This window comes from Bufo bufo, chromosome 6 (assembly GCF_905171765.1).
Source record: "Bufo bufo chromosome 6, aBufBuf1.1, whole genome shotgun sequence".
Classification (NCBI taxonomy): domain Eukaryota; kingdom Metazoa; phylum Chordata; class Amphibia; order Anura; family Bufonidae; genus Bufo; species Bufo bufo.
The window spans coordinates 92,914,226-92,986,314 of record NC_053394.1 but is presented as its reverse complement, the minus strand read 5'-3'; the positions used below and the strand labels follow the sequence as shown (position 1 = coordinate 92,986,314).

At 46.4% G+C, this 72,089-nt stretch overlaps 1 protein-coding gene across 1 annotated transcript; it reads left to right on the top strand.

Moving 5' to 3' along the window:
• Positions 1-12,930: 12,930 nt before the first annotated feature.
• IPMK (inositol polyphosphate multikinase) lies at positions 12,931-70,759 on the top strand. The gene is made up of 6 exons (XM_040435153.1): positions 12,931-13,281; positions 28,920-29,005; positions 29,710-29,806; positions 30,263-30,435; positions 59,957-60,038; positions 69,030-70,759. The coding sequence occupies exons 1-6, from the start codon at positions 13,104-13,106 to the stop codon at positions 69,662-69,664; spliced, it is 1,251 nt and encodes a 416-aa protein (XP_040291087.1). The 5' UTR covers positions 12,931-13,103; the 3' UTR covers positions 69,665-70,759.
• Positions 70,760-72,089: the final 1,330 nt, after the last annotated feature.

Sequence of the window (72,089 nt, the reverse complement as noted above, 5' to 3'; positions counted from 1 at the left end):
GCCCGGATGATCGGGGCACGTGTCACACTGAGTGGTGGTGTCCTTCCGTATCCCCCTCTTGTGACACACTCTGCACTTTTTTTGGGTTCGTCCCTTCTTTCCAGTATGGGGGACCACACCTGGAAAGTGTTGGCCAGGGACGATCCGGGCGCCTCCAATTCCCGAGGTACTCCGGCCTGCTCTTTCCCGGTCCGAAAAGATCAGGGCCTTGAGGACTGCCTCATAGAATTGGAGGAATGTCCCTGTGCTGCCAGCGCTTCGGGATAGTACAAAAGAGTTGTACATGGCAACCTGCACCAAGTAGACCGCAACTTTTTTGTACCATGCCCGGGTTTTGCGCATGGCGTTATATGGCTTGAGGACTTGATCAGAGAGATCAACTCCTCCCATATACCGATTGTAGTCGACGATACAATCGGGCTTGAGGACCGTTGCCGCGGTACCTCGCACAGGGACTGGGGTGGTGCTGTTACTGTGGACAGCATAAGGACATCCCTCTTGTCCTTATACCTGACCAGCAACAGGTTTCCACTGGTAAGGGCACAGGTCTCACCCCTGGGGATAGGTACCTGGAGGGGGTAGGCAGGGAGGCCGCGTTGATTTTTCCGCACGGTCCCACAAGCGAACGTGGATCTGGCGGCAAGGGACCTGAACAAGGGGATACTGGTATAAAAGTTGTCCACGTACAAGTGGTAACCGTTATCCAGCAGTGGGTACATAAGGTCCCACACGAGTTTCCCGGTAACACCCAGAGTGGGGGGACATTCTGGGGGTTGAATACGGGAATCTCGCCCCTCGTACACACGAAATTTGTAAGTGTACCCTGAGGTACTCTCACAAATTTTGTATAGCTTCACGCCATACCTCGCCCGCTTTGTGGGAATGTATTGGCGGAAACTGAGTCTCCCCTTGAACGCAACGAGAGACTCATCAACCGCGACCTCCCTTCCGGGTACGTAGGCCTCCATGAATTTGGCCCCAAAGTGATCGATGACCGGCCGTATCTTATACAGCCGGTCATAGGCAGGATCACCTCGGGGTGGACATGCTGCATTATCGGAATAATGCAGACATTTCCGGACGGCCTCAAACCGGGAGCGTGTCATGACCATACTGTACAGTGGGGTCTGGTATAGGACGTCCCCACTCCAGTATTGCCTGACACTGGGTTTTTGGACTAGACCCATATGCAGCACGAGGCCCCAAAATGTCCTCATCTCGGCTGCACTGACCGGCGTTCAGCCACCGGGTCTAGCCAAAAATGAGCCTGGGTTTTGAGCGACGAACTGTTGGGCGTACAGATTCGTCTGCTCCACCATCAGATTCACCAGTGGGTTACTGAAAAAAAAACTAAAATAGTCAATTTCAGTAAACCCCACTGTGGGAATCTGGATTCCAGGATTGCCAGCAAAATCCGGAATCTCAGGCTCAAAGTCCACTGGGGGACACCAACTAAGTTCATCGGCAGGGGGCTCCGGTGGACTTATTTGGTGGGCCGGGAAACCAGTACGAACCCCAGGGCGGCTCGTACTAGGGTGGGCCACAGGATCCCTAGCATGCGGGGCCCCTGGCTCCGCCTGGCGGCGTCTCCGCCGCCTTGGTGGCTCATCGTCATCCGATGATGATGAGGAGGATGCGGATGACAAAAGGAACGTGGGGTCATCCTCATCCTCACTGGGGCTCTCAGAGTCGGAGGCAATCTGGGCGTATGCCTCCTCGGCCGAGAACATCCGGCGGGCCATGGGTGTGTGTGCGTGTATGTGTGCGTGTGTGGAAACCTTTATTATATGTGCGTGTGTGTGGGGGCAACGGGTGTTCACGTACTATAAAAGGCAAAAAAAGAAAGGGCAAGTGTTAGGAAAAAAAAAGTTCAAATTTGCTGATCAGCGGTACAACGCTGGTGGGGGTGCGGGGCTGGTGGGGGGGGCGCAAGTGGCAGGGGGGGGTCTGGGGTCTGATGGATCAAAAAAAGTTTTGAAATAAAAGAACTTTTTTTTTTCTTCCTAACTTTTCCCTTCTTTCCCTGCCTAACGGTGCCTCTCCCTCACTGACCCTAACCTACCTGGGTGGCGATGGGTGCAGGAGGGTGATGGATGGCGATTAGGGGGACGCAGGAGCTGGTGCCGAACGGTGCTGCACGGTCAGGGTGCTGGACAGGAAGAGGAGGGGAGAGAGGAGCGCAGGAAGTTTGAATCTCGCGCCTCTCTCCCCTGCTCCAATCAGCACCCTGGACAGCGGCGTTCAGCACCAGGGCCAGCACCGCCTCTCCAAATCCTCGGACTGCGATAGGTGGTGTATAATTACGCCACCGATCGCAGTCTTTTTTCCGGTTCATCGGGTCACAGGACACCCGAATGGACCGGAAACGCAGAAAACCGCAGGTCTGAATTGACCTGCGGTTTTCTGCGATCGTCGATACGGGGGGGTCAAATGACCCCCCCCTGCATTGTTACGGGATGCCGGCTGAATGATTTCAGCCGGCATCCCGTTCCGATTAACCCCCGCGGCGCCGGAATGCCGATTTTAAGTCAGGACGTACCGGTACGTCCTGTGTCCTTAAGGACTCGGGAAATAGGGCGTACCGGTACGTCCTATGTCCTTAAGGGGTTAAAGACTTTGGATTCTTTTGAATATTTGGGTATGATGATATCGCCTAGGTCGAAGATTATCTGCACCTTAACTTGGTTCCATTGTTAAGTAAATTGAGGTCCAAAATTGCAACATGGCTTAGACTCCCTTTATCCAGAGCCGATAGAATATCCTTAGTTAAGATGGTGATTTTAACCCAGCTCCTCTATATTCTTAGAAATCCCCAATATGGTTTCAGGATACATTTTTTAAACTAATGGAGAGAATTATTAATGACCTACTCTGGGGCAGGAAGCGTGTAAGACTCAAAGTGCAACATCTCATTAAGCCGATAGAGCAGGGAGGGCTGAATCTTCCATATTTTAAGGGCTACTTTATATCTGCACAGTTATGGCTCTAATGCAAATGGAAGAAAAGTCCATTATGTAGTACCTTGGTTAGTAGATCTCCATATGATATCATCTTTACCTTATTGGAATCTGGGCAATTATCGAATATAAAACAAGATTATAGAGAGGCTAGGAAATTGTTTACTAAGCCCTGGTGTATTATTAGAGGATGAGTGGAAATAAAGGGATCTTTATGTTGTACCTCTCTATGGCATAATTATTATTTTCAGGTGTTAGATGAACTGGTAGGGGATCAGTATTGGCAAAAAAATAATATTGTATATGTTGCACAGGTGGTGAGGAATGGAGATGTACAGTTCTTTTATTTTTAGAATTAGCAAAGAGAGAGACTATAACTAACGTATTTTTCGCCCCATAAGACGCACCTAAAATGGGGGGAAAACGCTAGTGCGTCTTATGGGGTGAATATAGGGCAAACAAATAGCAAATGTGCGCCGCATTGATTATGCGCAGTACATCGCAGGCTGCTCTGCATATACCCGACAGTTACCTGAAAAAAGAGAGCCCAGCGCCTGCAGCGTGGGCTTGCTGATGTGGACTGGCCGCAGCGTGCAGGGTGTAGGGCAGCTGGTGTACGCTGGTAGAGACCAGCCGGCCCTATCTCAGGCTGGTTGACAGGGACCAGCCGGCAGATTTCAGTGACAACGCTGGCGGGAGTGCGGGAGAGACAGATGAGGGGCGGAGCAGGCTTTCCTGCCACACATGCCTGCTCTGCCTCTGTCTGATCCCGTGTACAAGGTATGAGGGATGATGAGAAGCTGGGGGGTAATGAGAGGCTGGGGGGGCCGATGAGAGGCTAGGGGGCTGATGAGAGGCTGGGGGGATGAGAAGAGGCTGGGGGGATGATGAAATGCTAGGGGGCTGATGAGAGGCTGGGGGGCTGATGAGAGGCTGGGGGGATGATAAAAGGCTAGGGGGCTGATGAGAGGCTGGGGGGATGATGAAAGGCTAGGGGGCTGATGAGAGGCAGGGGGGATAATGAAAGGCTAGGGGGCTGATAAGAGGCTGGGGCTGATGAAAGCCTAGGGGGCTGATGAGAGGCTGGGGGGATGATAAGAGGCTGGGGGGATGATAAAAGGCTAGGGGGCTGATGAGAGGCTAGGGAGCTGATGAGAGGCTGGGGATGATGATGAAAGGCTAGGGGGCTGATGAGAGGCTGGGGGGATAATGAAAGGCTAGGGGGCTGATGAGAGGCTGGGGGATGATAGGCTGGGGAAATGATAAGAGGCTGGGGGATGATGAGAGGCGAGGGGCTGGTGAGAGACTGGGTGGCTGATGAGAGGCTGGGGGCTGATCTGAGGTCTGAATGGGGGTCTTATTTATATTGGGGCTCTTATCTGAGGTCTGATTGGGGTAGTACACCTTGGGGTCTGAGCTGAGATCTGATTGGGGGTCTGAGCTGAGATCTGATTGGGGTCTTAATAACATTGGGGAGTCTGATTGCGGCTGTCAGCTGAGGTCTGATTAATATTGGGGGTCTGATTGCTGGTTTGACCTTAGGTCAAATGAAATTTTTTCTTTTCTTATTGTCTTCTTGTAAAATGTAGGTGCGTCTTATAGGCCGGTGCGTCTTATAGGGCGAAAAATACGGTAAATTAGACAATATATTTTCCCAGTCATCTACTTGTATCATTGGACAATCAGTTCCCCAAGCTCTTTGTCCAGGGGAGCGTATATTATTGAATAGTGCTTTAACTAAAAATGTATAAAGTTAAAGGGCTTCTGTCACCCCACTAAACTCATATATTTTTTTTGTGTACTTATAATCCCTATCCTGCCATATTGCCATATATTATGTTATTAATAATTTTCGTTCAGTAGATTTGGCAAAAAACTTACTTTTATGATATGCTAATTACCTGCCTACCAGCAAGTAGGGCGTCTACTTGCTGGTAGCAGCCGCAGAAAACCGCCCCCTCCTTCTGTTGATTGACAGGGCCAGCCGCGATCTCCTCCTCCGGCCAGCCCTGTCAGCATTTCAAAAATCGCGCGCCTGTTTTGATTCGGCGCAGGCGCTCTGAGATGAGGAGGCTCGCCCCCTCAGCACTCCCTCAGTGCGCCTGCGCCGATGACGTCTTCTCTTTCAATGACGTCATCAGCGCAGGCGCACTGAGGGAGTGCTGAGGAGGCGAGCCTCCTTATCTCAGAGCGCCTGCGCCGAATCAACACAGGCGCGCGATTTTTGAAATGCTGACAGGGCTGGCCGGAGGAGGAGATCGCGGCTGGCCCTGTCAATCAACAGAAGGAGGGGGCGGTTTTCTGCGGCTGCTACTAGCAAGTAGACGCCCTACTTGCTGGTAGACAGGTAATTAGCATATCATAAAAGTAAGTTTTTTTACAAATCTACTGAACGAAAATTATTAATAACATAATGTATAGCAATATATCGCAGGATAGGGATTATAAGTACACAAAAAAAAAAAAAGTTTAGTGGGGTGACAGAAGCCCTTTAAGCAACTTTAACCTTGTGACCTAAATTCCCCGTTAATTCATTTAAAGGTGTAGAAGTGTCTACCTCTAGTAGAACTTTTTCTTTAACACTAGAAAGTGCCGACCGCCACTGAAGATATCTGAACCAAGATAGATTTTAGGGGGGGGGGGGGGGGGAGTGCGTCTTATGGGGCGAAAAATACGGTAAGATTAGTTTCTCACAATTTTAATCAAGTTTTGGTTCAATTTTATATTCTACATAGAGTTTATGTCACGCCAGTATGGCTCAACAAATGTGGGTTAAAAAATACTTCTTCTAATTGTCCACGGTGTGCTTCACCTGATTATTTGCATATGTTCTGGTTCTGTATAGAACTAAAAGAATACTGGAGTGCAGTCGATAACTTTATTACCCAAAAACTGAAAGTAGCGATTCTTTTTAGGGTGAAATCTTGGATTTTGGGTGACCTCTCCAAGATAAATTGACATAAATATAATAAGATTATTTTGATAAAAATAATGTTTTTGGCAAGACTCTTGGTTACACGGGTCTGGTTTTCACGAAATACTCCAAATCTGGTTATATGGTTAAACTTGGTCAATAAGACTAAAAGATATGAGAAGGTGCTATATAAACAAAGAAATATAGAGGAAAAATGGACTAGGATATGGGGTGTGTGGGAATTCTAATATACCTGGCCTTAGGCCTCCTCTTTAGGGAGAAGCATCGCAAGGGTAGGGAGGGTATTTACGGGGTTGGGTTTAAAAGGAAGAAAAGTAATCATGATTTTGATGTGGATTTGTATGGAAAATAATTGTTTGATTCTCAATAAAAAAATTAATAAATAAAATGATTCAGTAATAAAAGGAAAAAGAAGAGGTCCAGGAAATGTTGATAAAACCAAATATTGATAGACAGGGAGTTCCGAGGATAAGAAGTCAGAGACACAATATGACCGACGTTCCATTCATACGGTGTATCGCCAGAGCAAACATACTAGGTTAACACAGAGATAAGAACACAATGCCAGAGATGGGGACCGCACAATGGAAGCAGTCGAGTCACTCAGACGTTTCACAGACAGGAGGAAGCTTCTATTTTTCAAACAGATTATCATCAACTAATGCGATTAGGCAATGAATGTCCATCAGCCTCATGGATAATAGGTGGACGTGCTGCTTGGCAGTCTTCGCCAGCGAACACATGCGGGCTGCCATCTTTAGTAAGGTAGACTCACCCGTCCGGCGAGGTAAGCCCTTACATCGGGCTGTTCTCGGAACTGCCTGCTCCCGGTGACTGCTTTTGATTTCAGACCAGCTCCCGACACAGGTAAGGGCTAACCTGTGCATCGCCGGACCGGTGAGTCTACATTACTAAAGATGGCAGCCGGCATGTGTTCGCTGGCGAAGACTGCGAACTGACCATCACTGCTGCTTGGCAATAGCCGAGCCCCAGAGGCTCCAATAGCTGAATGATAATCAATGTGTCCATGGGAAAGAAGTGAAAGATATCTGCTCCAATGATTGGGAAATGTGTGAAAGAGCTGAGAACTTGTATACAGCAGCTATTAATGTACAATGTAGGGGTTGTTTCACTTGGCCATGTAGACCAGGGCAATGAGATTGTCCGTACTGCCATCACATTATACACTGCTTGTATCCAGAGGCTGCGGCCATCACTGCAAATGGCTGAAATGGGAGCTGTGGTGCATGTGTGCCAATGCAAGCTCTCATAGTCCCGGTCACCAGAGAGGACGGCGCCTTTACCTATAGTGTGGAAGCATGACCACTGCTGGATTGCAGCGTGGTCGTAACCCCTGGGTATAAGCAGTGTATAATGTGATGGGAAAATGAATGTAGCCAGCAAAGGAGACAATATGGAGAATCACAATACATTAGTAAGTGCCTTGTGTTAAAGAGGACCTTTCATGGGTCCAAACATTATAAACTAAGTATCAGGATACGTAGGGGATAGTGCAGAGATCTAACTGCACTTACTATTTTTCCTGGGCGCTGCTCTGTTCGCCCGCTGTATTCTCCTGCCCTGTATGCTAATTAATAGCATCGGAGCAATGAGGAGGAGACTGAGTCTTTCTCCGTTGGCGTCTCCTTCTCCCCTGGCTGCCCCAGCAGAACCAAATACCACAGTGCAGCACAATATACTGCCCCAGCAGAGCCTAATACCACAGTGCAGTACAATATACTGCCCCAGCAGAACCAAATACCACAGTGCAGTACAATATACTGCCCCGGCAGAACCAAATACCACAGTGCAGCACAATATACTGCCCCAGCAGAACCAGGTACCACAGTGCAGTACAATATACTGCCCCAGCAGAACCAGGTACCACAGTGCAGTACAATATACCGCCCCGACAGAACCAGATATCACAGTGCAGTACAATATACTGCCCCAGCAAAACCAGATACCACAGTGCAGCACAATATACTGCCCCAGCAAAACCAGATACCACAGTGCAGCACAATATACTGCCCCTGCAGAACCAAATACCACAGTGCAGCACAATATACTGCCCCAGCAGAACCAAATACCACAGCGCTGTACAATATACTGCCCCAGCAGAACCAAATACCACAGTGCAGTACAATATACTGCCCCAGCAGAACCAAATACCACAGTGCAGTACAATATACTGCCCCAGCAGAACCAGATACCACAGTGCAGCACAATATACTGCCCCAGCAGAACCAAATACCACAGTGCAGTACAATATACTGCCCCAGCAGAACCAGATACCACAGTGCAGCACAATATACTGCCCCAGCAGAACCAGATACCACAGTGCAGCACAATATACTGCCCCAGCAGAACCAGATACCACAGTGCAGCACAATATACTGCCCCAGCAGAACCAAATACCACAGTGCAGCACAATATACAGCCCCAGCAGAACCAGATACCACAGTGCAGTACAATATGCTGCCCCAGCAGAACCAAATACCACAATGCAGTACAATATACTGCCCCAGCAGAACCAGATACCACAGTGCAGTACAATATACTGCCCCGACAGAACCAAATACCACAGTGCAGCACAATATACTGCCCCAGCAGAACCAAATACCACAGTGCAGTACAATATACTGCCCCAGCAGAACCAAATACCACAGTGCAGTACAATATACTGCCCCAGCAGAACCAGATACCACAGTGCAGCACAATATACTGCCCCAGCAGAACCAGATACCACAGTGCAGTACAATATGCTGCCCCAGTAGAACCAGATACCACAGTGCAGCACAATATACTGCCCCTGCAGAACCAGATACCACAGTGCAGCACAATATACTGCCCCAGCAGAACCAAACACCACAGTGCAGTACAGTATACTGCCCCAGCAGAACCAGGTACCACAGTGCAGTACAATATACTGCCCCAGCAGAACCAGATACCACAGTGCAGCACAATATACTGCCCCTGCAGAACCAGATACCACAGTGCAGCACAATATACTGCCCCAGCAGAACCAAATACCACAGTGCAGCACAATATACTGCCCCAGCAGAACCAAATACCACAGCGCTGTACAATATACTGCCCCAGCAGAACCAAATACCACAGTGCAGTACAATATACTGCCCCAGCAGAACCAAATACCACAGTGCAGTACAATATACTGCCCCAGCAGAACCAAATACCACAGCGCTGTACAATATACTGCCCCAGCAGAACCAAATACCACAGTGCAGTACAATATACTGCCCCAGCAGAACCAAATACCACAGTGCAGTACAATATACTGCCCCAGCAGAACCAGATACCACAGTGCAGCACAATATACTGCCCCAGCAGAACCAGATACCACAGTGCCAGTACAATATACTGCCCCGACAGAACCAGATACCACAGTGCAGCACAATATACTGCCCCAGCAGAAGCAAATACCACAGTGCCAGTACAATATACCGCCCCAGCAGAACCAGATACCACAGTGCCAGTACAATATACCGCCCCAGCAGAACCAGATACCACAGTGCAGTACAATATACCGCCCCAGCAGAACCAAATACCACAGTGCAGTACAATATACTGCCCCAGCAGAACCAGATACCACAGTGCAGTACAATATACTGCCCCAGCAGAACCAAACACCACAGTGCTAGTACAATATACTGCCCCAGCAGAACCAGATACCACAGTGCAGTACAATATACTGCCCCAGCAGAACCAGATACCACAGTGCAGTACAATATACTGCCCCAGCAGAACCAGATACCACCGTGCAGTACAATATACTGCCCTAGCAAAACCAGATACCACAGTGCAGCACAATATACTGCCCCAGCAGAACCAGATACCACAGTGCAGTACAATATACTGCCCGACAGAACCAAATACCACAGTGCAGCACAATATACTGCCCCAGCAGAACCAAATACCACAGTGCAGTACAATATACTGCCCCAGCAGAACCAGATACCACAGTGCAGTACAATATACTGCCCCAGCAGAACCAGATACCACAGTGCAGTACAATATGCTGCCCCAGCAGAACCAAATACCACAGTGCAGTACAATATACTGCCCCAGTAGAACCAGATACCACAGTGCAGCACAATATACTGCCCCAGCAGAACCAGATACCACAGTGCAGCACAATATACTGCCCCAGCAGAACCAAATACCACAGTGCAGTACAATATACTGCCCCAGCAGAACCAGATACCACAGTGCAGCACAATATACTGCCCCAGCAGAACCAGATACCACAGTGCAGTACAATATGCTGCCCCAGCAGAACCAAATACCACAGTGCAGTACAATATACTGCCCCAGTAGAACCAGATACCACAGTGCAGCACAATATACTGCCCCTGCAGAACCAGATACCACAGTGCAGCACAATATACTGCCCCAGCAGAACCAAACACCACAGTGCAGTACAGTCGTGGCCAAATGTTTTGAGAATTACATAAATATTGGAAATTGGAAAAGTTGCTGCTTAAGTTTTTATAATAGCAATTTGCATATACTCCAGAATGTTATGAAGAGTGATCAGATGAATTGCATAGTCCTTCTTTGCCATGAAAATTAACTTAATCCCCAAAAAACCTTTCCACTGCATTTCATTGCTGTCATTAAAGGACCTGCTGAGATCAATCGTCTTGTTAACTCAGGTGAGAATGTTGACGAGCACAAGGCTGGAGATCATTATGTCAGGCTGATTGGGTTAAAATGGCAGACTTGACATGTTAAAAGGAGGGTGATGCTTGAAATCATTGTTCTTCCATTGTTAACCATGGTGACCTGCAAAGAAACGCGTACAGCCATCATTGCGTTGCATAAAAATGGCTTCACAGGCAAGGATATTGTGGCTACTAAGATTGCACCTCAATCAACAATTTATAGGATCATCAAGAACTTCAAGGAAAGAGATTCAATTCTTGTTAAGAAGGCTTCAGGGCGTCCAAGAAAGTCCAGCAAGCGCCAGGATCGTCTCCTAAAGAGGATTCAGCTGCGGGATCGGAGTGCCACCAGTGCAGAGCTTGCTCAGGAATGGCAGCAGGCAGGTGTGAGCGCATCTGCACGCACAGTGAGGCGAAGACTTTTGGAAGATAGCCTGGTGTCAAGAAGGGCAGAAAAGAAGCCACTTCTCTCCAAAAAAACATCAGGGACAGATTGATCTTCTGCAGAAAGTTTGGTGAATGGACTGCTGAGGACTGGGGCAAAGTCATATTCTCCGATGAAGCCTCTTTCCGATTGTTTGGGGCATCTGGAAAAAGGCTTGTCCGGAGAAGAAAAGGTGAGCGCTACCATCAGTCCTGTGTCATGCCAACAGTAAAGCATCCTGAGACCATTCATGTGTGGGGTTGCTTCTCATCCAAGGGAGTGGGCTCACTCACAATTTTGCCCAAAAACACAGCCATGAATAAAGAATGGTACCAAAACACCCTCCAACAGCAACTTCTTCCAACAATCCAACAACAGTTTGGTGAAGAACAATGCATTTTCCAGCACAATGGAGCACCGTGCCATAAGGCAAAAGTGATAACTAAGTGGCTCGGGGACCAAAACGTTGACATTTTGGGTCCATGGCCTGGAAACTCCCCAGATCTTAATCCCATTGAGAACTTGTGGTCAATCCTCAAGAGGCGGGTGGGCAAACAAAAACCTACTAATTCTGACAAACTCCAAGAAGTGATTATGAAAGAATGGGTTGCTATCAGTCAGGAATTGGCCCAGAAGTTGATTGAGAGCATGCCCAGTCGAATTGCAGAGGTCCTGAAAAAGAAGGGCCAACACTGCAAATACTGACTCTTTGCATAAATGTCATGTAATTGTCGATAAAAGCCTTTGAAACGTATGAAGTGCATGTAATTATATTTCACTACATCACAGAAACAACTGAAACAAAGATCTAAAAGCAGTTTAGCAGCAAACTTTGTGAAAACTAATATTTGTGTCATTCTCAAAACTTTTGGCCACGACTGTGCAATATACTGCCCCAGCAGAACCAGATACCACAGTGCAGCATCATCCTGAGGACAGTCATACAGTAGAACTCCGGAGGACACCTGCGGCCACTGCATCTGATGCTTCTACATGAATTAATGCTGAGAGCGTCAGATCTTTCTGCACCTGAGTCTGCCCACCTGGCCCTCAGGGCACCCGCTCACCTGGCTCTCAGGGCACCCGCTCACCTGGCTCTCAGGGCACCCGCCCACCTGGCCCTCAGGGCACCCGCTCAACTGGCCCTCAGGGCACCCGCCCACCTGGCCCTCAGGGCACCCGCCCAACTGGCCCTCAGGGCACCCGCCTACCTGGCCCTCAGGGCACCCGCCCACCTGGCCCTCAGGGCACCCGCTCACCTGGCCCTCAGGTCACCCGCCCACCTGGCCCTCAGGGCACCCGCCCACCTGGCCCTCAGGCCACCCGCTCACCTGGCCCTCAGGTCACCCGCCCACCTGGCCCTCAGGGCACCCGCCCACCTGGCCCTCAGGGCACCCGCCCACCTGGCTCTCAGGTCACCCGCCCACCTGGCCCTCAGGGCACCCGCTCAACTGGCCCTCAGGGCACCCGCCCACCTTCCCTGTAGGGTCTGTGGCCGTCTGCTCAGGGAGTCATGTGATCGGAGTTCAATCCGACACTACAGACCCCACAGGTAAGACATTACCAAATGAAAGCTGATTACACAGTGAGAATGGCTTATCATCGATGAGTGCAGCCATGCTGCTGACTGCAGGAGGAGGCACCAGCCCTCTGTTATCCGCCTATGGCAACCATGACCCTTGCACTCTATTAATCAGTCGCTCATATGACTCAGCTCCAGCCCCTGTCATGAGACGAGGATCTGGAAACGGAAGGGTTAACACCAGAACAAACAGCACCCAGCCTACAGCCGTGATTTGCATGACAGACACGCCCCGGGTGACGTTTATTTAAGTGCGGCCACGCCCCCACGGCAGTGCTTTCTGTACAGGCAAAGGCGACGTGTGAGCGTCCGTGACGTCAGCAGAGGAGAAGTGGGCGGTCCCGGAGCTGCCAGAAAAGTAACGCGGTGACGCAGGAGGCAGAGAGCCCAGCGGCGGCGCTTATCGCGCAGTGTGCTGCTGTCTACCTGAGCCGGGGGCTCGCCATGCTGGAGCTGCGGGGCGGGGAGAGCGGCCGGTGAACACTCACCCTGTCACCTCATCTCATTCCCTGTCTACAGGATGGCAACCCACAGTGCCAGCGAGCCCCTGGCACCGGCCAGCCTGGACCTCCATCATCATCATCATCATCCTCCTCCTGGGGACAAGGAGCTGCTAGGAAAAGACCACAAGTTACTCAATGGCTGCGTCCCACTCTCGCATCAGGTGGCCGGCCATATGTATGGGAAAGATAAAGTTGGTGTGTATGGCTATGCTCAGCTTGTCTCCCCTCTAAGCTGGATGATGGGGGGAGTTATTGCATGGGGGCATTTTCTCAGTGATTGGACTGTAGGTGGCGGTAGTAATGTGATTGCACTTCAGGGGTGAAATGCGTCAGCCCGAATATGATCCCTAATGTGACCTGTCAGCGGAGCCGCCGTTTCCACACTCGTATAGACCGTGTGACCTGATAAATATGTCTGACGGTACGGCCATGTATCGCTCGGGATAAAATCCTCAGTGGCCGAGATTCACCGCCGCTAAAGAGCGCCCGACATGGGCTGGTTATTGAGAAGGAATTGCTGTGGGTCCGCCACCGCTTTCAAAGTTTGCATTGCAAAAGTTGAAAGCCGCAGGTAAAGCCGAAAGCATAAACTGACAGGCAGCGCGAGCCAGTGTATCCTATGGGGGTACCCTGCAGCCGTGGGGGGGTTCTTCAAGCCTCATCCTCTCTGCTGGTACTGTAAATGCTACAGATTCTCCACCCACAGTTCCAAAGTGGAATACCTTGAGTGAATGCTGTGTCACAGCTGGGGGTCTTTGGGGGCATAATGGTAAGGATTTAAAGAAGACCCCTCACCCCTCCTGGCATGTCTGATTTAGTAACTGTTTGCATTCCCTGTGAAATAGCCATTTTGGAGGGCGTTTCCTTATAACTCAACTACTGTATGGTTCCTCTGTTTTTCCTCCTAGAAATGTGAGAATCAATTGATGACTGGGTCTTACCATTTGGGGATGAGTCCGGATATCGTCCAATCGGAAATGACGGCTTCAGACCCTGTAATGCACACCCTTTTCGCAAGAGGAACGGTAACACCCAGTTGTCAACTGATTCATACATTTCTAGATGAGGGATGGCACAAAGCTGCTCTAAGAAAAGATACTTCATGGGGAAGACAATTACCGTATTTACTAAAAGGGATCAGGAGAGGTGAAAATGATGGGGGGCCATCTGGTAAAATCGCAGCTTTTTAACACTTAGACTATTAGGTAACACTTATTGCATTTGATACTTTATATGTATTTATAAAACATGACTTTTATGTCATACTTTAACACTGTGTAGCCTGGGACGCAGCGGTCCCGAGTCAGGTATGTGGTCTTCTCACCTGGGGCTCGGCAGTTCGCACTCCTACCGCCTCCCTACTGACATCGGCAACCTGGGGTCTTCAGGGGTATGGGCAGCCCATATCCCAGGGAGGCGGTAGGAGTGCACACTGCCGAACCCCAGGTGAGACCACCCGGTGCGGGGGCTACACTGTGTTAAAGTATGACATTATATGTATTTATAAAACAGGACTTTTATGTAATACTTTAACACTGTGTAGCCTGGGGCGCAGCGGTCCTGCTCATTGTCCGGTATGTGGTCTCACCTGGGGCTCGGCAGTGTGCACTCCTACCGCCTCCCTGGGATATGGGCTGCCCATACCCCCTGAAGACCCCAGGTTGCCGATGTCAGTAGGGAGGCGGTAGGAGTGCACACTGCCGAGCCCCAGGTGAGAAGACCACATACCTGACTCGGGACCGCTGCGTCCCAGGCTACACAGTGTTAAAGTATGACATAAAAGTCATGTTTTATAAATACATATAAAGTGGCAAATGCAATAAGTGTTAAAAAGTTGCACTGTAAATACCACATTTATCCCGGGGTCCTTGCTTTTGTTTGTTAGCAGAATCTGGTAAAATGCGGAGCATTTCCATGTGTAAGAGGCTGCAGTCAGTAGTGGCCGCAATTGCTGGATTTGGGAGGATTATGCAACATGTGCTGGGATTTGTGTTGTGACAACAGGAGTATGTTAGCTGATGGAAAACCCCTTGAGTAGTCAGGGTGTGTCCTGCAGCCGTAATGATTTTTTTAAATTTATTTTTATTTCCATTGTAAAATCGGGACCCGTCGGCCACTTCCTACGGTTCATTAGGGGGGCTTCTGCTGATGGGATCTACTAGTAATGCGCTAACAAAAACTGTCTGTCCAAAGAAATAACTGTATGATCCCTATAACTTCTGTGAACAGAGATAATTGGGGTTGTTGTACCTCATCAGCGCAGAGTCTAAGGCTCTTTCACACGAGCGGGATGGATTGGCTCCGGGGGGCGTTCAGTGAAACTTAACCGTTTTGCAAGCAAGTCCGTTTTGTCTGCGATTTGCATTCAGTTCAGTTTTTTTCACGCGCGTGATAAAAACCTAAAAAAAAAAAACTGAAGGTTTACAAACATCTCTTAGCAACCATCAATGAAAAACACATTACATCCAGAAGCAAGTGCGGATGCAATGTGTTTTTCACGCATGCATTCACAAAAATGCAGAATATAGAACATGCTGTGTTTTTCACACAACGCAGAACTGATGCATGAAAAAAAAAACCTCATGTACACAGACCCATTGAAATGAATGGGTCAGGATTTAGTGCGGGTGCTGTGCGTTCACGTCACTCATCGCACCCGTGCGGAAAACTCGCTCGTGTGAAAGAGGCCTAAGGCATGGGCCATGCAGTGATTTTTGCCTGCGGCGTCACCTGGGATCACTGTCTATTAGCGCATCCGTTGAATGGGTTTGCAGCGCCACTTGCAGGTTGCCGCGACCGTGATCCCAGAATTGCAGCAGTGCTGGATCTTTTTGTGTTTGTGCGGCTGTGGTCGCTGCAACTTGTGAATGGCGCTGCGTCCGCATTTAATGGTTGCAGTGATACACGGCGAACGTTGGTCACGTGACAGTTGTTGAGGCCAAGATCGTTTAGCCTGGGGCTACCCAGCGGTTACCGCGCTGTGACGGACTCTGACTAGTCGCGCTGTCCGTGGCATTGGAGTCGCTGCAGGTTCTTGTGTAATGACTATTTATCAAGTCCTGCAGCACGATCTCTCAAACTTACCACTGTTTCGTATTTGGCAAAAAGAAGTGCGGCTACTTGATAAAACTTTTACGTTTTGTGCACAGTCGGATAGCTGCGTGCACAGTGCACTCTACATACACCGGCGCCCACCCGGCTGGTATGCCACTGGTTATGTGCCCCCATGAGCATAGGTAGGAGCATTTATGGAGACCATGTGGTAGGTACCAAAGGCAGGTGGTCCTCCATTAATTTTCATTTAGTATGGTTGCATTTTTTTAAAATTTTTTTTAGAACCCTTGTGTAAATTTACATGAGCTCCAAGCCCTTCACGGATGCCCTAAATCTAGAAGTTATCGCGCAGTAGAACAGGTTTTTTTTAAATAATGCCTGGAAAACCCTTTTAAGTTGGCATGAAAGATGCAGAGGAAAAAAAGGAACGTTTGCTCTCAGCTGATTGTGACCCGTGTAGAAGGGCCCTTGTGACAGGTGAAAAACTAGGGAACCATCTTTAAAGGGATCCTGTCACCTACTATGCCACACCTCACTGAGATGACTTTTAGGCCACCTGAACCAAAATCCGCAATTTCTAACAGTTTTTTTTGATGCGGTTGTTGGCACTAATCTCAGCCTTCATTGGAAAAGTTTGAAATCTGCAGCTAAAACTGCAAAAATATAGACACGCTGTGGGTTTGGAAGTTTACTTGTCAGATCAATTTTCACACAGAAAAATATCTGCAAGGTGCACATGAGGTTTTTGTAATCTCATACACTCTGCTGGTTCTGTACTATGGTGCGGTTTTTCCGCACGGGAATCCGCGCATAAAAGCCACTCGTATTCCGCAACCTGTGCAGGTGACCTTATAGTACTCACATGCCAAACCTTGCAGCATGTGCCAGCGCTCCAAGGGTGATGAGTCCGATAACTCTTGGCCCTCACCCATCCTCCACCTCTGGATGATGGGTGGCGGGGGCCAGGGTGTCAAATCTGTCTCCTCTCCCACCCATCCCTGGCGCTCTCTGTGAGGTTCGCCATGTCAGCACTATGAAAGAAGTGACAGAGCGCGCTGACGTCAGCGGGTCTCTCGCTAGACACTGCGCTCATGGCAGCATAGTACCAGTGACAGGTTCCCTTTAATACTGGTAGTTGACTTGAGATCTATTGGCTTGTATTCTCACTTTCTGAAGGGCACCAGCAGTGTGCCAAGTGGCCAATGACCATGTTGCACCTGTGGTTTGGTCCTGTGGCACGCTGGTACAATTACCTAAATTGCGCAGTATCTGTGTAATGGAGCTGGACAGACCCGGCCCCACTGCATTAGCAACTCACATCTGCTAGTAAAGGGAATTGCCGCCATGCAGTTTCCTAAGACCATGTTACTGAATGATGACTGTTGCTCTCTCGTTGGCGCCTGCTGCTCCCCTTGCGGGGTCGTTCACTGCCGCACCCTCGGTGTAATGTTTGTGTTACAGGCTACACTTTGCACTGTGACTCATTAGTGCAGCCTGGATCGATGGCAGCGCTGCTAATTGCCTGCCGAACCTTTGCTTGGGGGACAACGGTTGCTACAGCCTCTTACCAGAGCTTCCTCGTGAAGCAGTTGGTAGACGTGGCTATGAAGAGGTGTGCAGCGCCTTCTAGATAACCATGTGTGTGCAAGGCTGAGTTGAGTAAGTGCTGACATATTTGACATTGCAGTAACTTCCTTCCAAGTACGCTGCAGTTTTGCTGAATGGTTTATGTCGGTTACCATCCTGTTTTTGCTTAGCACCTTAAAGGGCTCCTGCCACCAGATTTCTAGCAGTAGAACAGGCTGACCTGAAACGTGTGCGCTGGTCAGCAACAACTAATTGTGTTGGTCCCATGTTCATAGGTGCCCACGTTTCTGAGAAAAATGAAGCTTTAATATATGCAAATGAGCCTCTAAGAGCAATGGTGGCCTTGCTCTTAGAGGCCACCATTGTCCAGGCATGCTGGGAGTTGTAGTTTTGCAATAGCTGGAGGCACACTGGTTGGGAAACACTACTTTAAAGACCAATATAGCAGCAACATTGCTAGTAAGTTCTATGTACCCATGTGTGGCTGAATAAACTGGAAAATCATCTAACAGAGGATATACGGTGCCGGAGTCCATTCCTTTATTAAGATCGGCCACACTGTTTCTTGTAGACACCTCTGCAGAATCTGTTAGGTTTAAAGCTACAGATGCCGCTCTTTCAAACGCTGCCCGACAAGCTCTCTGGATGAAATTGTGGTCAGGGGACAAAACGTCAAAAATGAAGTTCTGTTCCATTGCCTTTTCAGGAGAGTACGTATCCGGGCCGGTGTTAGATGAAATTCTAGGAAAGGCGGCAGATAAAAAGTAGGGCTTCCCGGAGGAAAGACCAGTTAGAAGTAGGGCTGCAGTAAACGCTTATTTTAGTAATTACGTATTCTATCGGTTTATTTTGTACGATTTAATCGAGTCATTTAATAAGAAAAACCTTCTTAAAATAATGTATTACTTTATAAAAGTAATATATTTATTACAGGGGTATAGTAAATAATTGCACACCTAAGGCTTCTTTCACAGCTGCAGCAGCCATATACATTCTGTCCCATATCGGGTGTAGCTGGATACTGCCGGGCCGGCTGCTGCAGCGATGGACTGTAATGGGGTCCGGCCTTGCTACAGCATTCAAGCTGGGTTTTGGCCGGAAAAAAGGGGGAAAAAAAAAAAAAGCTTTGGACGATACGCAGCATGTATGCCGGAACATGGCCAGATGGCCTTGGACCCCATTACAGTCAATGAGAGCATATAGCTGGTTGTATCCGGCTATACCCAATACGGTGTTCTTCTGCCAGAATGTGTATCTAAGGTCCCTTTCACACGAGCGAGTTTTCCGCGCGGGCGCAATGCGTGACGTGAACGCATAGCACCCGCACTGAATCCTGACCCATTCATTTCTATGGGTCTGTGTACATGAGCGTTGTTTTTCACGCATCAGTTCTGCGTTGCGTGGAAATCGCAGCATGTTCTATATTGTGCGTTTTTCACGCAGCTCTTGCCCCATAGAAGTGAATGGGGCTGTGTGAAAAACGCATTGCATCCGCAAGCAAGTTGCAAGTGTGATAAAGTTTTTTATCACACGCGTGAAAAACGCATCAAAACGCATTGCACCTGCGCGGAAAAAACGGAACAACTAAACGCAATCGCAGACAAAACTGACTGAACTTGCTTGCAAAATAGTGCGAGTTTCACTGAACGCATCCGGCCCCAATCCGCAACGCCCGTGTGAAACCAGCCTAAGGTTATGTTGTGAACTCCGGCAGTTTGTTGCGGTGGAGGCACAGACTGCCGGAGTTCACTGGCTGCATCTGTCATAGCTGGATGCCCAATTGCCCATTAACTGTAATTGTGACGCCCCTTACTGCCTCCAACTTGAATACTCGCCCACCCAATGTTCCCCCAATAAACAGCGGCGCACGTCTGCTCCAGTCTGGGCTCAGCAAAGCGGGCGGGATTAAGTCGTCGTATCTCGCCTACCTGTGCTCAGCTACAAATGGCGGGGTGCCAACAACTGCCGGCTGCACCACTCTTTACAATTTTTTTAGGAAGTGCTTGCAGTCCGCCTACTGAAACAGAAGTCATACTTACCTGCCAGTCACATGCACCGCTTCTGCCAATGAGCAATGAGTAGCTTCAGTGCTGCTTGGACCACATCACCGCCGAAGCCAGTCACTGCATGTGACCGTGACCATGTCCATGCACAGCCCGATAGAGGGACCAGAAAATGGAGACAGCCGGGGCAGCGCGTAAGACTGCAGGCAAGTACGAATCCCGTGTGGACATACCCTCAGCGTTTCCCTGCCCAGCAGCACTGCCACGTATTGTTCACTTGAATGGAGATGTGCTGCAGTTCCCTGCATGGCGGATGGCTGGGGCACCACTATGCAGGGAAACACCGTGACGGGTGCAGCATGAATCGGTGTTGCAGCCCCTTCAGCTCCTCTGATAAGAATGGGGCAGTCTGTACCCCCAAAATGAATATAGCTCTGGTCAAGCATGAACACTGCAGCTCCATTCATCTTTATGGGACTGTCGGATATAGCCGGGCGCGGTACTCGGCAATCTCTGACAGTCCCATAGAAAATGAATGGTGCGACTGTGTGCATGTTTGACCAGCCCTCCATGCATTCCAGGGTATGGGGGCCCCCATTCTTGTGATCAGTGGGGTCCCCAGCACTCAGACCCATTCTGATCTCATAGTAATGCCTTGTCCTGTGGATAGGAAATGGCTTCTTACCAGAATACCCTATTAAAGGGGTCCTCCTCTCAGATCAGCCTCTGTCCATAAAAAGGCATGGGTGTCACAGAGAGGGATACCCCATTAGAGTGGAGAGCTAGACATGGGTGGGGTATTAGGTCAGACCACCATATGGAGCCCATACAGTAAGTGATAGAGGACGCTGGGACAGAAGTACATGTGGTGCCTACCACACAGCGGCCATGCTGAGTACTGGTATTCTGCCAGATTTCTATACCTTGCCAAAACGCTATACCGGAAGTGACGCGGCCGCACAGGAATCAGCACTGGAATAGCAAAAAATCATTGCAGCGCCGCGGGAGAAGGACTTCATGTACATGCGCGAAACCGTACACCGCGCGTGCGCACCTAGTGGTAGGTAGATTTTCCAGCGCAAAATGTTCCATCAGATCTCCCTACCCCTGAGTGCGCGCAAAAATCACAAGGAGCAGTTCATCCTTACCGCAGAGTTGAGTGCAGAATATCGAGATCCCGCACTCGGCTCTGCTATGCGGTGACCTAGATATTCTGCGGTAAGAATGAACTGCTCCTTATGATTTGTGCGCACTCAGGGGTAGGGAGATCTGATGGAACATTTTGCGCTGGAAAACGGTTTTGCGCATGAAGATTTTTTGCTATTTCAGTGGATGTGCGCTTGCGCAGTGCCGCACACTCCCTCCTCCAGCTGATTTCTGTGCGGCTGCGTCAATTCCGGTATAGCGTTTTGGCAAGGTATAGAAATCTGGCAAACACCGGTCCTGCAGGATGAAACCGTCACTCGCCTCTCCACCCGGCTCCCAGCTCTGGTTCCAGGAGAAATGCACTGGACCGGAAACCAGAAAAAGCGTTACTGGTTGCTATAGGAACTGCCGGAAGTGTATGAACCGGGCTCCATGGCGATTCACAACGGTCAGGTGACGCTCTGGCTCCGCCCACGGTCTGCTGTTCAATCAGGTTTGGCGGGACGGAGGTGGCCTTTTTTGTTTATCTCAGCGGCCTCTGAAGTACCGGTAGTTATAGGACCCGCTGTTCATTGCGGTGCTTCTCTTCACTCACACTTTGTGATTTCAGCAAATCCTCCATACAGGAAAACTGCATCGAGGATTTTTTTTTTTGGGCTCGATTACATCGATTGAATGGTTTCAGCCCTAGTTCGAAGGAAAATACCCTTTTGTCCCTACGGTAATCAAGAAACGTAAGTTAGGGGGAAAGAAAAACGGCACGTTGGAGCTACCCAAAAGATGGGAAAGGAAGAGGGTTCCTCCTTAACCCACAGAATAAATCAAATGACAAATGGTGACGCCAGGATAGGAGGGAGACGGAAGAATTTTCTACCACCACTACTTTGGTCCGTAATGCGCGAATGTGAAGTCTACGGAAGGCTGCCGCTAATGTGAAAGTAGCCTTAGGATGGTTTTCCTCCAGGGTGTGGAGTCTGTAAGCTAGAATTCTAAATCTTTCATGAATGGCTTGTATATAACTACTTTATAACATCAGACTCTTCTATCTCTTCATTGCCGCCCTGTAATATTTCTCTGCAGAATCCGGACTTGGTGTCATGTGCCGGGCCAGATGTTACATTCCAGTGTCCAGTGAACCGATAAACGCCTGGTGTTTTCTGTTCTCTGTGCAGCATGTTCTGGGTGTGGTGTTTCTGGAGTCTCTTCCAAGAGATATGTTACAGGTGCCAACAAAAATGCTTGCAAAATACATAACAAATGCATGGCATTCCGAAAAGGTGTGAGTGAAGACCGCCCTGTTTTCCATAGTTTGGGGCTGGGCAAGGGGTGAAGAATCTTATATTTCACTATTTTGGTTGATGTGTGGAATTCACCCTCTAGGCTGCAGCCACTGCATGGTATCCAAGCAGAATTAGTGTGACTAGGGATCAACCGATATTGAGATATATATATATATATATATTTTTTTTTTATTAGATCCGATACCGATATCCTGTGAACTTTCAGGCCGACAGCCGATAATTTATACCGATACTATGTGCATTTTCATTTAAAGGGAATCTGTCACCTCCATATGGCCATATACAGTGCTTACATGGCTCTGTAGCACACCTACACAGGATTGTAACGGTACATTTGTCTTTAGATTTGCACCAGCAGGAAAAAACGGAGTTTAATTCATATGCAAATTAGCACTCGCAAGTGCCCAGGGGCGGCGTTCACTGTGTAGGTGCCCAGGCTGCTCTGCCTTCTATTCACTTTACTCCTCCCTAGCCTCTTCCTTTGCCTGCTCTCAAGTCCGGACCTATCGATGAGGCAAGAGACTTGGACGGTGGGCAAAGGCAGAGACTGGGGAGGAGTAAAGTGAATAGAAGGCAGAGCAGCCTGGGCACCTACACACTGAACGCCGCCCCTGGGCACTTGCGAGTGCTCATTTGCATATGAATTAAACTCTGTTTTTCCTGCTGGTGCAAATCTAAAGACAAAGGTACCGTTACAATCCTGTGTAGGTGTGCTACAGAGCCATGTAAGCACTGTATATGGCCATATGGAGGTGACAGATTCCCTTTAAAAAAAAAAAAAATAATTTATTCCTGCACAAATCTGCTGAAAATGAACATGTTTATTAACGTTTTTAAATATTTTTTTTTTTTTGTAAATCTTTTTCATTTATACTTAATATTTTGGTGTTTTTATTTCTTTTTTTTTAACTATTAGCCACCTTAGAGGCTGGAACCCTTGTCCTATTCACCCTAATAGAGCTCTATTAGGGTGAATAGGACTTTACACTCTCCCTGCTGCTTTGTGCACACCGCAGCAGGGAGCTGACTATGGCAGCCAGGGCTTCAGTAGCGTCCTGGCTGCCATGGTAACCGATCGGAGCCCCAGGATTACACTGCTGGGGCTCCGATCAGAAGCTGCCACTGCACCACTAATGAGGGGAGAGGGGACCCTGTGGCCACTGCCACCAATGACTAATACTGGGGGGGGCGCACTTCGCCACCAATGAAGATAACTCGCCCATTAATTCAAATACAGGAAGCGGGTGCTGGCTGCAGAATCATATAGCCGCACCTGACCTCTATGAGCGGTAGCTGCGATCCGCGGCAGTTAACCCCTGCGCACCTAAGGGGTTAACTGCCGCGGATCGCAGCTACTTGTCAGAGGTCGGGTGCGGCTATATAATTCTGCAGCCAGCTCCCGCCTCCTGTTGAATTTGAGTGAGTTAACATCATTGGTGGCGCAGTGGCCACAGCCCCTCTTCTCCTCTCACCTCTCATTGGTGGCACAGGGGGAGGGAGACACTGCTTCCTTCTCCCTTGTGCTGCTGAGGGAACATGTATTGCGCTGACAGCAGCGCGATCCATGTTCGCGAGTCGTTATCGGCAAGGTTAGATGCCGATACCGATAACTTTGAAAATCCTGAATAATATCGGTAAAGCCGATAATCGGTCAATCCCTAATTATGACCCACCTGTAATATATTGCATGATCCAGAATTGGGTGTACCTCTCATGCAGATAAACAGATGGCTTATAACGGCCATGTCCCATTTGTGCCATAGACTTTAAAGGTGTTGTCCAGCTTTATATAAGCGTTTGATTTCTGCCCCTCGACCAGTGGAGAAAAGCCCAATGTTCTGTTTCAGATTCTTCTGTCCACCACTCTTCGCTGAGCTGCAGTCCCTGCATGTAAACCCACAACACGGACCCCCGGTGTTGCAGCCAGTGACTGGCCGAGAAAGGTGTTGTCCTTGCAATCCATTGGTTTTTACCCTGTAACCCCCATACGGTGATCTGGCCTTCCCTGCGGGGGAACCACTAGGCCGCTACCTGTTGGAGTAGTCCCGATGTAGTTGGCAGCTGACTCACGGAAACAGGTCTGGGAAACTTTGCTATTCCAAGTGCCCAAAGCAAACCAGACTGAAGAAAGGAGGGCTGCTTTAGCTGCCCATGTAGAATTATATCCACTACATGGCCAACCCGATATCTAACCCGCTATATCTTCAGATGTAGTGGATATAATGCTGTGATTCTGGTATCCTTGGAAAGCTGGAACTCCAGACTGTCAAACACCCAAACCAAGCAGACCCATATCTAGCTGCTACCAATCCCTAGATATGAGCAGCAGGGAGCCCCCCTTTCCTTCAGATTTTTTGCTTTGGGCAGTTGGAAGCTATTTTTCAGCAAAATAAAAGTGCTTTTCCTGGATATGGAATAAAGACACAAAGTATTTACAATTTATTTGGAATGCGGTGTGGGGCCATGCTATTAGTTCTATTGGGGGAAAATGAGGTGACCGACTCCCTTTAAATTACTGTAATGGATGGTAACATGTCAATGTGAGGAATGATACAAATGTATCTGTTTGCTAAAAACAGAGAAAAACATCCCCCTTTTGTCAATGATTTATTGTACTATTATAGTAGTCTAGTGTATGTGCACTGTTCTCTAGAATAAGCCCAGGCTGCAGCTTGTTCAGCCCATCATGTGAGTGCAGACAAAGCATTCCTCATAGTAAATTAGAAATAACTATTAGTACTTTACACACAGGTCTTTGGAAAGTCAGTATCACATGGGTGGAGCGGGTACAAAAGCGCATTCTGGAAGCTCTCGTATGTGCTGCAAGGCTTGTATACGTTCACAACAGATCCATGTTCTCTGAGCCACATAGTAAACGCCCTCGTAGTACGTCCTCATCTCGCCCTCTATCTGTTGTCACTCCTAAGGCTCTGTTCTAGGACCCTACTCTTCTCCACTAGATCTTCAGCCTGGGAGAGTTCCATGGCTTTTAGTGCCACTAATATGCTGAAGACACTCAGATTTACCTACTGGTGTAGATGGTGTGTTGTGAAATCCTCCTGATGTTTGCCTCTTATTTAGGGCTCATACACACAAATTGTGGATCCGCAAAACACAGATACTGGCTGTGTGCATGCCGCCATTTTTATTTTTATTTTTTGCAGTTCCATCGAACAGACTTATAAATACGGACAGAGCATGGTGTGCTGTCCGCATCTTTTGTGGCCCAATTAAAATGAATGAGTCCGCATCCGATCTGCAAAAGACACTGTTTGGATGCAGATAGAAACAATGGGCGTGTGCATAGGAGCCCTTACACTGCAAACCCAGTGTCATATCGAGACTATGCTGAGCGTCCAAAAATAAAAATGTCAATAGACCCCAAAACACTACATAAAAGCAGATACTAAAAGGGTGTGTGCGTAGACATTCAATTAGTTTATATAGACAACATTGTAATATGCGACCAGAGATTTTAATAAAAAAACGAAACAAAACACGTCCTAACGGCCACAGTCGCATATTAACCAGTGTTTGACACCTGTTATCATCTTCCAGCTTTTAATAGACATGTTGCCTTTTAGTGTAATTATTCTTGTGATAGTAGTGAGATGACTGCTCAAAAGTTAGCTTAAAGGGGTTGTTCCACAAAAAATATAATTTTTCAAACAGCACTTAGATCTGAAATTTATTTGTAATTGCATGTAATTAAAAATGTAGCATAGCCACTGAGTTATTCAATATAATGTACCGGTATCTGTATAGCGCCACCTGGTGTTATTTTATTTTTTATTATTACTTTGTCCTGCTCACTGAGAAGGCCGCACATGCTCAGTTTCGTCCTTAAACTGCCCCCTGAGCTGTGATGGGGAGAGCTGAGACACGCCCCCTGAGCTGTGATGGGGAGAGCTGAGACACGCCCCCTGAGCTGTGATGGGGAGAGCTGAGACACGCCCCCTGAGCTGTGATGGGGAGAGCTGAGACACGCCCCCTGAGCTGTGATGGGGAGAGCTGAGACACGCCCCCTGAGCTGTGATGGGGAGAGCTGAGACACGCCCCCTGAGCTGTGATGGGGAGAGCTGAGACACGCCCCCTGAGCTGTGATGGGGAGAGCTGAGACACGCCCCCTGAGCTGTGATGGGGAGAGCTGAGACACGCCCCCTGAGCTGTGATGGGGAGAGCTGAGACACGCCCCCTGAGCTGTGATGGGGAGAGCTGAGACACGCCCCCTGAGCAGCAGCAGAAAACACATTCCCCTGAGCTGTCGGCTTGATATAAATCCAGCAGAGCAATGAATGGGGAGAGAGCTGGATCTATGTGAGGTACAGGGCTGGTTCTAGCTTTCTTAAAAAAAAAAAAAAGAGACGGTCATGTACTATATGAGGTCTAATTTTCATTTTTTTACATTAGTCATGGGATAATTCCTTTAAGGCCCTATTCACACGACAATATATTTGATCCGCATTTTTTTTGCTGATATGCGGACCCGTTTATTTCTAAATGCAGACAACACTCCGTATGTCCGTTCCACAGCTCCGCAAAAGAGAGAGAATATCCTATTCTTGCCAATTTTGTGGACAAGGATGAGCATTGATGGAGCCGCAAAAAAAAAAAATGGATTATTATTTTGTAAACCGCAAAATACATTCAAATGCAACCTAAATAATACTGAAATGCGCTGGGATGTTCTGCTTTAGAGATATATGGTGATGTGGAAAGTAAAAACAAAGTTTAATGTTAAAAAGTTGAATCCTATGGGTTCATGTTGGAATTCTCACATGATTGTAATAACTTTTACTTTGTGATCTATATCTGTATGAGTAATCCATATCTAAATGACCATTTAAAGGGGTTTTCCAGGCTCCAGATATTGGGGATCTGTCTTCAAGACAGGTAATTTAATATGCGATCGGTGTGGGTCTGACACCCTGCACTCCACCAATCAGCTGTTCCTTGCAGCCTCTGGTGCTGGAACTAGCAGTGAATGGAGCAGGAAGAGCAGCTCCATTCGCAGTGTAATGGCTGTGCCGGGTTACTGCAGCTCATCTCTCATTCACTTCAATGGCAGCTGAGCTACAGTAACCCAGCATGGAGCTGTGCTTCCTGTTCCATTCAGGGAACGGTGGGGGTATTGGATATTAATGACTTCTCCTCAATACCGGGAGCCTAGGCAGGCTGGGACCACTCTGTGCACCATTGCTCTTCCTACTTTGTCTGCCAGCCCCTCTCTCCTACTTGATTGACAGGGGCAGGTGAGATGACTATGGAGAAACCTGGAAGGAGAGGGAGAGGCTGGCAGAGGAAGGGTGCACAGAGTGGCATGGGCTTGCCCTCAGTGCATTTAACTGTTCACATGCATTGAAAGTACCTTTTCTCCATAACATAGCAACGGATCAATAAGTGAAAGGTATCATCACGTTCAGCTGAGCTAGTCCTACAAGACATTGTGGGAGATTTATCAAGACCGCCACTTTCTGCACTGGTCTTTAAATCCCCTGCCCTACCGGAGGATGCGCCTAATTTATGACGAGGTGCAGGCCTCATCTTAAATTGGGTGCATCTTCCGGCAGTCCGTGCGTCTAAAGAGAAATCTACGACCGCTCAGAGTAGCCTTAGATTTCTTGCTTCATTTTCACCAGAAAACTGGCCTAGATGAAGATAAATTTGATGGGCCAGAAGGCCATGGCCCTTCCCGTCCTTTCCACTCCCCATTTAAACAAAGTGGCGAGGGCATGTTAGAAAGTCACAAACGCACAATTTTCTGGCGTAAGGGAGAGGGTTAATCTCCCCCATTGCGCCTGGTTGATCAGTGACTTTCCTGGTGGCAGATTCAGTTATTTTTTACACCTTTTATAAAGAAGGCAAGTGAGAACAGGGACAAAAGTGCAGCGAAATTCTTTTAGTCTGGCATCTGATTCAGGGAGCAGATTTTGGGTTGGCATTTTAGCCATGACTTGGTCTTGGTTGAGGTTCTCAGACTTTGCCGTCTTTTTATGCTCTTCTGTGAGTATCCGAGTTAGGCCTCCTGCACACGGCCGTTTTTGTTTTCCCGTTTACTGCCCGTTTTTTGCGTTCCGTATACGGAACCATTCATTTAAATGGTTCCGCAAAAAAACGGAATGTACTCTGTATGCATTCAGTTTCCGTATTTCCGTTTTTCAGTTCAGTTTTAACATAGAACATGTCCTATTATTGCCCGCAAATCACGGCCCGTGGCTCCATTCAAGTCAATGGGTCCGCCAAAAAAACAGAACACATCCGGAAATGCATCCGTATGTTTTCCGTTCCGTTTTTTGCTGAACCATCTATTGAAAATGTTATGCCCAGCCCAATTTTATGTATGTAATTACTGTATATGCCATACGGAAAAACGGAACAGAAACTAAAACGGAACAACGGATCTGTGAAAAACGGACCACAAAACACTGAAAAAGCCATACGGTCGTGTGCAATAGGCCTTAGTGTGGGTTCACATCGCATTTTATGACTCCGTTTGACGTATACATTACAAAAACGCAGCACACCACGTTCTTGTATCCTGCACAGTCCTGTAAAAAAATAAAATAATATATATATATATATATCACACACACACACTTTTTTTTTTTTTTTTTTTTTTTTTTTTTGGGGGGGGGGGGGGGGATGTGATTTTCAGCTCCTCTAAAAACCCTTCTTAGCATACGGCATCACATGAAGCTTGATGAAATAAGCAGAACACTTTAAAATACTGTGTTCCTTTCAGGCATACTACAACATCCAGATGGGACCGTCTTAAAGCAGTTACAGCCGCCACCACGTGGACCAAGAGAACTGGATTTCTATAACATGGTATGTAAATGTTTTACTGATCGATAAGGGGAACACCCATATTTTTTTACCTATATGGAATGCTGCTTCCACCATATTTTGAACTTTTTTTTATTTTTATTTTTTATTTCTGTGGATATTTTCTTCGGGGTGCGTTGGACCAAACACTGAGTCCATCTTTGTAACAGTGTTGGGACTGAGACAGGCAGAGGTGTCTTGCGATCGACCTAAAACCGGGGATGGGTGGTTTACATTGGCAAGCCTCTGTTGTTGGGGTGATGTCAGTGCCCGGGCTACCACCACCAGTTGGTCTAATCGCCCAGCAGGAAGCCTGAAGACAGTAGTAGAGGATGAGCTCTCACTTATGATGATGTCCTCCCTGGTAGCGACATACAGGATGCAGTTAGCTTCATTTGTAGCTTCTGTTTTCTTTGGAGGAATCCTTCAGAAGCCTTGCTCACTCCCGGTGACGTTTCTTTTGGTCTGAGCGCCAGCTATTGGCAGCAGAGTCTGATATTTGAACCGGTGAACTCCATTACGGAGTCGTTAGGCTGAATGTTGACTTCACAGCTACTGTATGTTTGATGTTTTCTATTCCCAGGGGGATAAAAGCTGAAGATCAGTCACTTTAACATTTCACAGATGATTCTTGTAGAAGGATCACTGCCAGAAGTTGCAGCAAAACGGCCAAATATGATTTATTTTTTATTTTTTTTATTTTACAGGTTTTCTCAAATGACTGTACTGATCCTAAATTGCGTGAACTACAAATATTTTTACCAAAGTATTATGGCACTTGGTCACCCCCAGGATCTGCAAATGGTATTTATACTGTATTATTTATTATTATAATATTTTTTTCTTTCTTACATCCTATATTTTCTTGACCGCAAGCACAGATGTTGCAAATGGGGAGGAAAACAAATACGGGGGGGGGGGGGGGGGAGGGGTTAGCGCAGAACACCCTTCTATTTCAGAAACGAAAGGGAAAACAAAATATCTGAATAGCCCAGCAAGTAATGAGTGAGTGGGGCCTATCTCCTAGGCTATGTCCGGAAGATGTCCGCCATCTTGGATCAAGGGCAATTTTTGGGGAAAGGGTGGAATATCTCTTGTGGTTCGGAGGTTAAGGAGTTGCAAAGAGTCTACAAAATAGGACATTTCTAAAGAAGATTTAGTTTTTGCATTAGGCAGCAAATAAACAATAAAAATCTGTACAAGGTTAACCATAGTATTTTACCGTATTTTTTATTTTCCCCTTCTTTTCTTCTTTTTAAGATCTTTACTTAAAACTGGAAGATGTAACCCGAAAGTTTAACAAGCCATGTATCATGGACGTAAAAATAGGCCAAAAGAGTTATGATCCACACGCATCAGCTGAGAAGATCCAGCAACAGATCAGCAAGTACCCTTTAATGGAAGAGATTGGCTTCCTGGTTTTAGGCATGAGGGTAAGAATGTCTCCTTGGGTTTAATGTATGTTAAATGGGAACTTGAAGAGCTGCAAAATGTTAGATAGATGTTAAAAAATGTAACCTCGCCTTCTACAATCCAAATGCCTCCTGGTATGCCTGCGTTTTACATTTTACCCTTGGTTATATTGGTGCTTGCAAAAAATCAAACCAGATGCTGCTTTATAGGTAGGATTGCTTGTAGAAGAAGAGTATGAACAGACTGTACAGGTGCGCTCACCTTTTTGAAGTTGTGCGGGGAGGCACTACACTCAGAAGTGCCTTTTAAAGGGGTTGTCTGAACTCAGCAGTTCAGGGCGGCTTCTGTTCCCCAGCACTGAACCATCTGCTGCCTAGGGGGATGGTGACTGCTAGTTTGATGGCACAGGCAAACCTGTGCCCGTGTGTTCCTGAGGCTGCTAGTGAAGCATTTTCATCAGCAGCCTCCAAAGTGCCCACTGTTATCTCTATTTTTCCCTAGAGATAACTGTCCTTTGGGGGGAGTGCACTGTCTGACCCCTGATAGCGGGGTGACAGCTGCGTTAACGTATTGCACAGCAAGGCAGGGCTAAAGCGCAAGCCCTGAAATGTTTTACATGTCATTAATCACATGATGACAGCTGGCAGAATCGATGTGTATTAGGCTGTGTTCACACGGGCGTTGCGGGAACATGCGCGATTTTTCCCCTCACCCATGACGGCACCCAGTGCGACTCAGGACCTCCCATTAGGACAGGAAACCTGAGAAGATAAAAAGGACACACCTCCACCTAACACCAGTTCAGGTTTCCTGTCCTCCGGATGGGAGTTCCTGAGAAGCAGCAGTAGTACTGCACGACATACCTCAGAAGAAGAAGCACCAGCGCTGGGGGGGGTCTGTGGCTATGCCGTGGGAAGACCTATCCCTGGGGAGCGGTAGTTCTGTGGCCGTGCCGGAAGCCGCTCCCCACAAGTCTGCCTGCGCCCGCACTCGCGACCGGTCCTGCGGGGAGCCGCTGTGGCCGTGTTCAGGCGGCTCCCCACGCTCTTCACGCCGGCATGCTCAGTTTCAAGATGGCGCCCGCGCGTCTAAGCGCTTATGCGCATGCGCGGGGCCGTCCTTCAGGGGGCCGGCTGATGACGTCAGGGGAGGGGCGGGGCTTCTCTCCCGACGCGCAGGACCCGGAAGTGGAGGCCGAGGCGCGTCTTTTAAACTATAAATTCGGCAGCATGTGCAGGCAGCCAGCGGGGGCACAGTTTTTTGTGCTGAAGTAGGATCCAGCTGACAAGCATGTCGGAGCCTACAGATGGACGCGCTGAACCCCTGGACCCCTTGAGGCCTGCGAGTCCGGTACTGGTCCTAAGGACGGGGAAAGGAAGATTCACATGGTGAGAACGTTCCTTTTTACTAATAAGGTGTTTCTATCTTAGATCCCAAAGCCTTCTAAAAAGTCGTCTTCCAAGTCAAAACACAAAGTGTGTGCAGATTGTAAAACGACTCTATCTGCATCCTATCAGAAACCTCTGTGCACAACATGTATAGACAAGCTGGTAGCGGCAGTATGGAAATGGGCTCGTCCGATAGTGAAGCCAGAGAATCCGGGCAGTTAGATTCCAGTAATTCGGACTCCTCGGACGAGGAATATTCAGGGAAGTCCTTCTTTTCCCCTGAGGATACGCAGCCGTTACTAGAAGCGGTCCGAGCAACTATGCAGTTGGAAGACATTAAACAGACCAGATTGGTTGCGGATCAGGCCTTCCAGGATTAGGCCCTAAAAAGCATAGGGTTTTTTCTATGCATGAAAGCATGCAGGCGATTATTAAAAAAGAGTGGAAAAACCCTGACAGAAAATTCTTCATACCTTCTTCTGTAAAAAGAAAATACCCTTATGAAGAAAGTGTCCTCAAGCTGGGATAGGGCCCCTACGGTGGATGCACCAGTCGCCAAGATTGCAAAAAGTCTGCCCTCCCCTATTGATGATTTAGGTTGTCTTTCAGACCCGTTAGATAAAAAAGCAGATATATATCTTAAACGGGCTTGGGAGACGGAGCCCGACGTCGGCTGCCTGTCTCAGACCGGCAGTCGCAGCCACTTGGGTTTCCCGGTCGCTGAGACTATGGATTGACCAGCTAGAGACACACCTTAAAGAAAAAAGGCCTAGAGAAGAGCTCCTAGCTTCTCTCCCCACCTTCTCAAAAGCAGCTGATTTTTTAACGGATGCTTCCACTAGTGTGATGCGCTTTTCCGCCAGAGCCTCTGCTATGACAAACGCAGCTAGAAGAGCTATTTGGCTTAGATCCTGGAAGGGTGTCCAGGGATCTAAGGCCAGACTCTGTGCCCTTCCGTGTGAGGGCGACAGGTTATTTGGGTCATCTTTAGATGACATCCTGGAGAAGGCCTCTGGGGGAAAAAAAAAAAAAAAGAGGATTTCCTGTCCCTCAGAAGCCCCCCTTTTTTCGTAGGCCCCAGCAGAGTTTTAGAAGGCAGAGGGGCAAGCCCTACGACAGGAAAGAGAGGGATTGGTTTCAGAGGAAATCTAGCGGCTTCCTAAAAAAGATAAGCAGCAATGACGCCAGTCTCCAGGTTGGGGGAAGACTCTCTTCCTTTCTCCCGGCTTGGTCAAAGGTCACCCAAAACAAATGGGTTTTGGGAGAGATAGCAGAGGGATTCAGATTGGAATTTCTCTCCTATCCCCAAGATTTCTTCACCCGCACTCCAACTCCAAAAGATCCCTTAAAGTCCACAGTTTTAGGGGCAGAGGTTCAGTTGTTATTGGACAAAGGAGTCTTTTGCCAAGTTCCAAAAGAAGAGGAGGGCAGGAGGTATTACTCCCCACTCTTTCTAGTAAAGAAACCCAATGGGTCCTTTCGAATAATTTTAAATCTAAAACGACTAAGCAAGTTCCTGAAATGCAAAAGATTCCAGATGGAGACGATAAAAACAACTATAGACCTGCTATACAAAGATTGCTGGATGGCAAGTATAGACTTAGAGGATGCTTATTATCACATCCCTATTCATCCCTCCTCCCAAAAGTATTTGAGAACGGCAGTTCAAGTGAAGGGCCAGCTTCTGCACCTGCAATACAGGGCCCTCCCGTTTGGGGTTTCACAAGCCCTGAGAGTTTTTACAAAGGTTGTGGCGGAAATGGTGACATTCCTCCGATTGTCCAGGATAGTGTTAGTACCCTATCTGGACGATTTTTTTGTTCATAGCCCAGACGAAAGTACAGTTACAGACGGAACTTGTCCTGGGATGCAGCTAGATTCCACGGCTCAGGAAACATTCCTTCCTCAGAAGAAGGTAGTTTCAACAAAAGAACATGTTTGGATCCTTTTCCGCTCCTTCCGATGTTCCATCAGAAAGGTGTTGGCAGTATTGGGGCACCTGACGGCTACGATTCCCGCCGTACCGTTTGCTCAGATTCACACAAGATCGTTACAGTGGGATATCTTAAAGAAATGGAATGGTCTTCCACAAACGCTAGAGGAAAAATTTCATCTCTCCTCCAGAGCAAGGTATTCCCTCCTATGGTGGACATCCGAGAAGAATCTTTCGGCAGGAATGCCCTGGTCCTTCATAGATCCCATACGGATAACAGATGCCAGCCCGTGGGGTTGGGGGGCTCATTCAGATGGAAAATACTGGCAGGGAAGATGGGATTTAAGAACCCGAGCCTGCACATCAAATTACAAGGAGCTCAAAGCAGTAGAAAGAGTTCTAAGGGTGACAGTTCCAGATGTCTTAAACAAAAAACTGGTCTTTTACTCGGACAATTCAACGACAGTGGCCTATATAAATCACCAGGGCGGAACAAAGATACCATCCCTAATCTTCCTCTGCCAGGAAATTTTCCAAATAGCAGAAGACAGGAACCTGCTCCTATCTGCAATACATCTGAAGGGAAAAGAGAACACGGTGGCCGACTTTTTAAGCTGAGTGGAACTCAGCCAGGCAGAGTGGAGTCTGAACGGAGAAGTTTTTTCCCAGATTGTCTTAAAGTTTGGGACCCAAACTATAGACCTCTTTGCTACCCGGAAGAACAGGAAGACAGAGAGGTTCTTCTCCTTAAATCACACAGAGAATCCTACAGCTGTGGACAGTGTACTGAAGAAAGTACAGAGGGAAGGAGCCTCTATAATCCTGGTAGCCCCGAAATGGCCCAAAAGAATCTGGTACTCCACCCTGTTAAATCTAGCCAGAAGCCCCCCCTGGATGATCCCTCCAAGGGATGTCCTCTTTTTCCAGGGGCCTGTATGCCATCCCAATCCGGAGATTCTTCAATTGGCAGTATGGAGTTTGACAGGGACATCTGGTTGAGGAGAGGGCTTTCTAACAAGGTTGTTTCCACCCTTCTAGGCAGTAGGAAAGCTACAACAGCCAGGAAGTATAATAGAGTTTGGAATACCTTTGCTTCCTTTCTAGGGTCTAGCCCTGATCCATTTAGTCCTCCAGAAATACTTAAGGTTTAGACTTCTTACAGGCAGGTTTAGACAAGGGACTCAAGGCCTCCACCCTAAAAGTACAGGTATCGGCTTTGAGCTATTTTTTCGACTACCAGTTAGCAATTCACCCTTGGGTCAAACATTTCCTTTCTGCCGCGGCCAGAATCCATCCTTCTGTAAGACCTCTTTCCCCCCCATGGGACCTAAAAAGGGTCTTGACAGCCCTAACCGATAAACCATTTGAGCCCTTGTTGGAGATCCCAATTGACATCCTGTCCATTAAAATGGCTTTTCTCCTGGCAATTACCTCTGCTAGGAGGATCTCTGAGATCCAGGCCTTCTCTGCACATCCACCTTATACTGTCATCCAGGACAATCAAGTAGTAATCAGGCCCCTGCCTTCCTTCCTTCCCAAAGTTGTCTCGGATTTTCACAGGAGCCAGGACATTGTGTTACCTTCCTTTTTTCCTAACCCCTCCAATAGCGGGGAAAAAAGTTTTTTCATTGCTTGGATGTTAGAAGATGCTTGTTAGTATACCTTGATGTTACGGCTTCGTGAAGGAAAGACGAGAACCTTCTTGTCCAGTTTTTAGGTGGGAATAGGGGTAAAAAAAAAAAAAAAAAAAGCATCCTGCGGGGTTATTGCCAGACGGGTGAAGGCCATAACGAAGGCTTACATCTCCTTGGGTCTTTCCCCTCCTTCTGGGTTCGGGGCCCATTCTACTCGGGCAGTGTCTTCTTCATGGGCTGTAAGAGCTGATGTGTCTCTAGCTCCTGTTTGTAGGGCAGCTTCATGGAGTTCCCCACATACCTTTCTCAAACATTATAGGTTGCAGCTCCATTCTGACGCCTCATTTGGGGAGAAGGTCCTTCAGGCTGTGGCCCCCCCCCCTAGAGTCTACTTATAGTCTATCTCGCACTGGGTGCCGTCATGGGTGAGGGGAAAACAACATTGCTTACCGGTAATGGTTTTTCTCGATACCCATGACGGCACCCGATAGTTCCCTCCCCATATACAGATTTATATATATATATATATATATGGCATCAGCCAGGTCTATATGAAGTAATATAAAAAAAAAAAAAAAAAAAAGGAAGAGGGTCTTTTAATCCCTTATCACTTCTCTCCGGAGAACAATTTATTTCTTCCACTGGAGGTGTGTCCTTTTTATCTTCTCAGGTTTCCTGTCCTAATGGGAGGTCCTGAGTCGCACTGGGTGCCGTCATGGGTATCGAGAAAAACCATTACCGGTAAGCAATGTTGTTTTCCGTGCGAGTGCAAAACATTGTAATGCGTTTTGCACGCGCGTGAGAAAAATCGGCATGTTTGGTACCCGAACTTCTCCACAGAAGTTAGGGTTTGGGATTGGGGTTGTGTAGATTGTATTATTTTCCCTTCTAACATGGTTATAAGGTAAAATAATAGCATTCTAAATACAGAATGCATAGAATAGCGCTGGAGGGGTTAAAAAAAAAAAAAAATTATATATATATATATATATATATATATATATATATATATATATATATATATATATATATATATATATATATATATATATTTTTATTTTTATTTTTTAACTCTCCTAAATCCACTTGTTTGCGCAGCCGGCATCTCTTCTGTCGTCTTTGCTGTGTGCAGTAACAGGACCTGTGGTGACGTCACTCCGGTCATCACATGGTCCATCACATGATCTTTTACCATGGTGATGGACCATGTGGTGACCGGAGTGATGTCACCACAGGTCCTTTTCCTGTACACAGCAAAGAAGAAGACGACAGAAGAGATGCCGGCTGCTCGAACAAGTGGATTAAGGTGAGTTAAACTGTATTATTTTTTTCTTAACCCCTCCAGCGCTATTGTACTATGCATTCTGTATTAAGAATGCTATTATTTTCCCTTATAACAATGTTATAAGGGAAAATAAAAATGATCGGGTCTCCATCCCGATCGTCTCCTAGCAACCGTGCGTGAAAATCGCACCGCATCCGCACTTGCTTGCGGATGCTTGCGATTTTCATTCAGCCCCATTCACTCCTATGGGGCCTGCGTTACGTGATAAACGCACAATATAGAGCATGCTGCGATTTTTCACGCAACGCATAAGTGATGCGTGAAAATCACAGCTCATGTGCACAGCCCCATAGAAATGAATGGGTCCGGATTCAGTGCGGGTGCAATGCGTTCACCTCCCGCATTGCACCCGCGCGGAAATCTCGCCTGTGTGAACTCAGCCTTACAGATCCCAGACTATTGAGCAAGCCCCAGACCTGTAATACTTTCTGTCCATGAGCAGCTAAGCGCTGCGCAGGAAGTGGCTGTGTAGAAAAGCTCCAGGACCACTGCGCATGCCCTGAAGCAGTTGGACAGAGATTACCAGCACTGATGCAAGGTGGCCAGGATGGGAGCTGGAGTGTCTGCGTCCCTATATGAACTCCTGCTATACCGGCTTTTATTGACAGGTTGGGCATGCTGGGAGCCATTTTATGAGGTGAGACAACCTCTTTAAGGACTTGGCTCATAAAGAGCTTCAGGCAATGATCCTCCAGGTATCGAAGTCTGGTCCATTTACACATGCAGGTAAGATACAAACTGGGTCATGATAGTCCGGTACTCCTCTGATGTAATGAATCAGAGTTTTATTACATACAGACAACACATTTTGCACCCAGATTGTGCACTTGATCAGGTCACTGCAACATAATGGACGCTTACAATATAGTTCAAAAAGACACCAACTGAAGGGTTGGAGGGTGGGCAAACCCAAATCCTTTTAAAATGATGAAAAAAAATGTGGAGAAGTAAATATCCATCATAAATGGTTTCTTAAAGTTTTTAATGCAGTTATATTTGTGTTGTCTGTATTATTAAAATCACCGATACTTTACATCAGTCATTCCCTCACAGAAGTTTGACTCTAAGAAATGCCGGACTATGACGACCCTCCAGTTGTGAAAGAGTTAAAGGGCGGTTAGAATTCCAATGCTCGAGTACATTGGCTCCTGTCCTATTTCCCAACACAGCTTTACTCTCTCACGGTTTATGTACAGAGGTCAGCTGTGTTCACTGCAGTTTATTGAACTCGATGTAGAACACTCTGCCATACAAATATTATCCTTGTAGTACATAGCAGATCATGGACTCTGAATCTACAGTTACATTCTGCATGGTCACATTTTGTTGACCCAACACGTCGGGTTTCCACCATAAGTGCGAGGTAGCGTTGTGTGCGCCGGTGCCACAAGGGCTATGAGATTAAAGTGTAATTGTCTTTTTTTTATTTTAAGGTTTAGGGACACTGAGTGTGTTTACAATACATTTTATTAGGGAAATATTGTAATGTTTATTAGAAAACTATTTAAAGTCTCCCCTTAGCAATCCACTACCTGAGGGTTGATAACGAGAATCCATCTTCACTGTGTACTGCCATGTTGAAGACACCAGATAACTGTATGATGCATCAGTCTACCTCTGGTCTCCCTGTCCCAGTCTCTGCCTCCTTACTCCATCCCTGCCTCCCTAAATATTACTAAAAATGATGTGCAGTCAGGGGCGGACTGGGAACTTAAAGTGGCCCTCGAAAAAAAGTAAAAGTGGCCCCATGTTGTAGGCAGGTCCAAATTGACAGAAGGCGGAGCAACACAAGTAGGTGGGGTCAGCAGTACCATAGTGCAAAATGCCATCCCAGCAGAGGCTAGTACCACTGCGCCGCACAATATAGTTCCCCAAAATCTGTCCCTCTGTGGTAGTTATCAATAGCTACCATCTTCTGTCCTTCTCCAGTTGTCTCGGATTAAGATATGGAGCTCAGGAGGTGAGATGAGGGCGCAGCAGTTAAATTCAGGAGGGCATGTGTGATCGCTCTTGGGTACATGAGTACCTGATTCTCACAGCTTTAAAGGGAGTCTGTCCCCTCCATATGGCCATATACAGCGCTTACATTGCCCTATAGCACATCTATACATGAATGTAATGGTACCTTTTGTCTTTGTTTGGGTATCAAGTGTAGAGACAATTGAACTAAGGCTCCAGCTCCTAATAAGAAAAAATCTTTATTAAATAAACACAATCACATTATCATATAAAAACACCAGTAAACAGGCATGTTTTAGTGAGGGGAGGGGGGGGGGGGGGGAGAGGGGGATCGACACACATGGGCATACATAAAAAGATGGAGAGCGCCACAACAAGGCCAGAAAAAAGGAAAAGTAACCCTGGATAGTTGGATCCAATAGGGGTATATATAGGCAGTGTGAAATTGAAAGAAGCTCCGAAAAAATACCCAATATTAGCGCGCTGACCCCTCAGTCTCCTTCTCCCAGCGCCGTTTCGCCAGCAACCTGGCTTCTTCCGGGGAAGCCAGGTTGCTGGCGAAACGGCGTTGGGAGAAGGAGACTGAGGGATCGGCGCGCTAATATTGGGTATTTTTTCGGAGCTTCTTTCAAGGGTTACTTTTCCTTTTTTCTGGCCTTGTTGTGGCGCTCTCCATCATTTTATGTATGCCCATGTGTGTCGATTCCCCCGGTCCCCCTCGGGTCTTTCCTCACTAAAACATGCCTGTTTACTGCCGTTTTTATATGATAATGTGATTGTGTTTATTTAATAAAGATTTTTTCTTATTAGGAGCTGGAGCCTTAGTTCAATTGTTTGGGTATCAATTTTTGTAAAGTATAGTAAGGCTCTCTCTACTTTATTACTACCCGGTGTTTATAATTGGTGTTTGTCTTTACGTTTGCAGAAGCTGGAAAAACGAACTTTGATTGATATGCAAATGAGCACTCGCAAGTGCCCAGGGGCGGCGTTCATTGTGTTGGTGCCCAGGCTGCCCTGCCTTTTTTCATTGTTTCCCAGCCTCTGCATATGCCCGCCCTCCTATTCCCTTGCGTCATTTTAAGGTCCGACCGAGATCCCGCGACTGCCCATTGTCGGCATTGCATCGTTTTAACTACTGCGCATGCGCCTGCAAACGCCACATTGCCGCTGGTTGTTCGCCGGAGCATGCGCAGTAGTTAAAGCAATGCCGTGCCAACAATGGGCATCGCAGTGCGCATGCTCCGACCCGGCGAGGCAGTGCACAGTCGCGGGATCTCGGCCGGACCTTAGGATGACGCAAGGAAATAGGAGGGCGGGTATAAGCAAAGGCTGGGGCAGGGGAACAATGAAAAAAGGCAGGGCAGCCTGGGCACCAACACAGTGAACGCCGCCCCTGGGCACTTGCGAGTGCTCATTTGCATATCAATCAAGGTTTGTTTTTCCAGCTTCTGCAAGTGTAAAGACAAAGGTACCATAACATTCATGTATAGGTGTGCTATAGGGCAATGTAAGCGCTGTATATGGCCATATGGAGGGGACAGACTCCCTTTACTTACTGCCGAGAGCGGATTATGTACCCGGCCAGCAGCAGAGAAGAGCTTGTGTGGCCCCCTGGACATCAGCCCACCAGGCAATGTCCCTGTAGGCTGTATGGTCTGCCCCGTGTGCAGTGCCTCCCTGTAGACAGTTTATCGCTGGCAGCACGGATTTCTGAAAGCAATGCTCCTCTTTCTTCCAATTTGTGTCTTTTGTAAATTCTGGGAAGATAGGGAGAGGATCAGGGCTGCAGCATTTAGTTCTGACAGGAAGTGTAGCCTATTCCTGTGTACTTACTGTCAGCACGGAGCACTGCAGCTTTGCTCCTCTCCCTACCTAACAGCTCTAACCAGAGACAGCGATGCTGTCGGTGATCAACTATGGCAGCAGTTAAACTGTCCTCTGTACAGGATCCTCCTCTCCTTGCCAGATTGGAGGTTGCTGTGGAGGACCTATCCTATCATGCATTGCAAAGACAATCCATTAATTAAAGGGATTCTGTAACCGAGATTTTGCATGTCTCCTATAGCATGTCTGCAATATACCTTTTACCATATATATATATATATATATATATATATATATATATATATATATATATATATATATATTTATTTTATGCATATAACACTACTATATTCCGTGGCGCTTTACAGACATTAGCATCAACCTGTCGCCAATGGGGCTCACAATCTAAATTCCGTATCAGTATGTCTGGCGTCTGGGAGGAAATCTGAGTACCCAGAGGAAACCGACGCAAACACTGGGAGAACACACAAACTCCATGCAGATGTTGTCCAAGGTCGGATTCGAACCCAGGACCCCATTACATCAGGAGTACAGGCACTCACGCCAACTCCTCTGAGTGACGTTGGGGGATCTAGGAGGTGACTTTAGAATACAGGGGGGCTGGGCTTATAGACGTTAGGAACTCTTTTCAGAGGTAATTTGCATATTGATAAAATTTGATTTTCTGAATAAACTAAAGCATTCATATCTATGGCAAAGGTACCGTATTTTTCGCACCATAAGACGCACTTATGGGGCGAATGCTGAAATTTTTACTCCCCTTGATACATTGCCGGCTGCGATGTATCAGCGGGGAGGGAGGAGGGGCTGGAGGTCGGCATCTCGCGGCGGGGGCCCGGTGCAGTCACTGTACTCTAATACACCGGGCCCCGCACACACCAGTATTCATATGTAAACTGCAAGGTAGAGCAATCCACTTAGTACTCACTATGAAACTCCCGTACTGGCAGGCAGGCCGGTCACTCACTTTGTCACGCACATGCTCCTCCCACTTTATTAATGAAGCAGGCACGTGAGGAAGTGATTGACTGGCCAGCCTGCTGCTAGTACGGGAGTTTCATAATGAGTACTATGTGGATTGCTCTACCTTGCAGTTTACATATGGATTGCCTACAGTTTACATATGAATACTGGTGTAATAGAGTTCAGTGACTGCATCGGGCTCCGCCGAGATTTCAACACCAGTTGCCAGCCTCCACCCCCTGTGTTGGGGTCACTATTTACCGTACACAGGGACACTGTTATGGGATATATCTGTGGAAGATATATATAATATATATATACACTGCTCAAAAAAATAAAGGGAACACTTAAACAACACACTGTAACTCCAAGTCAATCACACTTCTGTGAAATCAAACTGTCCACTTAGGAAGCAACATTGAGTGACAATCAATTTCACATGCTGTTGTGCAAATGGGATAGACAACAGGTGGAAATTATAGGCAATTAGCAAGACACCCCCAATAAAGGAGTGGTTCTGCAGGTGGTAACCACAGACCACTTCTCAGTTCCTATGCTTCCTGGCTGATGTTTTGGTCACTTTTGAATGCTGGCGGTGCTTTCACTCTAGTGGTAGCATGAGACGGAGTCTACAACCCACACAAGTGGCTCAGGTAGTGCAGCTTATCCAGGATGGCACATCAATGCTAGCTGTGGCAAGAAGGTTTGCTGTGTCTGTCAGAGTAGTGTCCAGAGCATGGAGGCGCTACCAGGAGGAAGGCCAGTATATCAGGAGACGTGGAGGAGGCTGTAGGAGGGCAACAACCCAGCAGCAGGACCGCTGCCTCCGCCTTTGTGCAAGGAGGAACAGGAGGAGCACTGCCAGAGCCCTGCAAAATGACCTCCAGCAGGCCACAAATGTGCATGTGTCTGCTCAAACGGTCAGAAACAGACTCCATGAGGGTGATATGAGGGCCCGACGTCCACAGGTGGGGGTTGTGCTTACAGCCCAACACCGTGCAGGACGTTTGGCATTTGCCAAAGAACACCAAGATTGGCAAATTCGCCACTGGCGCCCTGTGCTCTTCACAGATGAAAGCAGGTTCACACTGAGCACATGTGACAGTGTCTGGAGACGCCGTGGAGAACGTTCTGCTGCCTGCAATATCCTCCAGCATGGCCGGTTTGGCATTGGGTCAGTAATGGTGTGGGGTGGCATTTCTTTGGAGGGCCGCACAGCCCTCCATGTGCTTGCCAGAGGTAGCCTGACTGCCATCAGGTACCGAGATGAGATCCTCAGACCCCTTGTGAGACCATATGCTGGTGCGGTTGGCCCTGGGTTCCTCCTAATGCAAGACAATGCTAGACCTCATGTGGCTGGAGTGTGTCAGCAGTTCCTGCAAGACGAAGGCATTGATGCTATGGACTGGCCCGCCCGTTCCCCAGACCTGAATCTAATTGAGCACATCTGGGACATCATGTCTCGCTCTGTCCACCAACGTCATGTTGCACCACAGACTGTCCAGGAGTTGGCAGATGCTTTAGTCCAGGTCTGGGAGGAGATCCCTCAGGAGACTGTCCGCCACCTCATCAGGAGCATGCACAGGCGTTGTAGGGAGGTCATACAGGCACGTGGAGGCCACACACACTACTGAGCCTCATTTTGACTTGTTTTAAGGACATTATATCAAAGTTGGATCAGCCTGTAGTGTGTTTTTCCACTTTAATTTTGAGGGTGACTCCAAATCCAGACCTCCATGGGTTGAAAAATTTGATTTCTATTTTTTTTATTTTTGTGTGATTTTGTTGTCAGCACATTCAACTATGTAAAGAATAAAGTATTTCAGAAGAATATTTAATTCACTCTGATCTAGGATGTTATTTTTGTGTTCCCTTTATTTTTTTGAGCAGTGTGTATATAATATATATATATTATGATGATATATACGGTATGTGCCATCCACAGACCGCCCCCATAACAGTGCCATCCACAGACCGCCCCCAGTTCAAAAGCACACCTTTTTAGTTCAAATATTTTTTTTCCCCTTATTTTCCTCCTCAAGAACCGAGGTGCGTCTTGTAGAGCGAAAAACACGGTATGTTGCAGACATGCTATTGGAGATCTGGCAGACCCTATAACTGCTCTATACGCAAAATCTAGGTGACCGAATCCCTTTAATCTTCCCTGCTGGGAAAGTGAGTAATTCTGTTTCTACACTGATCACAGCTGATTGCTGGGTATCTGAGCAATAGAAACTTTCTTGTGATTTCCTTATTGTCAAGTGATCCTTTGAACAGGCAGTGAATTTTTTCCAACGCCGACAACTTATATATATTTTTTAAATCGGTTTACTTTTTATTGAAATAAAGATTATCACATGAACACCAAAAAGGAGTTCTTAGTTTTTGTACAGTTGAAAACAAGTACAAAATAATGCAAAGATAGCGGTGCACGCGGACACCATAGTCAAATATGGGAAATCAAAAATTAATGACCAATACAGCATTAGAATAATTAAAGCGCTGTAACATTTTAAGGCTACTTTCACACTAGCGTTTCTGGGTCCGCTTGTGAGATCCGTTTCAGGGCTCTTACAAGCGGCCCAAAACGTATCAGTTTTGCCCTAAAGCATTTTGAATGGATGAGGATCCGTTCAGAATGCATCAGTTTGCCTCCATTCCGCTCTGGAGGCGGACACCGCGTTTTGATGTCCACCTAGGAATTTTAATAAACAGCAAACTAAGCTGCAAAAAACAGTGTCAGGCAGCGGCTGCCAAGGCCAATAAGATAATGGGTTGCATCAAAAGGGGCATAGATGCCCGTGATGAGAACATATTCCTACTACTTTACAAATCACTGGTCAGACCACACATGGAGTACTGTGTACAGTTCTGGGCTCCTGTAAACAAGGCAGACATAGCAGAGCTGGAGAGGGTCCAGAGGAGGGCAACTAAAGTAATAACTGGAATGGGGCAACTACAGTACCCTGAAAGATTATCAAAATTAGGGTTATTCACGTTAGAAAAAAGACGACTGAGGGGAGATCTAATTACTATGTATAAATATATCAGGGGTCAGTACAGAGATCTATCCCATCATCTATTTATCCCCAGGACTGTGACTGTGACGAGGGGACATCCTCTGCGTTTGGAGGAAAGAAGGTTTGTACACAAACATAGAAAAGGGTTCTTTACGGTAAGAGCAGTGAGACTATGGAACTCTCTGCCTGAGGAGGTGGTGATGGTGAGTACAATAAAGGAATTCAAGAGGGGCCTGGATGTATTTCTGGAGTGTAATAATATTACAGGCTATAGCTACTAGAGAGGGGTCGTTGATCCAGGGAGTTATTCTGATTGCCTGATTGGAGTCGGGAAGGAATTTTTTATTCCCCTAAAGTGAGGAAAATTGGCTTCTACCTCACAGGGTTTTTTTTGCCTTCCTCTGGATCAACTTGTAGGATGACAGGCCGAACTGGATGGACAAATGTCTTTTTTCGGCCTTATGTACTATGTTATGTACTATGTTACCTGACGATGCGGAGCCGTCCTGACTTACAATGTAAGTCAATGGGGACGGATCCGTTTTCACTGACACTATATGGTGCAATTGAAAACTGATCCGCCTCCCATTGACTTTTAGTGTAAGTCAAAACGGATCCATTTGCATTATCATGAACAAAAAATAAGTAAATTATATATTTTTTTGTTTGTGGTAATTCAAACGGATCCGTTCTGAACCGATACAAGCGTTTGCATTATAGGTGCGGATCAGTCTGTGCAGACACCAGACGGATCCGCACCTAACGCAGGTGTGAAAGTAGCCTAACTCAATAACCCCTTCCCAACTTGAGCAGAGAGACAACAATGTCGGCACATTAAGAACAATCATACGTCTGGGAAACAGTACAGCGCTATCTGAGTATAGTGGCTCAGACGATCAGTCACTACTTGGCAACTATGTAGAGCACCTGGGGAGGGAGTGTAACGAGGTCAGTTGTCCCCGTACACAATCCTGAACTAACGCTTGTGAAGCTAGTTGTGCAGACTCAACCGGTCCTTGCCAAAGGGATAAAAACTTATTTGGACAATTTCGTTTAACATATACCCCCCTTTCAAGTCTTAGGGTTACATTCATCCTATTAATAAACTCTTGCCTTGATGGCGGAGCCTCCCGTATCCAATGTTTAGCGATCAGTACCCTAGCCTGAAACAGCAGTCTGAATACATAAGGAGTTCCTGTCCCGGGAAATCTAGTAGCCTCAGCACACAGACCCTAGGGTCATCAGGTAAGCGTATCTGAGTTGCAGTCGCTATAATACTGCTAACATCCTCCCAATAGTATCGCAGCCGGAGGGCAACTCTAGATCATGTGAAGCAATGCCGCTTCCGTTTCCCCACATCTAGGGCACATTGAATTTGGACGGACCCCAATCCTGAAAAGAAGTGAATCCCAGCGATTGTCTCAACTGTTCCTTATACACCAAGGGTCAAAGAGGGAGTAAGGGCCAAAATATCTGTCCATTGTTCCTGGGACAACTCTCCAAGATCCTTCTCCCACTGGGCCGTTGCCCTAATGGTAGTAGATGATATATCTATAAAGCAAAGATATGAGGCCTTTAGTAGAGGAACCACTTAATAAGTGCTTAATCACGGAGGGAGAGTCAGCTATCTGCACTCCCCTGGGAAAATGGCCGACAACTTATTTAAAAGGGTTATGCCATGATTGATGTAAAAAAAGAAAATCAGACATCATATAGCACATGACTAGTGTTCCCTCTAAGCCTTGGCAGCTGCTGAGCGGGGTCGGCTCAGAGCTGGGCACAGCGCCATCAAAGGTGGGTGATAGAAAAACCTAAGATAATTGTCACATCAAAGAGCATACAGTGTAACCCCTGCACCATCCCGTACAATATACAGTATGACCCCTGCACCATCCTGTACAATATACAGTATGACCCCTGCACCATCCTGTACAATATACAGTATGACCCCTGCACCATCCTGTACAATATACAGTATGACCCCTGCACCATCCCGTGTAATATACAGTATGACCCCTGCACCATCCCGTGTAATATACAGTATGACCCCTGCACCATCCCGTGTAATACAGTATGACCCCTGCACCATCCCGTGTAATATACAGTATGACCCCTGCACCATCCCGTGTAATATACAGTATGACCCCTGCACCATCCCGTGTAATGTACAGTATGACCCCTGCACCATCCCGTGTAATGTACAGTATGACCCCTGCACCATCCCGTGTAATGTACAGTATGACCCCTGCACCATCCCGTGTAATATACAGTATGACCCCTGCACCATGCTGTACAGAATACATTATAACCCCTCAGTGTAGGTGTTATACTGTATATTGAACAGCATGGTACAGGGATTTATAATGTATACTGTACAGAAAATGTATTTAGGTTACACCATGCCGGACAATATAATTCCTGTTGGATAGATAGATATACTTATATACAGCCTATACACAGTCTCTAGCTATATACGGTCTATACCTATATACAGCCAACCAGGGATGGGGAAATTGTGGCTCTCCAGCTGTTGTAAAACTACAAATCCCATTATGCCCTGCTGTAGGCTGATGGCTGTATAGGCAGACTGGGAGTTATAGTTTTACAACAGCTGGAGAGCCGCAGTTAGCCCATCCCTGGCCTATTCCTATATAAGGTCTACACCTATACCTGTGTACGGCCTATACCATACCTGTGTAGGCTGTGTGTAGGTGGAGGGCATGCTGCTGAACACAAGGGGTTAAACCACTGGCAGGAACACACCATCCCAGTGATGGACTATCACTGGGATGGTGTGTTCCTGCCAGTGGTTTAACCCCTTGTGTTCTGCAGCAGGATGCCCTCCAGGTCTGTCCTCAGACTCCCCAGTCTATGCAGCAGGCAGCTCTCAGGACGGAGTCTAGCTTCTAAGATGGTGCCACCTCCGCGTTACCTCTCCCTGTGCACTGCTGCTCAGTCATCCTCTTCGGTCAGAAAAAGGAGGAGTAGGCAGCAGTAGCGCCGGAATATGTGGTAGGCGGCTCCCCGCTTACCACGCACACAGAGGAAGAACTTGTCAATAGTGTGGGGCAGCAAGTGTGGGCATTTTTCAAGCAGGTTGAGCGGTGCTGAGCGGGCTTATTAAACTTGTGAGCAGGGGCACAATAATTGCTGCGCGGCCGCTGACCAGCAAAAGAGAGAATCAAAATGGCCTCTGTCCTATCAGTACACACAAAACCTGTCCTTATCACACAGGACAAGTAACTTCACAACACTGAAATAAAGAGCTGCCTCATCCTCCTCTCTAATTGTCAGGGATTATGATCCTGAATACAGGTGATAAGAATTTTAGCTGAATCTCTGTTGGAATGGAGTTCATGAGCAGATGTGGCTAATGAGCAGCAGCACTTGTATGCAGTCTCCATTACCACAGCCTGTCCCGTCCTTCCTCTCTGTACTTCATGTCTTCTCATAAACTCCATTCCTACAAAGATTCAGCTAAATATCATATTAACCTCTTACGGACACAAGACGTACAGGTACGCACTGATGTCTGAGTCCTTAAGGACAATGCCGAGGCAGGGTCCTGTGACCCCCCCCCCCCCCCCCGTATCGGCGATCGCAGCAAACCGCAGGTCAATTCAGACCTGTGGTTTTCTGCGTTTCCGGGTCATTCGGGTCTCCAGTGACCCCGATAACCCTGAATAGGATGGTGATCGGTGGTGTGATAATACACTTGAAGTGTCCCGTTCCACAGTGGCCGGGCGTTTAGGAGGAGCCAGAAGTAACTCGGAGCGATGTTGCAGGTGGAGCGCAAGATGCGCTTCACCAGGGAATATCGCGATGCCACGGAGCTCATTCAGCAGCTAATCGGCTCCGGTACAGGAATGAAAGCCAATATGAGTACAAATGAATAAATACATATATTGGTACACAATATCGTTAAGCTAAAACCAGTAATGCACTAAGAAAAAAACATTTATAGATGCAAATAAATAAATCAATGTGGGCACAATAATATTAAGCTTGGACGAGCAATGCACTAAGATTACATAATATAGTATGAATAGTATAAAATAGAGTGAAGTAAAATAAAAACAAGTTAAAATATGGGACAAAATACATATATAGAGGGGGTACATATCCACCGGAAAACACTGTACATATTATAGAATACCGTATCAAAAGGGTATATATGAAATATCATATTCTAGGTTCTTCAAAGTAGCCACCTTTTGCTTTGATTACTGCTTTGCACACTCTTGGCATTCTCTTGATGAGCTTCAAGAGGTAGTCCCCTGAAATGGTCTTCCAACAGTCTTGAAGGAGTTCCCAGAGATGCTTAGCACTTGTTGGCCCTTTTGCCTTCACTCTGTGGTCCAGCTCACCCCAAACCATCTCAATTGAGTTCAGGTCCGGTGACTCTGGAGGCCAGGTCATCTGGCGCAGCACCCAATCACTCTCCTTCATGGTCAAATAGCCCTTACTTTCAAAGTTTTCCCAATTTTTTGGCTGACTGACTGACCTTCATTTCTTAAAGTAATGATGGCCACTCGTTTTTCTTTACTTAGCTGCTTTTTTCTTGCCATAATACAAATTCTAACAGTCTATTCAGTAGGACTATCAGCTGTGTATCCACCTGACTTCTCCTCAATGCAACTGATGGTCCCAACCCCATTTATAAGGCAAGAAATCCCACTTATTAAACCTGACACGGCACACCTGTGAAGTGAAAACCATTTCAGGGGACTACCTCTTGAAGCTCATCAAGAGAATGCCAAGAGTGTGCAAAGCAGTAATCAAAGCAAAAGGTGGCTACTTTGAAGAACCTAGAATATGACATATTTTCAGTTGTTTCACACTTGTTTGTTATGTATATAATTTCACATGTGTTAATTCATAGTTTTGATGCCTTCAATTTGAATCTACAATTTTCATAGTCATGAACAAAAATTTACAATAGGTCGAGACCTCTTCTCCCGTGCGCGCATGCCCATTGGTGCTGGAATACGGGCAGCGCCATCACGGAGTATGGCAGTGTTACACCACGTCATAGATATAGGGTATTTTAGAGAATATATGGGGAGGCTGTATCTCGTCAGAGGTACAGACCCTCTACCCGAGTGGGCTCAATGTGTCGGCGAGCATGACGGGATACTTGGCGCTAGGACATGCTTCCGTTTAGCCCCCGGGTGATGACGTCAGACGCAGAGGGGGCATGGCTTTGCATAGTGACGTCACGCGGCGCATGCCCAGTGGATATAATGGGGAAATGCTGACTCTAAGATGGTGCCCGGTGGTTTTAACCCCTGTTTGTGCGTTCTGGTGGATGGGACCTGTTGACGAGTGCCCCTACCACACCTGGCTCTGGTTCGGAGCCACCCACTACCTAGGGTCTAGTGAGTAGCCTGTGTCGGGCACCCTTCATGTATGGTTGTTACCCTGTAGTGGTTGACTCTTCTCTCCCTTATATGTTTCAGGGAGTAAAGGCTATTAAGGTTAAGGCCAGGAAGTGCGGCTTGTGTTCAAAACGTCTGCCTTCTTCTGGGACTAAACCTTTGTGTAAAGAATGTACCGCATAGGTTGTTAAATCTGAATCCACTAGCCAGTTGGAAGACATCAAATCCATGGTTAGGGAGGAAGTTCAATCTGCCCTGGCCTCCCGGGATGCCCCCTGATTTAGATTGGAATTTTCTAGAGATCATTATAGCGTGGGAAGTTATTCTGATTCAGTGGATCCTGATATCTTGGATAAGACCCAGGAGTCCGATGAAGATAACGAATACAGGAGATTTCTGTTTAACCCTGCAGATATAGAAGAATTAAAGTTATAAGGGCCACGATCAGGATAGAGCTTCCCAGGAAGCCTAGATCGGTTCAGGGGGAGATATTTGGGGGTCTGGGGGAAAGGCATAGGTCTGTGTTTCTGGTGCCGGATAATATACAGAAGAGTCGATGCTAAGGTTGCGAAATGCGCGGTTCTTCCCTTCGAAGTTGCTGCACAGTTGAAAGATCCTATGGACAGGAAGGAGGAGAGCCTTCTTAAAAAGCCATGGGAAGTCACGGCAGCTCTTTTTAAGGTACGAACCACACATGTTGCAGCTACTCCGGTCTTTAAAGTCTGGTTGGAGCAATTGGAGCTCCATTTAACGAATAAAACCCTGAGGGAGCAGATCTTGGACAGCCTTCCCCTACCAAAGATGGCCACTAGTTTTCTGGCAGACGCCTCCGCTGAGTCTGTAAGACTATCTGCCCGTACGGCTGTTCTATCTAGCACAATCAGAAGAGTCTTTTGGTTGAAGGCCTGGTCGAGGATATGACGTTCAAAACAAATTCCCTTCTGTTCCAATATGTCTTTTTAGTCCCGACATAGATAAGATCGCAAGAAAGGGTTTCCCAAAGATAGATCCAGAGGCAGTTTTTTCGGAGTAGACTAGAACATCAAGATACCAAGACAGATAGAGGGAAATCGGGGAGGTGGAGCTATACAAAAGGGGGGGGGGGGGAGGAAGGAATTTCCTTTTAATCCCAACAAGGGGGACTCCTCCTCCTCGCAAATTCAGGACTATAATAAATCTGAAGCCACTGAACAAATTTATCACCTATCGCAGATTCAAGATGGAAACAGTAGACTCATCAAGAAAGGGGCTATGTTGGCCACGATAGACCTCAGGGATACTTACTTTCACGTCCCAATCCATCCACCAATCCAGAAAATATTGAAGATTCGCAGTCGAGCTGGAAGGAAGGATCTATCATCAATTCAACTGCCTTCCTTTTGGAATATCTTCTGCCCCTCGCATCTTCTCTAAGATCATGGCAGAGGTAGTGGCATCCCAAAGCCAGAAGGGGATACTAATAATTCCGTATCTGGACGATCTTTTAGTCATAGCAGAAAATATGGGTCTTCTTCATTCCCATCTTCAGGTGGTTCTTTCTCCTCTTCAGGCCCTGGACTGGATAGTCAATTGGGAAAAATCCAACTTCCTTCCAGACAATCGAAGAGTATTTTTTGGCATCCTTCTAGATTCTGTCCTCCAGAAATCTTTACCTTTTCCAAAGCTCCAGGATCTGAAGCTTAGAGTCCAGTAATTCCTGAAAAAACAGATTTGCTTGATCAGAGAGGGCATGAAAATTCTAGGACACCTCTCGTCCTGCATTCCCGCGGTTGCCTGCGCTCAATACCACATGAGACCTCCACAGCAGTGGCTTTCATCCGGCATCAGGGAGGCACAAGGCACGGTCATCTTCAGAGTCTCTCAAGACAGATTTTCTCGTGGGCAGAGAAGAATTTAAGATCTCTTGCAGCGGTGCACCTAAAGGGCTTCCTCAATCTAAGGGCAGACTTTCTCAGTCGGCAGAGACTAGATCCAGATGAGTGGTCTCTTTCTCAGACAGCCTTTTGGAAGATACAGGTTCATTGGGGCAGTTCGAGTCTGGATTTGTTCGCCTCAAAGAAAAAAACAAAGTTTCTTATTACTTCAACCTCAACCCAAGGGATCCCTGCTTGGCGGTAGACTCCTTCACTCAGGATACATATATTTTATCTTTTAAATGTATTTAAAGAGGACCTTTCACTAGAATAGAAAATCTAAACTAAGTATACAGACATGTAGAGCGGCGCCCAGGGATCCCCCCGCACTTACTGTTATACCTGGGCGCCGCTCCGTTCTCCTGGTATAGCCTCCGGTATCTTCATATGTTCGGCTCCACCCAGTTGAGCCTGCCGGCGTCTCCTTCTCCCATGCTGTAGCGCTGGCCAATCGCAGCGCTCAGCTCATAGCCTGAGAGTTTTTTTCTCTCTCAGGCTATGAGTTGAGCGCTGCGATTGGCCAGCGCTACAGCATGGGATAAAGAGACGCCGGCAGGCTCAAATGGGTGGAGCCGAACATATGAAGATACCGGAGGCTATACCAGGAGAACGGAGCGGCGCACAGGTATAAAAGTAAGTGCGGGGGGATCCCTGGGCGCCGCTCTACATGTCTGTATACTTAGTTTAGATTTTCTATTCTAGTGAAAGGTCCTCTTTAAATATAGTGATAACTTGGGGCCATGAATGATTCCAGTACTATTGCGCCCATGGTACGCTGGCTGGTGGAGCGCATCAATTATGGTGAAAACCTGGGGACTTGATGGGTTCTGGCGTTTCCCTGTCCATTGTGCGTTCCATCAGTGGAGCACATACCGGGCTATCAGCACCACGTGACCTGAACCCTGGGCAGGGCGGTTCTAGTAGTATCCCTGCCGCGGTGCGTTCCACTAGTGGAACGCACTTCCAGCCTCCGGTATCACGTCACCGGAAGTAAACCAACGAAGCGCTTTTCTAAGCCCCAGCACCACATATTTTTCCCACATTTTATTGGATCTTAGATCTTATGTTTACCACATTCAATCGCCCCAATGATCTATGAGCTTTCCTCGGGTGGAACGCTTGTGACCGGAAGTTAGCCTCCCACCAAGTGGAACAATCTCTTTTTTGAAGTTTGAAGAGTATAAAATACTGTGAAGTTGTGTGTACTATGTTTTGCTCCTGAGGAAGGGGTTTTAGGATTGCCCCCAAAATGCATCGAGCTACTTTTTAAGTCACCTCGTATTACCTGAGAAGTCCTTTGGGTTATTTATCAATGGGACGACGAAGGGACCACCATGCTATAGGCGATCTCAGCGAGGGAGGGTCTGGTGACGTGAGTAACAGACAAGATTGTGTCTATTTTTTTTATATTATTGAAGACCACAGTAGTGTTGTCATATTGATTTTATTATCGTAAAGTGTATGATCCTTTCAATATCAATATATATATATATATATATATATATATATATATATATATATATATATATGTGGCTCTGTACCAAACATACTTTTTAATCGTTGTTAATTGACTGTTTTCTATATGTATAGTCTTTCCTTATGATTTGGATTTGGGGTGGTACAATAAGCCTTAAAAGTAGTGTCGGCCTTGTTGATGCTATCCCCTGCCACCTCTCTACACTCTGGCTCTCCACTTTTTTTTCTTCTTGTATATCCACTGCTATTGCGACCTGCTTGTCAGGCCGACTTGGACTATCGGTGCCACTCAGTGTGAGTAGCCTTGCCCATTTCCATCTCCCACTTTTTCTTGTAGGTATACCTTGGCGCCCTATCCCCCTTCTCCCCACCCGTCCTCCTTTCCCACAATTACATTCTTCCCTCCTCTATTTCTCTCTCTACTAGTGGTCTTGTCTGCTAACCTCCCTCTGTTTTTCTAATTGCCCCCACTTACACTCCTTTTTTTTTTTCTATTTCTTTTGTTTTCACTTAGTTAGTTCTCAGGATGTGCTGTCATGGAGATGACTGGGGAAATGAGTATTACACTCACCAGTAATCCGGTTTCCTGGAAGTCTCCATGACAGCACATGTTTCCCACCCATTCTATTCTTTCCAGGCTCTATCCTTTATCCTGGTTTTCATTAAAATACACTGGCGATGAGGGGTAGGGGTGGGGTTTTTAACCTCTGTGTTTGTTCCCTTCCTATCAGAGGAAGTCAGTCTCAAGATGTGCTATCATGGAGACTTCCAGGAAACCGGATTACCGGTGAGTGTAATACTTGTGTATACACACACACACACACAGTTTAGGGAGGAAGAGGAGAGGCTGATCTTCAGCACGAGGAGAACACAGCCCTCTCCATCCTGAAGGTCTCCATTCTACATTAAAGGTCTAAAAAGCTCAGATTAAACTGCAGCTGAAGGACTTTTGATGTCACAAGTGGGAGAGGCCAAACCAGGAAGACCGTACAGTGCTTGTAAGGGTATATGAAAATTCACCCCCAAAATTCAGTGCTGAATACAAAATGAATGGGAGGCTGAATTTTTATTTTATTTATTTATTTTTATATTACAGTTGATTTTAAGCCAGAAATCAGTGTCTGTACCACAATCTGGACCAAAAACTCCATGTGAACTAGCCCTTAGTGTAAGGAAATGTGAGTTTTTAATAAGTGTGTGTGAAAGAGCTAGGTATGCAGAAGAGGTGTGTGTGTGTGTGTGATATATATATATATCTCTCTCTATCCCACCTGAGCACAGATTCCAGGCAACCTCAGTTTTCCATCAATTGTCCAGATTTATTGCCAGCGGGTGGTACATAAAATAAACATAAACAAACTAAATTCTATGCCTGTCCAGCTCTAACTATATGATGAGGAACTCCTGACTAACCTGGTGCCAGCCTAACACTGGAGAGCAAACATAACCTTATTGTTTGTACCACCTGCTATACTCACAGAGACTCCAAGCAGTTCTGTCCCCAGGCAGAGAGAGAGAGAGAGACGTGTCTCCATTCTCAGCCTTATATCAGGCTAGCACACCTGAGTAGTGATTACCTGACAGCCTAAAACCCGGACTGTCCAGATGGAGTGGGGGCCCACCCTTCTCGCCCCACTCCAGCAACACAGGCCCTAAAAACCCGGGTTTTATTTTTTTAAATTTTGTTGCTTTTTAAATGACAGAAGTGGGCACGCATAGACCCCGTCCACTACTTCTCCAGACCACTGTCACATATCCACCCCCCCCCCCCGTTTCAGACCTGGGGCTGGAACACCTCTGGACGTCAGACAATGTACCCGCGACAAGGCATCTGCATTTCCCATTTGGGTACCTGGCCTGTGCTTTACCAGGGAGTCCAGTACAGTTACCTCTGGCAACAGGGGTTTCCCAGAGCACCGCTGCTCTGGCGGGTAGGAGGTGTCTGCATCAAGGGATAGTCTATCTTTCCACGGTTTAATAAGATTGACGTGCTATACTTGCTCAGGCTTCCTCTTACCTGGTTGACTGATTTTCTAGTTTACCTCATTTACTTTATTTATTTATTTTTATTTATTTATTTAAAAAACCCCAATTGCAGAAAGCTCTGCGTAGACCTCTGCTGAACATTTCGCTGGTTGCATTTTAAATGACAGAAGTGAGTAACCTTGGGCACACACAGACCCCGTCCACTACTTCATTCAAAACTTCGGAATAATGCTGTACGGAGATTCGTCTCTGTACAGTATTAGAATATATGGGCTCCGATGAGCCAAAGTTAGTTATTCACGAAGTCGCGTGTGACTTCTTCGTTGAATAACTTCGGTAGTTGATTTTTTTTTAAAGTGGAAACCGAACTCTGCTTCGGTTCTGACTGCACGCATGACTTTGAGTAACTTAATTCAGCTCAACTCTAGTGTGTACCCCACTGCTGTGTGCGTATATACTATAAGTACTTCAAAGCTGGGTATGTATTGGTATTGAGTGAAAAAAAAAAAAAAAACGGAGCAGAATAAGCATGGCGGCACAGTACAGAGCAACCCGAACTCGGGTTCGTTTCCAAGTTAAAGGGAACCTGTCACCGGGATTTTGTGTATAGAGCTGAGGACATGGGTTCCTAGATGGCCGCTAGCACATCCGCAATACCCAGTCCCCATAGCTCTGTGTGCTTTTATTGTGTAAAAAAAACGATTTGATACATATGCAAATTAACCTGAGATGAGTCCTGTCCCTGACTCATCTCACGTACCGGACTCATCTCAGGTTAATTTGCATATGTATCAAATAGTTTTTTCTATAGCACACAGAGCTATGGGGACTGGGTATTGCGGATGTGCTAGCGGCCATCTAGCAACCCATGTCTTCAGCTCTATACACAAATTAACCCCCTCTACGCTAGACCCATAAGTTAATGACCTTGACCCCTTGATTTCATTAAACCACCAGAGAAGGTTTAATAAGTAGAAAATATATTCCTTATCATTTTTTCATAAGGGTGTCTTATAGTCTGTTTGTGTTTCTCCATAAACTGCATAACACATTTCCGCCTTGGCTGGCGGTGAGTTGGGTTAAACTCCTCTGATGCAGCTTATCGACCATTATCCCTCGCACAAAGCTTGTACACCTACTGTTCTAAATCCCCATTTTAGCATTGGAACACAGTCAAACATAATAAGCCTGCGGGGAACTAATTTTCTTTGGAGAAGAATTTCACAAGATCCTTAGGATGAGTCACCTGTTGTCCGGGCGCTGTTTATCTACAGAAGTTGACTTTAATTCCACGATGTGTAAAAATGAAGTCTGTCGGCCTAAAAGGGGCTTGTCTTGGTGCAGATTAGCTTGATCTTTTGGCAGGGGTTTGTCGGGATACGAATGGCATGAAATAATAAATGCAGCTTGTATCTGTCCTGTTTTTGAGTAATTGGGCATCAAGCGTGTGGGCAGAAGGGTACATGGCTCGTAAGTGCCCCCCACCCTTGGTACGTAAAGGTTCTAGTGAATTGCTTCAAAATTTGGTTGAGGCTCACACCTCATGTAGATTCTCTTGTAATCAAAGTTTATGCAACTTTGTTTTCTTTAAAACTACCGTAGTTTGTAGCAGTAGGGGGAAACAAAGTTGTAAAATGTTCCCCTTCCTTTCATCCACTTTCAATTTGATGGACACGTCTTGTCCAAAGGGGTTGTCCTTAATGCAGAGGGTTGGCTTAGCTGTTGCCTAGCGCCACATAGTGTGGGTGCGGAAGGGAGGGGGGGGGGGGGGGGTGTGAGTTCCTGGAAGTATGGATGGACCAGTGCTTGTTGCAGGACATCAGGCCACCTATGCGACACAGTAGGGGACATTGATCAAGACTGGCGTACCCATATGCCAGGCTTGATATCCCTGCGCTTGTGCAGATGGCTCTTAATAAATAGGACTCCTCTCTGCCCTGTCGTGTGGCAGAGGCTAGGGCCCCCATATATATATATGAACCGTGTTGGATGAAACCACTATTTTTGACGGGAATGGTTTACAATCTGAGGTGTATTGGGGGGTGGGGGGCGTATTCTTGACTCTTATCCAACAGATAATTTAGAGCATATCTTGTATGAGCGTTTCTTTCAGCAGGTCGCCACTAATTGACCAACCATTCATGTTTTGGTTATGCAGTAGCCGCTAGAGGGAGCTTTCGGCCAATGCATTTGAATGGGTCTCTTTACTGCAGTCAGAGCTGTATTAATCTGCATGCAGTGAGCTCCCTCTAGTGGCTGATGCTGGACATCAGTATTATGGTGGTGCTGTTCATTCTAGACACACTGGCTTTTGCTATATGTCATGTTATTTGTGTTCGCTGTAGCAGTGTTGTGTACTATGATGGAACTGGTTGTGTAGATTATGGCCTAATGTACCTACTGTTTGTGCCCTTATTATGAAGGACAGTCACTAGAGTGTGTGGCATGTATTTCTGTGTGCCTATCCACTATGATCTCCCTCTCATGATGGGATCCAACGTAACTTCTCTGTAGGGCGGTGTTGGTGTGGCGGGAAGTCTGAAGAATGAGTAATTGTTTCTTTATTTTACACAATTTCCTTCTCTTAGCAAATATTATTATTATTTTTTTTAAATCTGTGACCGCTCCTTTTAAGAATGTCAACACCTGGGAACTCTAGTCGAGCCATGGCATGTAAGCTATTTACTTATATAGTGCTGACATTCCACAGCACTTTACAGGCATTATCATCATGCAGTCCCCAATAGAGCTCACAATCTAAGGTCCCTATCAGTAGGTCTTTGGAGTGTGGCGGGAAACCCAAGCAAACCCAGGGAGAACATACAAATTCCATGGAGATGTTGTCCTCGGTCAGATCTGAACCTAGGACTCCAGCGCTGCAAGGCACCAGCGCTCACCACTGAGCTGTCGTGCTGAGAACTATGAGCGAGATGTGAGTCCTGCACAAATGTATGTAGCCGTGCCCCTAATGTAAATCCTGACCCCATAATGGAAGGATTAATGCGAGGCCTTGGCACTGTTCACCCATAATTTGCTCTGCGGGTGCGCACCACGTAGACGTAGCCCTTTGGCATCTAATTGGAGAGGGGGCTTTACATGTAGGGCTAGACGGCTTCACGCTGCACAGATTATGTCGGCGTCTCAAGTTTTTGATCAGGAGGAAAGGCAAAAGATTCTGTGATAGCGGGGGACGCATAAGCTTAGATAAACATGACGGCATTAAGAGCCATCGCAGCCTTTTAATAAGGCATACGCCCTATGATTACTATTAAGAGCTTGGACGTGAGAAGGAGACGCTCAGATTTTAGTTTGAGATAAAACCTGAAAAACCTTTTGCAGTTCAACTGGAATTTCCACTTTAAAGTGATGCAAGCAAAATGTTCTCTATAAGGATTGGTTTTCTATCTGCCACAGCAGATTTTTTATTTTATTTTTCCTATTTTATTTTTACAAACTTTGCAATCCATAGAGGAATAGGGCAGGGTGTTGAGTAGCTTGTTTGTCATCCAACAGACTTGTTTAAGGAGATGTATCTGATGTGTTGGGGTCGGAATGAGTTTCCAAGTGCGTCCTTGTAGTCTGCAGTCATTGCATACCTGATCTGCAGGTTGGAGAGCAGGTTCTTGAAATGTGTGTGTGTGTGTATATATATAATATATATTTTATCCAAGTTATTTAACAAATTCAGGTGCAGCTGCATTTGCTATAAAATAATGAAATAACATATACTTGCCTATTTCACCCACCGTTCCAATCCTCTCCGTCAGACTGTGCTTGTTCGGCTGCAGCAACGATGTCCCCATATACTCCACAGCACCGCTGCAGCCAGTCATTGGCCTCAGCAGTCATGTGGCATGAGGCCACTGATTGGCCAGTAAGATGACATCATGGCTGCAGAAACGGGAAGGAAGGAAGAGGCGGGTATAATATAAGTGAGCATATGTTATTATCACACAATGCATGCCCAAACTTTAAAAAGAAACAAGTAGCCATTAAAGTAGTGCACCTCCAGTGATGTCATGTATGTCCCCCGCCAGGAATGTAAATGTAAAGTAGACAGAAGTAGTCGCGGAAGGCACGTTTCTGGCACTGGGGTACAGTGTACAGTGCTGGAAGCCTCTCTTGCAAAGCTCCTTTTAATAATGTTACTGTACCTAACGCCAACAGTGCTCATATAGTGCAGTTTTTGCATTTTCTTCCCCACTTCCGATGCCCCCTCTACAATGTTGTAACGTCACACAGACAGTACCGCTCCCCATATCATCAACCACAAACCTAGTTAAAAGAAGACAGCCATCTTTAATAGTGCAATAGGTATTCAGTTAAGTAACGGTAAGTTTGACAGTTTCTGTGCTATACATCTGAACAGTAGGTGGCAGTGTTGCCCTGAGTATGTGCCTTCTGCATCCTGTGCACCTGGGCTGTTGTATGAAAATTGAATTCTCTTCCCTAATACCAGATTCTGTTTTGGTGTATGTATGTATTTATTTATTTTTGTTTTAATATAATAATCCAAATGTATTGATGGGTTTCATATGTTTCTAGAACAAACTGTCTTTGTCATGGTGGAAAATATGTACAGCGTAATGCATTTTTTTTAATTTTATTTTTTATATTTTTTTTGTCTCTTACATAGTTATTGAGTGCAGATGTCCTAAATTTGTATATATATTTTTTTCCTTCTTGTGTTGTAAATAATAGGTCTACCACATGGATTCAGACAGCTTTGAGACTCAAAACCAGCACTATGGACGAAGCCTGACGAAAGGCACAATAAAACATGGTGAGTATCTTGTAAGTTTAGAATGGAAGGCAGCATGCTGCAAATAAATGACATTTTTCACTTTCAGTTGTAAAATTTTGCAAAAAAAACGACATCCATATATAAATTTTTCTTTTTTACCCAAAAAGTTTGGGTAAAAAAAAAAATGGTTTAGGTAAAAGTTATAGCGTTTACAAACTATGGTACAAAAATGTGAATTTCCGCTTTTTGAAGCAGCTCTGACTTTCTGAGCACCTGTCATGTTTCCTGAGGTTCTACAATGCCCAGACAGTACAAACACCCCACAAATGACCCCATTTCGGAAAGTACACACCCTAAGGTATTCGCTGATGGGCATAGTGAGTTCATAGAACTTTTTATTTTTTGTCACAAGTTAGCGGAAAATGATGATGATTATTATTTTTTTTTTTTTTTCTTACAAAGTCTCATATTCCACTAACTTGTGACAAAAAATAAAAACTTCTATGAACTCACTATGCCCATCAGCGAATACCTTGGGGTGTCTTCTTTCCAAAATGGGGTCACTTGTGGGGTAGTTATACTGCTGTGGCATTCTAGGGGCCCAAATGTGTGGTAAGTAGTTTGAAATCAAAATCTGTAAAAAATGGCCGGTGAAATCCGAAAGGTGCTCTTTGGAATGTGGGCCCCTTTGCCCACCTAGGCTGCGAAAAAGTGTCACACATGTGGTATCGCTGTACTCAGGAGAAGTTGGGCAATGTGTTTTGGGGTGTCATTTTACATATACCCATGTTGGGTGAGAGAAATATCTTGGCAAAAGACAACTTTTCCCATTTATTTTTTTTTTTTAATACAAAGTTGGCATTTGACCAAGATATTTCTCTCACCCAGCATGGGTATATGTAAAATGACACCCCAAAACACATTGTCCAACTTCTCCTGAGTACGGAGATATGTCCAACTTCTCCTGAGTACGGAGATACCACATGTGTGACACTTTTTTGCAGCCTAGGTGGGCAAAGGGGCCCACATTCCAAAGAGCACCTTTCCGATTTCACCGGCCATTTTTTACAGATTTTGATTTCAAACTACTTACCACACATTTGGGCCCCTAGAATGCCACAGCAGTATAACTACCCCACAAGTGACCCCATTTTGGAAAGAAGACACCCCAAGGTATTCGCTGATGGGCATAGTGAGTTCATAGAAGTTTTTATTTTTTTGTCACAAGTTAGTGGAATATGAGACTTTGTAAGAAAAAAAATAAAAAATCATTTTCCGCTAACTTGTGACAAAAAATATAAAATTCTAGGAACTCTCCATGCCCCTCACGGAATACCTTGGGGTGTCTTCTTTCCAAAATGGGGTCACTTGTGGGGTAGTTATACTGCCCTGGCATTTTCCAGGTGCCCTAATGTGTGGTAAGTAGGTAAATGACCTGTGAAATCCTAAAGGTGCTCTTTGGAATATGGGCCCCTTTGCCCACCTAGGCTGCAAAAAAGTGTCACACATGTGGTATCGCCGTATTCAGGAGAAGTTGGGCAATGTGTTTTGGGGTGTCTTTTTACATATACTCATGCTGGGTGAGAGAAATATCTCGGCAAAAGACAACTTTTCCCATTTTTTTTTATACAAAGTTGGCATTTGACCAAGATATTTATCTCACCCAGCATGGGTATATGTAAAATGACACCCCAAAACACATTGCCCAACTTCTCCTGAGTACGGCGATACCAGATGTGTGACACTTTTTTGCAGCCTAGATGCGCAAAGGGGCCCACATTCCTTTTTATGAGGGCATTTTTAGACATTTGGATCCCAGACTTCTTCTCACGCTTTAGGGCCCCTAAAATGCCAGGGCAGTATAAATACCCCACATGTGACCCCATTTTGGAAAGAAGACACCCAAGGTATTCAATGAGGGGCATGGCGAGTTCATAGAAATTATTTTTTTTTTGCACAAGTTAGCGGAAATTGATTATTATTATTTTTTTTTCTCAGTCTCCCTTTCCGCTAACTTGGGACAAAAATTTCAATCTTTCATGGACTTAATATGCCCCTCACGGAATACCTGGGGGTGTCTTCTTTCCAAAATGGGGTCACATGTGGGGTATTTATACTGCCCTGGCATTCTAGGGGCCCTAAAGCGTGAGAAGAAGTCTGGAATATAAATGTCTAAAAATTTTACGCATTTGAATTCCGTGAGGGGTATGGTGAGTTCATGTGAGATTTTATTTTTTGACACAAGTTAGTGGAATATGAGAATTTGTAAGAAAAAAATATATATATTTCCGCTAACTTGGGCCAAAAAAATGTCTGAATGGAGCCTTACAGGGGGGTGATCAATGACAGGGGGGTGATCAGGGAGTCTATATGGGGTGATCACCCCTGTCATTGATCACCCCCCTGTAAGGCTCCATTCAGACGTCCGCATGATTTTTACGGATCCGATCCATGTATCAGTGGATCCGTAAAAATCATGCGGACGTCTGAATGGAGCCTTACAGGGGAGTGATCAATGAAAGGGGGGTGATCAATGACGGGGGTGATCAGGGAGTCTATATGGGGTGATCAGGGGTTCATAAGGGGTTAATAAGTGACGGGGGGGGGGGAGGTGTAGTGTAGTGTAGTGGTGTTTGGTGCTACTTTACTGAGCTACCTGTGTCCTCTGGTGGTCGATCCAAGCAAAAGGGACCACCAGAGGACCAGGTAGCAGGTATATTAGACGCTGTTATCAAAACAGCATCTAATATACCTGTTAGGGGTTAAAAAAAAATCGCATCTCCAGCCTGCCAGCGAATGATCGCCGCTGGCAGGCTGGAGATCCACTCTCTTACCTTCCGATCCTGTGAAAGCGCGCGCCTGTGTGCGCGCGTTCACAGGAAATCTTGCGTCTCGGGACATGACGCATATATGCGTGACTCTGCGCCAGGCTGCCGCCTCCGGAACGTGATCCTGCGTTAGGCGGTCCGGAGGCGGTTAAAAGAACTGCTATGCTCCCCTTACGGTTAATCAAGCTTCTTGTAGCTGTCTCTTTTTGCAGAATGGAATTGTGGACCCATACATTTCTATGGGGCTGCATGACGTGCGGCCCCGGATCCGCAATTCCGATCCTGAAAAAAAAATAGAACATGTCCTATTCTTGTCCACAATAGCGGACAAGAATAGGCATATTCTCTTAGTGCCGGCAATGTGCGGTCCGCAAACTGCGGAACACACATTGCCGCTGTCCGTGTTTTGTAGATCCGCAAAACACACATGGATGTGTGAATGGACCCTAAATGTGAGGTAAATTAGTCTCCAATGTAGTATTAATAACTAAACAATTACATAATAAACATATTGCATTGTCTACTTACCACCAGGACAATAAGATGATCTGGTCTCTGGCTGCAGTCTGGCTCTTGGGACTCCCTTGTCACTCTCTTCTCCCCCCTCCTCCCTTGTCACTCTCATTCTACCCCCCCCTCCCTCCCTTGTCACTCTCATTCTACCCCCCCTCCCTCCCTTGTCACTCTCATTCTACCCCCCCTCCCTCCCTTGTCACTCTCATTCTACCCCCCCTCCCTCCCTTGTCACTCTCATTCTACCCCCCCTCCCTCCCTTGTCACTCTCTCATTCTACCCCCCCTCCCTCCCTTGTCACTCTCTCATTCTACCCCCCCCTCCCTCCCTTGTCACTCTCTCATTCTACCCCCCCTCCCTCCCTTGTCACTCTCTCATTCTACCCCCCCTCCCTCCCTTGTCACTCTCTCATTCTACCCCCCCTCCCTTGTCACTCTCTCATTCTACCCCCCCTCCCTTGTCACTCTCTCATTCTACCCCCCCTCCCTCCCTTGTCACTCTCATTTCCATTCCCCCCCCCCCTTGTCATTCCCCCCCCCTTGTCACTCTCATTTCCATCCCCCCCCCCTTGTCACTCTCATTTCCATTCCCCCCCCTTGTCACTCTCATTTCCATTCCCCCCCCTTGTCACTCTCATTTCCATCCCCCCCCCCTTGTCACTCTCATTTCCATTCCCCCCCCCTTGTCACTCTCATTTCCATCCCCCCCCCTTGTCATTCCCCCCTCCCTGTCACTCTCATTTCCATTCCCCCCCCCCCCGTCACTCTCATTTCCATTCCCCCCTCCCTTGTCACTCTCATTTCCATTCCCCCCCCCTTGTCACTCTCATTTCCATTCCCCCCCCCCTTGTCACTCTCATTTCCATTTCCCCCCCCCTTGTCACTCTCATTTCCATTCCCCCCCCCCCCTCTCTAATGTACCGTGGCCGAGCTCTGTTCGGTCCGCGGTACAGGAGCATTTGTTTCCTGTACCCGGCCGGACTGAAAGGAAGTGCACACTAAGTGAACACTTCCTGTCAGTCCGGCCGGGTACAGGAAACAAAAGCTCCTATACCGCGGACCGAACAGAGCTCGGCCACGGTACATTAACAGCACAGAGCAGACACAGCAGGCGCAGGCTGCGCAGCACTGAGCCGGCGGCCGGAGATTCTTTAGAGGAGCTCAGCCGCTTAGGAGGCGCAGCATGAGGGGCGCTGCCGGCCGGCCGAACTTATATAACCAACTTTTTTTTTTTTCACCACACCGCAACGGGCGCCCCCTGCTAAATGGCGCCCTAGGCGACTGCCTAAGTCGCCTTACTGGTGGCGCCGGCCCATTATGTCACTATGATGTATCAAAAGTTTATTTTTTTTATAGTACAGGTTCACTTGAAAGAACCATTCAGTTTTGGTCTTTATAAAACAGTGATTCTGCCGTACTTTCTGCAGCATTATGCTGCTTTATTCACAATGACCAGCTTCAATTGTCTGTGACTATATACCTTGAGAATGACCATTAAAGGGGTTGTCCAGGATCAGAGCTAAACCTGGACATATCCCCCATTTTCGACCAGGCAGCCCCACTGACTTAAGCATCGGACCAGTTCATGCTCCGATGCTCTCCTTTGCCCTGCGCTAAATCACGCAGGACAAAGGCATTTTCTGGAGTTCCGGTGATGTACCGGGCTCTCCTTAGGCCTGGAGGCTTCTGCCCAGCAGTAAGCCCTGTGATGTCACCGGCACTGATGGGTGGGCTTTAGCGCTGCCCTAGCCTGTAGAACGGATAGGGCAGCGCTAAAGCCGGCCCATCAGAGCCGGTGACCTCACCGAATGCACTGCGATCCAGCACAGGGCAAGGAAGCGCATCTGCGCATGAAATGCTCCAATGCTCTTGTCAGTGGGGGGGGGGGGGGGGGGGGCTGCCTGGGTGAAATTATGGATATGTCTGGGTTCAGCTCTGAACCCGGACAACCCCTTTAAAGGGAATCAGACAGCTTCCAAATGTCTCCAACTACCGTGAGCATTGTGGAGTGTAAAGGTCAGGGAGTCCGATTATGTGTTTTGTATATTTATCCTTGCTGCCCCTACCGATGCTTTGCTTCAACAAATCTGCATTATAGGGGAAATCTGGGAATTTAATATTGATGGCCTAACCTCAGGATAGGTCATTATTATCAGATCAGCTGGAGTCCTACACCTGGACCCCTTGCCAAGCAGCTTCCATGTTCAGTGAGTGCTTAGGCCTCTTTCTAGGACAATGACTTCACTGTACATCGGTGACATGGCCTAGGTGCAACTCTGTCTCATTTAAAGGGTTTCTACCATCAGAATTTCTGTTATGTAGCTGACTGACATTAGCGATGTGCTAATGTCAGCAGTACATAAGTGTTCTTTTTACATTTGTGATTGCGCCGGTCTCCTAAAAAATAAAAAAGCACACATTTACAATATTCTAATGAGCCTCTAGGTGCTACTCAGCGTTGATAACCATTTATCCAGCCCAGGTCCTCCGTGTAGCCCACCCTGCTCCTCTTGAGTGATGTCCGAGTTCGCAGCATCGCTAACGAAATCCCGCGCCTGTGCCGTCCACTTCTGTGCTACAATACCAAGCACAACCACTATGCAATACATGGCAAAGTGCCTGGTAAGCTGTGAGGAGTCTGCTGTGCTCACTGGAGCTCCTCTTCAAACAGATGATAGGCGGGAGTGCCAGAAGTTATACTTCCCCCACCGATCTGATATTGATGAACTATCTGGAGTGTAGGCCATCAATTCCCGGATAACCCCTTTAAAATAAATCGAGAGAACTTGTATGTTGGAGAGTGGTCATCTTTATCCTTTTCCCTTCTGGGGAGCACAGCATCAGGACGCCAGCAAGTAAAAATATATCCATTACATACTTACTCTGATCTGCTCACTTTTTGGTAGCTGACAGATTTCCTTTAACACCTTTGCACACCCTGATTGACATGTACGTTACATGTGCAGGAGGAGCTGAGTCTGCTTCATACACGGTGGGTGCCGACTAGGTTACACAACTGACACCCACCTGCTGTGGCCAGGATCAGTCCTTATTACACCTTGTCTCTGCCAGTAAAATCACCATGCACTACAATTGGGGTTGTACCGAGTATCAAAGTCTTGATAATTTGATGTTCGGTTTGATATCGGAATTGCCCGTTTTCCGTTATGTTCTGCAGTTTAGTATCATTTCCTACATGGTGCATGTGCAGCGCCTGTCCTGTTCTCATCAGCAGCCATACACTGGAGAAGGAAAGAGGGCGTCGCAGTAAAGCTACCTGCCACTAATGAAAATGGGACCCTAGCAACATGGGGTTAACGTGTGGGTATTTTTTTTTTTTTTTTGTGGTGTGGTATCAATTTTGGTATTGGGCATCTGCATGGGAGAGTGCAATGTTCATACTGTGCGAATTCCGCTGCAAATCCAGATCCAGACTTCCCTTTTCAAATGGGCAGAATCAAAAACTATGTCTGAATGAAAACCTCTTCTAAAACCAAAAACAAAAAAAACATGGAATCCTGAAGCAGAATTTGCATCAGATTATTTATTTATTTCAGCACAGTGTGACCTTGGCCTAAGGGAACAAAAATGTGAAAACGTGAAACAATAAAAACGAAACTTCATTGTGTCTCATCTGCTTAAATATCTGTTATTTGTCCCACCACGCTGAACCCTGTTAAATTCCAAACTTCAGAGCTGCTGTTTTTGGTTACCTCCTCACCCCCAAAAAATGGAATAAAATATAATCCAAAAATGCTTTTGTTGCTCGGAATGGTATCAATAAAAACTACAGCTCTCCACACAAAAACAAGCCCTTGCACACTTCTGTTGATAAAAAAAGAAAAATTGTTTGAGTGTCAGAGCATGGTGACGTACACTTCAGTATACTGTACGGACTTTTAATAAAGCAGAAGCCATATGAATCCTAATAAAAGCTTTGTTTTCTATCTGCTTCAGCAGCTTTTGTGTATTTTATTTTTAAATGAAGTTTGCAATCCATAGACTAATAGGATAGGGTTGTTTCACGGAGATACAGAGATGTATCTGATGTGGTGGGGTTGGGATGAGTTTCTAGGAATGCTTCATTGTAGTCTGCAGTCCTTACATACCTGCAGGTTCTTAAAATTTATTGCAGTGTTTCCCCCCCCCAAGGTGTTCTGAGTTATTTTACAGATTCGCATTTGCTATAAAACAATTAAATAACATATACTCACCTATTTCACCCACCACTTTGATTCTCTCCACCAGACTGATTGGCTGAAGCGATGAGGTCCCCATACACTGCATGCGACCGCTTCAGCCATTCACTGGCCTCAGCAGTCATATGCCGTATTCAGCTGAGCACACTGATTGGCCAAGACAATGACATCATGGCTGCAGCAGTGGGAAGGATCGAAGATGCGGGTATAAAATAAGTGAACAGAGAACATATATTTTTTTGCTCCATAAGACGCAACTAGGATTTAGAGAAATAGGAAAAATATTTTTCATCAGACCTCAGAGCAGACCCCCAAATCGGACGCCCATTCTTCATCAGACCTCAGATCAGACCCCATCAGGAATGAAATAAATTAACTTGCCTCTCCAGCACCGGACTGCGCTGCCACTCTGCAGATCCTGCGGCTCTTCCTGCACTCGCTGCTTTCTGGGCTCCACTGTGACCTGACGTCGCACAGTGTCGGGTTATAGTGCGCACACTACATCCTGACGCTGTATGCAGACAGTGCAGTGCAGCGTCTGGAGAAGAGCAGGGAGCAGTGAGGACACTGTATTCACTGCTCCCCAGTCCTACTGAGCACAAATGAGCGCTTCTGTAATGCTAGTATTTCCTTAAAATGCACTGCAATTTCCCCCTTCTTTTTTGGGGGAAAAACATGTCTTATGGAGCGAGAAATATGGTATGTTTTTATTTCATCACAAATGCTTGCCTGAACTTTAATAAGATAAGAAACAAGTAGCCTTTAAAGTGCACCTCCACTGATGTTGCATAAGTCATTACATCTCTGTACTTTGGTGTATAACTATGTGATTCTTCAGATACTGTCTTAAGAGACGCCTGACAGAGACCCAAGAAGCCTCGAAAGCTTGCAACTTTGTCAGCTTTTCATTTGCCATATTGTTTTTACTGCCTGGTGTCTGCAGTGATATTATCTGCGTAAGTATGGTCTCTAACCAGTAGCCCAATTTCTAGAGAGGACCCTGTCTGGGAAGGGTTTATAATGTATCAAACACTGTGGCAGAAGTGTTTACCACTAGCCCAGCGCTGTGGACACACGGTGAACTAGCTTATGCAGAGTCTGCCTGTAGTGTTGGTCGTGGTGGCCGCTGGTTGATGGGACCGGTCTCGTAACCCACCATCAGTGGACATTTAGACACCGCAGTGCCAGGCTGGAAGTAGGAGACTATGCAAATGGAAAACATTGGATATTGGCAAATATGGTTGACTAACAGTCTGTCACTAGCTGCCTTTTATGTGCTGTTCCCACATGAGCTACAGCATATTATATGTCTGCTCTTGTGTTGTATACTGCATGAGAAGGTCTGGACTGTAGGATAGATCATGAATGGAAAAAGAGCCATGTTTCATTTACTTTTATCTTTTAAAATTAATTTGCCTTGCTCTGTCAATGGGGGGTTAGAATGATATGTCTGGTTTCTCCTTATTATAATTTTTTTTTCTTTTTTTGCAGGTCTATCAAAATTCTTCAACAATGGCTGTTATTTGAGGAAGGATGCTGTGTCTGCTTGCCTCCATATAGTGCAGAACATTCTGCAGTGGTTTGAGAATCAGAACATCCTTCACTTTTATGCAAGCTCCTTGCTTTTTGTTTATGATGGTTCTAGTCCACAACCGACCCCAACAGTTGATGGAAAAGTCCACGAGAAGCACGTTGCTACCCCCCCAGAGCTGCCTACAGATGACGAGTTGACCGAGTGCAATAATAACATCAGCAGGTTGAGCTCCATGGAGAATGGTAAGAACGAGATGCTGGTGGAGAAGAAACGGTCTAGAATTTATGCAGCAAACAAAAAGACATGTCCTAAAAGACTGCACAGTGAAGCCTTTATGGAAGGAGAGATTTTAGGTGAGGACAGAACCCGGAAAAATCAAAATAACGTTCCACAGGAGCATCTGAATGGTAACCTTCTAACGAAACTGGAAAATGTAATTTGCCAGGTTTCTCCGGACCTGAGGGATAGCAAACAAGTTGATGTGAGGATGATTGATTTTGCTCATGTCTTTCCAAGTGAAGGAAAAGACCTTGGCTATATCTATGGATTGAAGAACTTAATATCTGTCTTGCAGAGTATTTTAAATGAATAATTGGTTTATAATTCGGATTGGGAGCCAATGACCAGATAATCAAGAACATACCTTCAAGAATATTTGCACTTGTAATTGTGGTAACCTTTTTTTCCCTTGTGATTTCTTCGTTCTAAGCTTTTTTTTTTTTTTTCATCTTGGTGGAAGGGGTTTATCTTTTTTATAATATTACTCAGGAAAATTGAAGTGATATGTAGGCATTTGGGAAGTTTGCGGTTGGCAAGCAGATGGGATAACGTTCTTCTCTGGATTTTGGAGGATAAAGAGTAAGGGAAGGTTATGGTGCGATGGGACCACTCTTCCAAGACCATACGAGCAGTGTCCATGTGAAAGAAACCGTGCCTTCATACAAAGGTCACTAAGATGTTCTTATCTTGGAGAGGAATATTACATGGAAGATCACAATATTTCAAACTAACCTACATCCGTTTTGATATTGAGCCATTGAACCCTACAAGTTTAACCCCTAATTGTTTACAAAGATTAAAACTGGAAATCCATATGGTAGATGGATATATCTATATATATGTAAATGTAAGTTATTTAGATTTCTACAGGAAGTAACCACCATTTTGGAAGTTGGACCAGAGTCGGATTATGAATGTTTGTCCTTTATTAACCTGGCTTAGGAATTTGACTAATGGCTTGGTAGGGAGGCAGACAATGCTTTATATGCTGGATCAGCTCTTGAATACTGATTCACCCTTCAAAGTGGAAGCAGTTAGTAATCAGTAGCTAAGCTAAAGTTGGCCATACACTTTAGAGGGCTATTGGTCAATGGTTATCCCTCCAGACCTTGGCTCTGCCAAGCGTTCATGTCTTGTGAATGAGGGGGAGTGGGAGTAAGCCAGTGCCAGTAGTACTTGGAGCAGCAGCTTGGCATCAAACGTGGTGTAAATGTGGGAAAGGAAATGCATCGCTTTTGAGTTCATGTGGTGTATTTCGCTATTAATTAGCTTTTTCCACCAATTAGTCTGTTTTTCATCTGAAATCATTGTAAACCGCAGAAGCCGTATACATGGCCTTTTACACCTTTTTCCAGCGTGACTTTTCCCTATTCCAATATAAACGTATTCTCTGAAAGATGAAAAAAACCTCTGCTGTGTCCATAGAATATTTAATCGGACAGTATGAACAATCTCATTTCTAGACCTGTCGTACAGTATGCTGCTTGGTCATAGAACAAGACCTCTACCTCTCAAAGGAAGGGAACCCTAACATTGTATTGCTGCTCTGTGTTTTCCTTGAATCTGCAATTCATAGGTTTGAATATTATTATTTTTTTTTTTTTCATTCGGCATTTCCTTTTTGTTCAATTAGATGTGTATCTTAACGGGAACCTGTCACATTGAACATGTGTTTGAGCAGGAGGAGCTGAGCAGATTTATTAAAAATTTTGTGGGAAAAGATTCAGTATAAATTTATAAATTTATTTAAATTGCTGCTCATTCTTGGATTTGAAGTGAAGGAGGCGGTCCTATCAGTGATTGACAGCCTTCCCTCTATCACTGTGTATACAGGTATATCTGTCAATCACTGTTAGGACCGCCTCCTGGAATTCAAAACCCAGAATGAGCAGCAATTTAAACGTATAAATTATAATTTATACTGAATCTTTTTCTGCAAAACTATATATCAATCTGCCCAGCTCCTCCTGCTCTATAGCTTAAAGGGGGTATCCGATATCTAAAATATCCCACCCCCAAAGCTTGGGCCCCTTGTATGAATTATACTTACCTGCTCAAGGGGGCTCGTGCAGGGATCTGGAGCAATGTGGGTGCTGGGGAGCAGGTAAGTATAATGTATACAAGGGTCCCAGGCATTAGGGGGATATGGTGGATATCAGATAACCCCTTTAAATTCCATTTTCATGGTGACAGGTTCCCTTTTTAATAGGATTGACCTTTTGCAACGTACAGTATAACCTGCGGTAACCCTTTTTTTCTCTCCTGGTCTCCAAAATTAAATGAAAAGACTATAAACGATTAGTAATGCTTCTATAACGTTTAATCGAGGTCCATTTAAATAGTACATTATGGTCAGGGGACAGGGGTATACATAGAAGAAAAATGTGCCCTAGCCAATGATGAAAGTGGGCTCCCTTTTTGGGGCTTATTGACCCACCAAACCCCCTAAATGGAGGGTCCATGGTCCCTGGCTGGTTCACACATCCTGGTGGAGGGTGGACAAATGTATAGCTACTCGCCACCCATGAAAAGAGGAGGAGGTAACGCCGATCCCTCCTCTCTTGGGGCTCTGTAGCAGTTGCTTCATCTGCGTTTATGGGACGTTTTCCCTTGGACCAGTAATTAAGTTTGTGCACCCCATGTTAAATGTATGTGCGGAATCTATTGTGATTTGCAGCCTATCAGTGCTATTCATCTCCTTACTCATTTTTAGAATGCCCTTTGCTGCCATTTTTGGA

What these genes read in the sequence shown, in the direction of transcription:
- IPMK (XM_040435153.1), top strand. Translation starts at nt 13,104, where the DNA reads ATGGCAACCCACAGTGCCAGCGAGCCCCTGGCACCGGCCAGCCTGGAC. An exon ending in ACCCCCAGGATCTGCAAATG is followed by an intron (nt 29,807 to 30,262) that starts GTATTTATACTG and finishes CTTCTTTTTAAG; the next exon opens with ATCTTTACTTAAAACTGGAA. An exon ending in TCCTGGTTTTAGGCATGAGG is followed by an intron (nt 30,436 to 59,956) that starts GTAAGAATGTCT and finishes TGTAAATAATAG; the next exon opens with GTCTACCACATGGATTCAGA.